General features: G+C 42.3%; 1 protein-coding gene and 1 pseudogene across 2 annotated transcripts; both read right to left on the bottom strand.

Moving 5' to 3' along the window:
• Positions 1-34,561: 34,561 nt before the first annotated feature.
• Positions 34,562-39,266, bottom strand: LOC147882498 (glucan endo-1,3-beta-glucosidase-like; annotated as a pseudogene).
• An 11,359-nt stretch (positions 39,267-50,625) lies between these two features.
• On the bottom strand, positions 50,626-51,844 carry LOC147882497 (carboxylesterase 1-like). 2 transcript variants are annotated; one of them, XM_087400924.1, is made up of 2 exons: positions 51,089-51,844; positions 50,626-50,989 (listed from the first exon to the last, which is right to left on the bottom strand). In XM_087400924.1, exons 1-2 carry the CDS (start codon positions 51,744-51,746, stop codon positions 50,760-50,762), a joined length of 888 nt encoding a protein of 295 aa, XP_087257050.1. In that variant the 5' UTR covers positions 51,747-51,844; the 3' UTR covers positions 50,626-50,759. The 2 variants fall into 2 exon arrangements, with proteins under 2 accessions (XP_087257050.1, XP_087257049.1); XM_087400923.1 differs by having other exon boundaries at positions 50,629-51,842.
• Positions 51,845-72,089: the final 20,245 nt, after the last annotated feature.

The raw sequence follows: 72,089 nt of genomic DNA, 5'->3' as shown, positions 1-72,089 counted from the left end.
GCATTGTGCTTTACTTTGTAAACCCACTTGCAGCCAATAGCCTTCTTATCATGAGGCAAAGGCATCAAATCCCAAGTGTGGTTTGCATCCAAGGCAGCCATCTCTTCATCCATAGCTGCTTCCCAATTTTTATGCCCTGCTGCATCCTCAAAACATGTGGGCTCTGGCTCCTCTAGAACCTTGACCATATAAGCATAGTGATGTGCTGTATACCCATCATATCTCAGCCTATCAACTGGATACTTAATACGAGTGGACCTCCGTACAACTGGATCAGTTGCAGGAGTCTTTAAATCATGCCTGCTTTTCCTTGCACCAGGTGTAACAACAGAAGGAATCCCAAGTTCCTCATCAAGGCTCATTTCAGAGCCGCTTGACTCTCCATCAACATGAGAGCTACCAGCAGACACATCAAATACTGGAGCATGGTCCACTTTTTCTTTTCCCTTATGTGATACCTGCACAACACTATCAGGACTGCCATGTGACGATTCACTAGATCTCAATCTCCCTGTCCATGCATTAGATCCACTAGTAGAGGACTCTCTGGGTCCACTCAAGGCTTGAGATTGCTGCTCTGCATTTATTGCAGCATTCCCATTTCCTGCATCTGCATCTCCTACCATAATAGTTGGTGCATACCAGCTGCTCATTTCATCAAAAACATCTCTGCTCACTTGCATTTTGCGAGTGGAAGGGTTATAACAGCGATACCCTTTCTGGTGCTGAGCATATCCAATAAAGATGCATTTTTCTGCCTTTGGATCCAGCTTGGTTCTCTTCTCATCAGGAACATGAACATACGCTATGCAACCAAATACCTTCAAGTGAGAAATATCTGGTTTTTGGCCTGTATACATTTCTTCAGGCGTCATGCCATGGACAGCTGCAGTGGGGGTTCTGTTCATAATATAAACAGCAGTTGCTACTGCTTCAGCCCAAAAATAATCAGGCATGTTTTTCTCATTTAGGATCGCCCGTCCTACTTCTGCAATATGCCTGTTCTTCCTTTCTGCAACCCCATTCTGCTAAGGGGTAGACCTGCATGAGTACTTCCTTTGAATTCCCTGTTCTTTCAAATATTCACAAAATTCTTCTGAAAAGTACTCTCCCCCTCCATCAGATCTTAGCACTTTAATATGCACACCTTTCTCTTTTTCAACCATGGCCTTAAAAGCCTTGAAATGGCTGAACACTTCACTTTTGTGCTTCATAAAATAAATCCACACCTTCCTAGTGTAGTCATCAATAAACGTCACATAATAATGGCATCCACCAATAGAAGCAGCTTTGGTTGTCCAAACATCTGAATGGATCACTTCCAAAGGTCTTCTGCTCACCTTAGCATTTTTAGGAAATGCATGTCTAGCCTGCTTACCCATTTGGCATGCTTCACATACCTTTTGCATTCCCTCAACTCTGAATTTAGGCAAACCTGCAACAATGTTTTTCGTTTGCATAGATTTCAGCCTTTGTATATTCACGTGCCCAATGCGCTTATGCCATATCTCAATATCTGCAATGACACCTCTCCCATGCGCAAACATAGCAGCTTTCACCTCAGGCATATCAACATCCAAGGTGAACATTCTGCCATTTTTGTTGCCTTTCGCAACCAAGCGGCACTTATTTTTCAAGTCCTCAACGAAGCATCCATCAGGGTTAAATCTAACCTGCAGACCTTGCTCAACCATCTGGCCAACTGAAACCAGGTTCTTAGTGATTTTTGGAACATGAAGTACATCTGCCAAGTACTTCGTTTTGCCATCCTGCATAGCCAATGGCACTTTACCAACCTGCGTAATTGGGTGCGCAGTATCATCACCTGTTTCAACATAACCTGGCTTATCCAAATTTCTGACATCATGAAACCACTCACCATGACTGGTCATGTGGTTAGAGGCACCTGAATCAACATACCAAACATCATTGCAAGCTGCAGCATCTCCTGACATGGAGTTAACCATATGCTGCATCACAAAAAGGTGCTCATTTCTGTCGTCACCATGCCCACTTGATGATGCATAGTTGCTTTGCTGCAACTTTCCACTTTTGATGTCATTCTGCTTTTTATAGCATGTATTCTCCTTGTGTCCAGGCTTTCCACAATAATAGCATTCTGTGCTGCTATTTACTTGCTGGTTCCTTTGCCATGAACCATGGCCTCTTTGGCTCCCCCTGCCTCTAGAACTACCACGTCCTCCTCCATAGGACTGGTTTTCCTGTTGTTGCTGTTGGTTCTGATTTCCTGCACGGCCACCAGAACGGCCTCTTCCTCTACCCCTGCCTCTACCTGTATTCGAGTAGAAAGCAGTCTCTTGAGAAGTTGAGGTGGCTGAACCACCATTCCTTTGCTCTTCACTCAGCAAGAGAGCAATAAGTTCCTGAAAATCAGGAAATGTTTCACGGACTCCAATGGATGTCCGAAATTGTGCATAATCTTTCCCAAGACCATTCAAGGTCACGGACACTAAGTCCTCATCATCAACAGGTGCTCCAATGGAGGCAAGAGAATCTGCAAGGCCTTTCACCTTCAAGGAATACTCATTTATATTCAGATTTTTCCTTTGCACATTGTGCAACTCCTGCTTTAGCTGCATCTTTCGTGCTTTGGTATTTGTGCTATACAGCTTCACCAATGTATCCCATGCCTCCTTAGGCGTCTCTAGATCCTGTATATGCACAATCATAGAATCTGAAATGCTAACGGACAGCCAATACAGGCATTTTCTGGCTTTTTCATGCCATTCTTTAAAGGCCTTCAATTCAATAGGAGTGGGAGCAGCACCCAAAACTGGTTCTGCAGTTTCACCACTGATGTAATCCCAAACTCCCTTTCCCATAAAGAAGTTTGTCATCCTGAACTTCCATGCTTGGAAGTTGTTCTTGTCAAGCTTCTCACTGACAATGGTAGACAGATTCTCAGACATTTTACAAATCACGAATTGCAACAGCAACCTGTAAACACAGCAAATACCTCAGAAGGGCAAATAGCAAAACTTCTGCAAAGAGCCTCACAGGGGCAGATCTGCAACACTGACGAAAGTGGTATTTCACCACACAGTCACTTCCTCGTGATGATTTTGCAGCAACAGGCAATAGGCATGAATGTGCAACTCCCAATATCTCTGCACATAGGCATACGATGCAATTTCTATGGCACCTTTCCACCGACTAGCCGCGCGGTGGTCGCACAGCAAAAACAGGGCCTTTTTCTGAGTGCCTGCGAAGAACTTCCGCCTTCAAAACGGGCCCCGAAATGGCCTCAAATCAGAAGGGCCTCTCAATCTGAAGCAGTGCACTCCTGCACTTCTAGCTGTGCTACCTGCAGAGATTTGCTCCCAAACTCGAAATAGGAAAGCTACACTGGTCCTCTTACCAGGACACCAGAAACTTGGCTAGCTTTCTTGAGCTCCTTACCACGAACAAGGCTCTGATACCATGTAAAGAATGAGGGAGAGAGATAGGAGACTCAAGTTCAGCTTTCTTCACAACACACAAAAGAGAGAGGACACAAGGTTGGAGGGTGAAGCCTTTCTTCACATTTGCACACAACAACAATACAATAGAAGAGGGAAATACCCTATATGTCAAAACCTAGAATACGTGGTTCATATGTGAACCCAAACCAAAAACATACGTGGTAGTCTAACTACACCACGAGTACAACTAACATAGGCGGTGACATAAATGATAGTCATCCAGGAGATATGTCGGGGATAGAGCTTGATATCTCAACAGTAACCACACTCACCAATATACCAGAGATAAGTTTGGTGGAAATTGAAGCATCCCTCTTGGAAGAGAAAAGAAACATCAAACAAAGAAGTGATTATAAAGAAGTGGCATATTACAAAGAAGGGACATATTTGGCCAAAAGCAACTTCAAGGGAAAGAGCAAAATGAAGTGTAACTTTTGTGGCAAACCCGGACACTTTGAAAAGAAATGTTATGCAAAGAAGAGATGTTCAGCCAATCTTGTTGAAGAAGCAGAGACTGAAGAAGAAGAAGAACCAAAGAATGTCAAAGCTCTCACCACTTATAACACCCAAGTCAATTCTGACAAGTGTGAGGATCTATATATTTTCTAAGTTGTGTGTGTGAGGTCAATAATGGTTCTCTACCATGGATAGTCCATCCTTAAATGATTGTTAGTCTTTTGATATTCTTTCCTTGTTGGACTCATTGGGCTTTTCATACATAGTCATTGTCTATCTCCTAGTTGTAAACCAAGAATCCTAAGAGTGAGTCATAGGTTGGGGCCATGTGTGTTGCCACATGATGGTGGGCAAGCCATGGAGCATCCCATGTACTATTGCTGAGGGATGAGGTCATCAATTTGTGGGGGTGAATGAAGGGGCAAATTGGTGTGTGTGTGTTTATGCCTATGGGCTTGGAGTCCTATGCAAGGAGTGTGCAAGTGTAGGTGTGCTAGAAGGTTCTAGTGACTTGGCAGTTAGGTATGTCAGGTTGGTGTGATGTGTGAGTGATCATGGGAGGTGACTGATTGAGATAATCATGGAGATGATTGTGGATATGGGATCTACCAACATGGAGGCAGTTGCCTATATATGTAACCACTCATGAATAAAGATTTGTTCATTGTGCCTCATTGCTTTCTCTATGAACCAACACCGATGAAGGTCGGGGGGACTTGAAAGGTCAAAAGTTCATAAGAATTCCCCCCATGAGAGCCTAGAGCATCTCCTCGGCTAGGGTCTCATCCTGTAAAGTCCCTCATCCATGGGTCTTCATCATCCATGCGTTTCCACTGAGGATGCCTTGCAAAAGCTGTGGGCCTCGAGTCCGCAAAGGCAGTTTTAGTCCCTGTTTTTTGTGGCTCAGGAGCTGGTTGTTGCTGGCCTTCCCTTCCCATGGACATACTGGCAAAGGGGTTCTCCATGTCTGTTGAATCCATTCGACCCAACCATCCAAACATGTTGGTGATTGTATCTCTTAACCTGGACACTACGGAAGGAGCAGGGGAGTTGGGTGGAGCCAAACTAGTGAAGGGGGCTTCGGAAGCCCTCAGCAGACCTATGGGGTCTTACATTTCCTCATTCAAGCTCTCCATCTTGTCAGAGCTAGATGGATCCTCCTGTCGAGGCCCTAACACTGAGTGAGAGCCAGGAATCGAGCTTTCGGTTTCCAAATTAGGGCAAAAGATGGACTGAGCATTGAGCGTAGCTCGAAACACTGTCCTCGGGCACAAGTTCCTTGGACAAAATTCTTCCAGATCTCAAGTGCATCTATAATATCTCTAAAGAGGTATACTCTGGCTGAAATTTTAATTCTATATTTTTTGGACTACCCCAGAGTTCTCTCGACGGTCATTGGGGATAGGGCTAAGGCGACAGTCATGGGGATGAAGCTAAGGCAACAGTTGTAGGGATGGGAAGTGACATGTATCAGGGCGAGATGGAATGTAGGTGGTATCCCCACAGTTGTGGGGTTAAGGCTATAGGTGGTGGGACGATAAGGTTGGCGGGATCTGCTGTCTCGGTGGGATATCAGTATAGCAACAGGCACGAGGTTGATAGTAAGGCAAAGGATCGAGGGCATAAGCTTAAGGCCATGGGTCAACACCTATCAGACTAATGGGATCACTGATTCTGACACATATGAATTAAGGCAGCGAGTCAGACGGTGGTTAGAAGTTAGGTCGTGGTGGGGATAAGGACTAAGTTAGTGGGTCAACGCAAGTTTGATTGGTAGGATAGCACTATGGAAATAGGTTGGCACGTTAACTCTATGGCGATGAACCTTGGGGATAGGAAATGTCTGGGAACATGAATTTCACCTTCTTGAAGGTGATCTCCAAAAGCGTACTGAATAACTTGACAAACTACATGGAAGGAAAATCCAAATTGAATCCTCAGTCGATGTCAGTTGGAATGCACCTAATGCGGTCTACCTTGAAATATTTTTTTGATCAATACTAGCATAAGGTCGACCATAAGATGGAAAGTCTAGAGACTGAAGCCACCGATGCAAGAAAGATAGCTGAGCATGAGAGAATTCTATTGCAGGGAGCATAAGCCAAGGTAGAGGAGACAGAAGCAAAGGCCACTGAAAGAATGGTCGTGATGGGAAGGAAAAGAAGAGAAGATGTAGAGGCTCAGTTGCCACCTCAATATGCCATTTTTAGCCCTCTTGAGCATTCCCATTCGTGAAACCTCATAGGCCTTAGATTAATTTCTAATCTTATGAGGCCCTTTTTTTAGTCTACATCTCCCCTAATGGTTGAAAGTGATCAACTCAAATGTGTGGACAACCAAAGATGCTTCTATTGATGGATGCCGCTATTATGTGTCAAGTTTTATGGATGACCAAACTAGAAAGGTGTCAGTTTACTTTATGAGTTACAAAAGTGAAGTGTTCAGTCACTTTAAATATTTTAACACCATTGTTGAAAAGTAGAAAGGTATGCATATAAAAATGCTAAGATCTGATAGAGGGGGAGAGTACATTTCAGATGAATTCAATGTTTATTTGAAGGATTTGGAATTTAAAGAAAGTATTCATGGCAACAGACTGAGGTTTGCAGAAAGGGAGAGCATGCATATTGTGGAAGTAGCATGAGCTAAATGAGAAGAAGATGCTCACTGCAGTTGTCCACGGCATGACACATGAAGGTGAATTTATATGCAAAAAACCAATATCTCACTTGAAAGTATCTGGTTGCATAGCTTATGTTCATGTCCAAAGGAGAACCAAGCTAGATCTTAAGGATGAAAAATTAATCTTTATGTCAAAATTTAGGGCATCTCATAGTTTGTTTACTGAGTGAGGGATTTTACACGTTGTGTCTGGCCAAGGTGAGCTCAGTTCTATTGGTCTCATTTTGTACCTAATTGAGGGCCACATCGGAGGCTATTTCCAGGTCTAGGTATAAAGCCAGAGCACCCAACTAGGGGCTAGGCTATAGGCTAGTCAACTAACCCTAATTGGTCAATTACAGGCCAAGTATAGGTCCTAAGAGCAAGCCAACCAACTAGGGTTGGTTGAACCTGGTTGTGCAGTCTACTAAGGCCTATATAAGGGCCTCCCCCCTCAGTCATTGAAACCTAGTGCTAGTAATCAGGTCTCCCTATTTTGTGGTGCTTCCCCCATTGAATACATAGTTGTGGTTGCCTTCATAGATGTCTCTTCTCTTTCCCTTTGTCTATGGTTTCATGTTGCACTTCACTCTTCTCACACGGTATCAAATCACTTGATCACTAGCACAAAGTAATAATAATTGGGGGGAGGCACTTCTATATCACTCAATAGGCTATGCAACTAGGGGAGACCAATCTTACACCAAATTCTATAGTAATTGTTTGGAGGCAAGCTATAGTGCTTGCATAATGGATGCTTGCTGTATACAGATCATGTTAGTAGTAGAGTGGAGGGCCTTCTTGTGAATTTTAGGTAGTTGTTCAATTTGGAGTTCGTGCATAGCAAGACAGTGTAGCCCTTTCTAATGAAGGCCAATGTCATTCATGACCAACTTATGTTGTGGGGAGCGGCATTGATATCCCTTCACTTTGCAACACTTATTCTCATCAAATGCCTACTGGATTATAATATGGCCTTCCGGTCTTGAGGTGTCAAGTCACAAGTTATTAGTTGGATTTGGAATACCTTGCCTCATTATTGCTTAATGAGGAGTCCCTTGTCTTGTTCCCTCAAGGGAAAGTTGTCTACATGGGTGGACAAAGTGATCATTTATACTACTTCAATATTGAAAGAATTATTTTTTTCATAGTCTAGTTTGTTGTGTACTCTCTATACTTTGTTTAAATTTTGTTTTGATGTGCCGTGTAATTTTACATGGTATTAAATCCTAGGTAGCTCTAAGGATTGATGAATAGAAGAGAAATGAAGGCTTCAACAACATACAAGGTGATGGCTACATTAGGAAGCGACACTTCTTGAGTTGCTACACCATCGATTGAAACATTAAGGATTTTCCCAATAGCCTTCATTGAAGGAAAGTTATATGGTATGAACTACACTCTGTGGAAGTTTAATATTACTTTTATTCTTGACTTGTATGAGTACGTAGAGACGGTGCTGGAAATTGACCCCAAACCATGAGTGACCCTTGATCCAACATATCCAAGAAGAACAACTCCTCCAATTATGATTTGCTATGGGTTGGAATGTAGATGCTTTGTGTGGCCTGGTTACAAGTACTATTGGTAGTGTGAGGCCTCGAACCTATTCAAGAGTCAATATGAAATAAAAAATCAGACAAGGATATAGAGCCTAGAGAATCAGCTTACAATTGACAAGTTTGTTCAAGGAGGGATAACAAAGGCGTTCATCACTTGAATCAAGAATCTTCATGACCACATGGTTGGTACTGGGATACAAAAGCCTAGCGAGGAGCTAGGTCATTGGTGTCTTCAGATATGTCCACCAAAGTTTGGACTGATCACGTCACTCAACACTCAAGTGAGGCCCCAACCATTGACATTTGAGGAGTTTTATGCTTTACTAATGGAAGAGGAGTTAAGGCTGAAGGCTTGAGTGGAGGTAGCAATGGGGATGTTGCATTCTCCACTAATACAAAAGGCAAAGGTGGTTCCTATACCAAAGGTGAGTCCTCTAGTAATGGTACAAAAGAAGAAGGGCAACAAGAAGAAGTTCTAGCAAGAATGATTCTAGCTGGACGAAGAAGGGCCATACAAGGGCAGATTGTCATGTCAAGAAGGTAGATGAAAATAATGGTACCTTGAAGACAAGTAAGGGGAAAGAGACACCTAACACAAAGCAGAGTTGGAGCTTAGTTTTGCCATTTAGTAAGAGCGTTCCTCGACTCAAGAATATTCAACTACACATTCATGGGTGTTGGATAGCACCTCTCACCATATGACCTTAAAGAAGGATCTATCCATGTAGCCTCTATAAGAACCCATCATCGTGATGGTTGGCAATAATGCAAAATGATGTGGTGAAGGCACAAGTACTATTTCCTTTGTTTCTGCAAATGGATAGTTTAAGAAGCTATCAAATGTGTTGCATCTTTTGCAAATTAAGAGAAATATGATGTCAATTGATTATAGGTGAGATTGACTAAGATAGGATTAAAAATTCTCAATACTACTAGGAATATTGCTAAAGATTGTTGGAAAAGGAGAAAGCAGGAACAACCTATATTAGCTAAGTGCTCTTACAGCCACTGCTAGAGTGGGTACAAGTAGAATTTTGGCACAAAGATTTGGACACACCGGATTCACAATGCTTAAGGTGGTGCATAAGCACTTCCTACTGCTTTTGAATTGAGTGATAGAGATCTTTATCATTGGTAAAGGGAAATAAAACAAATCTTTCATGCCAAGAGACCACACCATACTTTTCTTAGATGAGAATGAATATGGTAACATCCCAAGTGATGTTGTATTCTAGCATAGCAAGCCAGTCTGTGCCAAAGAGAAGAGCGATACATTGTTGAAAGAAGATCTTGCGGCTCAACATTACATGAACTGATACATATCGAGGAGTTTGAAGGGACTAATTGGGTCGAATGGATAGGTTCTGGGGAAACATTGAACCTCCTTCATAGATACCTTAACAATTAGCTCAAAACACTCTACAAACTATCATGAGACAAAAAGGCCTATAACTTCCAAAAAAGACATGATATAAAATATTCAAACACATTTAAAGATGCGCCTTGACATGGCTTCACTCTAAAATAAGTTTTATAAGAAACAGAGAAGTGATTGAAAAGATATGGGCAGTTTTTTGGATGGGGGTAAAAACTATCATAAACATAGATTGTATGACAGAGAGACTCATAACTTTTTGGGTTTGTATCAAACACAAGATATAATCACACAATGCACTGCATCTTAAAGAAATCTTTGCACTGATATAAGTTTTGTCAAAATCAGATCATCGAGCAAAACGTTATGAGCAAAACACTGAGAGGGGGTCAAACAGTCATGAAAACCACACACTCCTTCTACTGGTGCCAACTTGCTCCCGACTTGGGAGATCAATGGGCAAAATGGCTTCTATCCCATACATTAGTTGAAATGGTGTAAACCCAATAGCTAGCTTGTGTGTGGTTCTATAAGCCCATAAAACTTCTACCAAGTGCCTATCCCAATGCCTTTTCTTGGTATCTACAAGCTTTCCCATCGAATTGCACAACAATCTATTTGTTTTCTCAGCCAAGCCATTACATTGGGAATAGTATGGCATGTACATGCTATGATTTATGGCGTGGACATGCTATGATTTATCTTTAGCTTATCCACCACATATTCAATTAGTTCGTTTCTAAAAGAGGTTCCTCCATCAGTGAGAATTTCCAAAGGACAACCAAAGCGTGAACAAATTTGATCAAAGATAAGTTTTGCAACTGTGCTTGCCTTGCTACTATCGACTGTGGCCTTGGCCTCTGCCCACCGAGTCGCATAATCTGTGGCCACCAATAAATAGTGCTCACCGTAAGATGAGCGAGGGAAAGTAACTTGTATTAAGAATTCTCCTAGCTATGCTCACTGAAGCAAAATGACTGGAGCATTCATGACACATTTCTAGGATTCTCCTAGTCTCCATGGGATGGAACACTCGACGGAGCACCTTATCTTTTTCCAATTTATAAATAATGTCATCAACAATAGTATAGGGACAAGCCTTCACTACCAATCTCTGCTTTTGTTGTTGTGGAGTTAACCCTTGAGGAAACATGCCTTCTTCCACATATTGCTGAACATCTTGCAGTTCTGGCCATTCAGTGTCTACCAAAGAAACTACCCCCCGGTCTTGTACTACAATGGCTTGAGTAGCTAACTCATCTGCCCTTTGATTTTCTTTTCTGTTTATATGAACAAACTTGCAAAAATCAAACTGACAACATAGTGCCATAACCTTCTAATTAAGCTCCTTTAAATGAGGACTTCTTGTCTTGTAATTCCCTTGCATTTGCTTTATAATAAGCTGAGAATCTCCTCTTACTTCCAATTCTTTAACTTGACTTTGAAGATAACTCTCCAAACCAAGAATCAAAGCATTATACTCAGATGCATTATTAGTTGTGATACATGGAAGCTCTTGTCCTCTTGCCCATACTTTTCGACATTCAGAATTCATCAAGACCATCTCCCCAGATCCTTGTTGGCATGGACTAAAAGCCCCATCAAAATACAAAACAAAAGCTATTGGTGGTGTCTCTCTTTCATCTTTAATATTCTCCTTACATTTCTTTTCTTCTCCTAGATCCTCCCGTCCTATGAGCAAATCTACCATAGTGGACCTAGTGGTATTTTTAGTGACAAAAGAGAAAGAGAACTCTTAAAGCTCTGACAACCATTTTGCAAATCTCCCCCCAAGATTAGGCTTGCAAACTAAATATGCTAATATAGACTGAGAGGTAAGGAAGAAAAATGGTCGAGACAATAAATCGGACCATATATTTCTGACTAAAAACACCAAAGAGAGAGCTTGCTGCTCCATTTCTTGATACCTTGTTTCCACCTCTGTAAGCTGGCAGCTGGCATAATAGATGGATTACATTCTACCTGCCTCTCCTTTTTGTAGCAACACAACACCAACTGAATGCAAATATACACTTGGATTTATATAAAAGTCTTGAGACCAATCAGGGGGCTTCAATATTAGACCCTTACTCGTGGCCTCCCTAAGTTGCTGAAAAGACTCCTTTTGCTCTGCACCCCAATGGAAAGAAACTCCTTTTCTTGTCAACAACTTCATGGGATGCACTATCTTTGTGAAATCATCACAAAAGCGTTGATAATACTTGCTCTTTTCTAGAATTCTACGAACACCAGTCACACTGTTAGGATTTGGCAATGCCATGATTGCTTGAACCTTGTCAGGATCCATTTGTAAGCCTTCTTTAGACACAATATGCCTCAACAAGACTACTTTTGTTTGAGCCAAATGACACTTACTAGGATTTGACACCCTTTTGCTTCATCAATCCTAGCCAAGGCCATCTTTAACTTCTCCATGTGATCTATGTACTGAGAATAAATGCAAAAACCATCCAAAAATACCCTTATGAACTTTCCCAAGTGAGGCTCAAGGACTTGACTCATGAACCTTTGAAATATAGCTGGTGCATTGGTCAACCCAAAAGGCAATACTCTATAAGCAAAAACTCCCCAAGGTGTGACAAATGATGTCTTCTTTTGATCTTCCTTCTGAATGCAAATTTGACAGTACCCAGAATACCCATCATATACAGAATACATCTCATGCCTTGCTACTTGGTCTAGTATTTCATCTTGGAATGACAAAGAAAAATGATTCCTCTTAGTGCATGCATTCAAAGGACAAAAGTCCACACAAACCCGCCACTTATTTTCTTTCTTTAGTGTGACAACTATAGGAGATATCCACTCTGAATCATCAACAGGAAAGATTAATCCAGCCTCAAGTAGTTGTGTTACCTCTTTCTTTAGTGCCTCATCTTGGATCATCCCCAATCGCCTTAAGCGTTGCACACCTGGCTTGCTTTTTGGCTTCAACTCGATCTTGTGCTCCACAAGAGAGATTGGTCGAACCTATGAATAGCTTGTTGCAAAGAGATATGGGAAATCATCTAGCATATCCAAGTACTACAGCTTCTCACTACCTGATAGAGAATCACCAAGAAGCTCTTCATTGCATTGGCATCATTTATTGTGCTCCACATCCTCCATATGAAGTGTCTCTACAGAATCTTCTTGCACCACCACCTTGTTCCCTCCTCACTCATCCCGATCATGACTAAGACAAAGTCTAAAGGCCACTCTTTCCACCTCACCCTCTGAGCTGGACTCCTCGGAGCTACACCCTGTCTCTTCTACTTCATTGGTTAAGTCAGATCTCGAACTCTTTGATGTTTAAGACTCCTCCTTGACAAATTCCTTTTTGCGGCTTCTAATGTTATAGTGCACCTTCTTATCATTTCCCTGCAAAATCAATTCTCTAGTATCCCACTTTTGAACATCCTTCACCTTGCGTACCCAAAACCTTCCCAAAATTAATGGATAGGCATGTGCATCTAGCTTGGTAGGGATCACCTGAAAAGTAGTCGGCATAGAAATTCCACATACATCCGCTTTAGATTCTTCACAATTCCCAAGGTCTTTACCCTAGTGTTGTCAGCCAATTTGATGCAATAAGGAGAGGTAGTACTAGAGTATTTTAAATCAGCATCTATCATGGTCTTCTCACTCATGACATTAATTGATGCACCTCCAACAATGTAAACATTAGAAATCACTTGACTATCAATGATCGCATCAACCATAAGCACATCATCCCCAACATCTATATCTACCTTTTGAACAACAAGAATGACACTTTTCTTCTTTTTCTTCTTTGACACCCTTGTGCTTGCTATCTTTCCCCATTCTTATGGTCGTATAAAAAGTCATAGCTTCCAATGCCGTGCCCTAAAGGAAAGTCTAATTGGCTAATTCTCCTTCTAGATGCCTTCTTTTTCTTACTATGGTATTCCTCTTCTTGATGTCCCTCATCTACATCTTCCTTGCATTCTTCTTCTTCTTTTGCTTTACCACGCCCTTGTTCAGCCATCATTGTCTCTCTTTCCTCATCCCCTGAAGAAGCTTCTATCAAGGATACTTCTTTTTCTTCTTTCTTTCTCATTCTAGGGTGATCTAGGTTGTCATGCATTAACCACATGTGATTTCAAATTGGCAAACTATGCCATCAATTGGGAGATATTATGATCTAACTTAGAGAACTTTGGTGCTTGAACTTTTCCCATTACCTCCATCTTAAAAGTTGAAGCTGGTGAAGACACAAAAGACGATTCGATCTATAGAGAAGATTCTTTCTTGGTTGTAATGCGAAGTGCCTCCACGTATGTTGTTGGATCTTTACTCATTACTTTTGAGCGAAGAGGAGGCTCCAAAGCCATCAAAAATTTGCTCATCTTTAAGTGCTTGAAAGACTTTGAGGGGGCGATGATGCAAATGCCACAACTCGTAAAGCTGCCCTTTTATACTTTGTCCATAAAGTTTCATATCAGATTGCCAATGCAGAGATCATCTCACCCTCTCCTTGAAAGAACCGGTCCAACTGCAACATCAAAGCATTTGGTGACTCCACTGCCCCAAATCTCTGCTTCATTACAGCCACAACTTGGTCCCAGTCCTCCTTGGTAGAGTTCGGCAATGCCTCATGCCAACTTAAGGCTACACCTTCAAGAAAATCGAGAAAAATCTCTGTCCAATTCTTCATGGACCATCCAAAAAGCCGGCATCCTTGAACAAAATCCCAAAGATAAGACTCTGGGTCTTCCCCTTAGCTCCCCCGAAACACTAGAATCTTCATCATGATAAAACACAAAAAGGAAACACCAAGATCCAAACAATATCCCAAGTAAGATCCAAACAAGCTCCCATATAGCCTTAGTATACCAATACTAACTTATTATACATAACCACTTGTTGAAAACCCTCCACAATATGATCCTCAATCAAATCTTCAAAAATAAGTGACCAACCAATACCGTGAAAACATTGTGTGTACATGCATTCAAGAATCACCCTTCTCACAATTGGAAGTACACATAATAGCTTCAAGATATTGTACTCTTCATTCTCTGCATAGCAAAAGTGAAAGCATTGAGAATTCCCACTCCATTGTTATAGTCAAAAACCACCCAAAGACTCAACTCTTCTTGACACTTATCTGCCAGTGCATGAATTAATTCCCAATCTATCATTGTGCTTGTTTTGATGGCATTGTCAATTCACTAACATATTCAAGAGTGTAAACATAAAGGATATGATCATGATGACAGTGCGAATAGCTTGAGCATCACCTTCACAATCTTCTAGTTCTCTTAAACGGGCTACAATCTCTCCTAACAAAGTTCTTCCAGGCATCCTGTTTATCACATCAAAAACCACATGTCTATACTAGGCATAACATGCAATATAATACATCTAAGACTGTTTAGTAAGGTAGGATGAATCCAATACCAAACATACCTGGCATCTCCACCAAAAGATGTGACATGAAGTTGGGGGTAATAAAATTCACGCACCTCTTCACTTCCTACTACTTTTGAACTGAGTGACAGAGATCTTTATCATTGGGAAAGGAAAATAAAACAAATCTTTTATGCCAAGAGACCACACCATACTTTCCTTCCTTAGATGAGAATAAATATGGCAACATCCGAAGTGATGTTGTATTCTAGCCAACATCCTAAGTGATGTATTCTAGCATAAAGAGAAGGAAAGGATCAACGGAGGACATAATCTCAGCAAGCCAGTCTGTGCCAAAGAGAAGAGTGATACGTTGTTGAAATAAGATCTTGCGGCTCAACATTACATGAAATGATATATATCAATGAGTTTGAAGGGGCTGATTGGGTTGGATGGGTAGGTTCTAGGGAAACATTGCACCTCCTTCATAGATACCTTTACAATTAGCTCAAAACACTCTACAAACTGTCATCAGGCACAGAGGCCTATAACTTGTAGTAGAGACATGATATCAAATATTCAAATAAGTTTAGAGATGCGCCTTGAAATGGTCTTCTCTTTGATATAAGTTTCATAAGAAACAGAGAAGCGGTCGGAAAGATATGGGCAATTTACTGGATGGGAGTAAAAATAATCATAGACACACATTATCTAACACAGAGACTCATAACTTTTGGGTTTATATCAGACACAAGATATAATCAAGTAATACAATGCATCTTAAAGAGAGCTTCACATTAATATAACTTTCATCAAAATCGGACCACCAAGTAAAAAGTTATGAGCAAAACATTGACAGGGGGTCAAACAATCATGAAAACCACATCCTCCTTCTACTGGTGCCCACTTGGGAGAAGACTCCTCCTATGCTTAGACTTTATCAATGATACAAAGCCCATAGAGGTCGCCTAGGAGAGAGAAAATAATGCTCTTCATGACTCGAGAAATGGGTGGACCATGTGCACACAATGACCGGCCAAGTATGAAGCACTTTGAAGACTTTGAAAGGAAGAAAAGAACAATGGAAGGAAAGAAAAGACCTTCATATCCAATCGAGTGAGACTCCACTCAAATGCAACTCCATATGCTATATACACAAGGGAGAAAAAGAGGTTTCATACATACAAGAGGGAGCGGGAGCTCCAAGGCTACTCATAGAAAGAGAATAAACTAGAGAGATATGGACTCAAGAGTCTACATAAGAGGATGTCTAAGAGAGAGAGAGAGAGAGAGAGAGAGAGCATGGAAGAGGCTCGAGGATACTAGAGATATATCAGCATGAGGCTCAATGGTGGAAGAGATATGTTGAACAAGGGAGAGGAGGGCTCTTTTTATAGAGATTTTGTCACCCTCCTTCACCCATTTAAAATTGCTGCCTGTAGATTTGTTTCCCCATCAATCACATAAGCTCGTATATCACCATCCAAGTTCTTTTTAGCTACTCTTGCCATGTGTCCCATCAAAAGATGGTCAAGCATATGGGATCGGCCCATTGCTTCATCACGCTTAGACAGAACCATCAAGTCGATCAAATGCCACGGCCAACATGCGTGCATGCCTAAATTGTTTGGACATAGAGGCAGCTAGGCGACTTTGTCTCGAGAGGAAGCGAAAGGGCTAGTATACGGGCTACAGAAAAGTGAACAGGGGTGATCAAGATAGATGCGTACGAGGGTGCAGCAAGTGAGATAGGTGAAGTATTGTTGGAAGGCTATTTGGAAAGGATGGAACCATGATTAGAGGTGAGATGAGACGAGGTTGGAGATGGCAGATATAGATATACATATGCAGTGTGGAGAGGGTTGAGATTGAGATGAAGCTCAGTAAGATTAGTGAGACGAATTCAAAGAGAAAGGACTATGCCAACTTCTGCGCTTGCATCGAGATCTTTGACAGAATTCATGTTTTCAAGAATAAACTACAGAGAAATTCTTACCTTTATCAATGCTATTGTCGTTCATTGAGTTCTCCATCTCGTGGGCTACATCATTCATTTTATGTGCAACCACCTTCTTTGAAGTAGGTGTGACAGGAGAGTCAACCATCTGCGGGCAAATCTTTGCAAGACCTGCCAAGATGAATAGGTCAAAAGAAAAACATAGAAAACGAAGAACGTTTTGGGAGTGGAAAAGAAATGCAGGTCTACCCTTTACAAATGCACCGCCGTCGATGTCCATCAGCTCAGCAGATTGCCATAGCAAAGAAAAGTTAGCTAGGAAAAGCAGGAAAGAAGGCACGATATCTTTGCTGAAGGAGAGGTCTTCTTTTATAGCGAAACAAAAGCAACGCAAGGATGTTAGCCTTCTCCAATCTTCCATGCAACCATTATGGAGCAAAATTCAAGGCCACCGAATGTTTCTAACTAATTGAATGTTAAATCGTAGCTAAGATCTAAACTATTAACACATTCAATTGCCACACCAAGAACGCCATCAACGAATTATAACATTCCCTCCACTGACACCAAGAAACGCCGTCAAGAAAGGAGAACATTCCCTACACTCACCAACAAATCATGTGCTACCCTTGTCGTCATGTGTTTTTGCATCACCAACGTAGCCTCCTCATTCTCTGCACAATTTCAAGGTTTATATGCCTGCTTCAGTGGTTCTACCTATACAGATGTATGGAGAAGCCTTTATGAAACTCTACAATCCATGCCATGCACACCTTTCGTACCCATCCGTAGATTGCATGCGTTGACAAATGACTACACGCCAAAAGGAGACCATGAACAACGTAAAAAATGGAGATGCAATCAATTTGGAAGGATTTAACTGTACATGCGATCTCTTGGGGAGAGAGTCGATAGCTTCGTTACTCCTAGCCTGACCTCCATGATTGTAGGTGGTCTTCATTACAAGAGAAATGTTAGACTAGAGCACCAAGAGGAAGATACGCAAAATTAACGCCACAACAGATGCTGCAAAGAAGGAGACAGAAACATTGCAAATTGCATTAAAACCCCATGCAAATGCACGGCACAAAATTATGACACGTGTATTTTAATTTAGGGAATTTCCAAAGGCAGAAAATCCTATTTCTGCTTTGTGAAAACCCAAGGGATGCTAAAGCTACCCCAGGCAGGCTAAGAAATCCATGCACCTTAATTAACTATTCATGATGAGAGGCTCCGTTGCAAAAACTCTTTTGAAGGGAGATCGTTTGTTGATGGCTCCTCGCTTGGATGGCTCCTCGACCCGTATTGGTGCTCCACGGGACATTCTTTGCACTGAGTTAATGAAGATGGGCTTGTACCTAGTATGTAAGATGAGCATGATGGATGTTTTGGGAATGAGCAATTTCCTTAGTTCATTGCGAAAGGAGTTGGCCAAGTGGGATGATGTGACTAGTGATGGTGATAGTGAGAAGGGGTCCTTGAAAAAGAAGCTCTTTTAGCTCTAAAGGAAAAAATAAAGGTGGAACTGTCTCTTTCTGTACAAGGAGATGGAGAGTTACAAGCAACTGAAGCTAACGGCGGACAGCCTATCACCATGCTGGGTGTGCAGAAAAGTAGCTATGTTGAGGCTATCCAGGGGCCAAGGACACGCTCCTTCTTCCGCTGCCCTTTCTTTGGTAGATCTGATTGATCGAGAAGATGACGAATAGAGTGAGGAACTTCAATTCATTGTGGTTACCATCTGCAGGGGATGTGGTAGAGGGTCTAGACCACCCCTCAAATCTCTTTCAACTGGCGAGCTTAGCCTAGGCAAGGTGTGTTCAAGAAGAAAGGTAAAACAATAATTGTTGTTGATGGTAAAAAGTAAATAAGAACTCTCTTTTAGTCTAAACACGTAGGGTTGACGAAGTTGTCTCATTCAAGTATGATCGGAAGATTGCTAAGGGACAATAGGATTAATCTTGAAGGTGACGTATACAAATCGATCCAAACCAAAATTGGTTTGTTACAAATCATGATGGAAGAAGAGGGGGTGTGATTTTGGGAGTGAAGAAGATGTTGAAGGAGTTTATACAAGGCTACTGACTCTTGGGAAGCACGAGCTCTCATTTTGACACGACCTTCTCACATGTCAGATTTTTTGCTTATATGCACCAAATACTTCACGAGAGAGAAGCTTGTTATGGAACAGTGCCTCTGGCCTGCAACGGATGCTATTGTTTTCAAAGACTTTAACATGGTGGAGAGTAGAAATGATCAGCTAGAAGGAAAGGCCGCATTCTTCGCGGAAGGAGGAGAGGGAGTGGATTCAATTCAAAGATGAGATCAGTCTAGTGGATGTGTCGAGAGAAACTTCTTTTACCTAGTCTAACAATCAGACTGGAGAGTACTATCGTTAGGCCAAACTTGACAGATTTTATGTATCGAGGAGGAAAGGAGATTCCTCCCTCAACATGAGCTGTGGCACTTACCAGTCTTTACTCCTATCTAACCACTTATCAGTTTTTCTCAATATCAACTTTGGAGATGGTTTAAAGCAAACCCCTCCCTATTTAAACTGGACTATGTCAAGGGGAAAGTGAAGAGGATTTGTAAATGTGCTTCCAATAGGACTACTTGGTTATTGAAAAATGGGCAAGAGCGGTACATTGGACTCAAATTTTATTGAGGCTACAAAGAAGAAGCCGGGTAGAGTGTCAAAAGGAAAGGAACATATAGAGAAGAGGCTTCAAACCCTTAATAGAAGATGGTGGCTATGGGACCCAAGATACCAGTAGAGGAAGAGGTTATGAAATCTTTGGGCTGCTGAAGTCCCTGAGATTTTGTCACCCTCCTTGACCCATTTTGCAATTGCTGCCTATAGATTCCTTTCCCCATCAATCACATAAGCCCGTATGTCACCATCCAGGTTCTTTTTGGCTACTCTTGCCATGTGTCCCATCAAAAGATGCTCAAGCATATGGGATCGGCCCATTGCTTCATCACGCTTGCACAAAACCATTAAGTCGATCAAATGCCATGGCCAACATGCACACGTGCCTAAATTGTTTGGACATAGAGGCAACTAGGCGACTTTGTCTCGGGAGGAAGTGAAAGGGCTAGCATACGGGCTACAGGCAAGTGAACAGGGGTGATCAGGACAGATGCATACGAGGGTGCGGCAAGTGAGGTAGGTGAAGTATTGCTGGAAGGCTATTTGGAAAGGACAGAACCACGATTAGAGCTAAGATGAGATGAGGTTGGAGATGGCAGATATAGATATGCATATGCAGTGTGGAGAGGGTTGAGATTGAGATGAAGCTCAGTAAGATTAGTGAGAGGAATTCAAAGAGAGAGTACGCCAACTTCTGCACTTGCATCAAGATCTTTGACAGAATTCGCATTTTCAAGAATAAATTGCAGAGAAATTCTTACCTGTATCAATGCTACTGTCGTTCATTGCGTTCTCCATCTCGTGGGCTACATCATTCATTTTATGCGCAACCACCTTCTTTGAAGCAGCTATGACAGGAGAGTCAACCATCTACGGGCAAACCTTTGCAAGACCTGCCAAGATGAATATGTCAAAAGAAAGAAAAACGTAGAAAACGAAGAACGTTTTGGGAGTGGAAAAGAAATGCAGGTCTACCCTTTACGAATGCACCGCTGTCGGTGTCCATCAGCTCAGCAGATTGCCATAGCAAAGACAAGTTAGCTAGGAAAAGCAGGAAAGAAGGCACGATATCTTTGCTGAAGGAGAGGTCTTCTTTTATAGCGAAACAACAGCAACGCAAGGACGTTTGCCTTCTCCAATCTTCCATGCAACGATTATGGAGCAAAATTCAAGGCCGCTGAATGTTTTTGACGAATTGAATGTTAAATCGTAGCTAAGATCTAAACTACTGCGACACCAAGAATGCCATCAACGAATTATAACATTCCCTCCACTGACACCAAGAAACGCCGTCAAGAAAGGAGAACATTCCCTACACTCACCAGCAAATCATGCGCTAACCTTGTCATCATGTGTTTTCACATCGCCAACGCAGCTTCCTCGTTCTTTGCACGATTTCAAGGTTTACATGCTTGCTTCAATGGTTCTACCTATACAGATGTATGGAGAAGCCTTTATTAAACTCCACAATCCATGCCATGCACACCTTTCGTACCCATCCGCAGATTGCGTGCATTGACAAATGACTACACGCCAAAAGGAGACTGTGAATGACGTAAAAAATGGAGATGCAATCAATTTGGAAGGATTTACCCGCACACGCAATCTCTTGGGGAGAGAGTCGATAGCTTAGCCTGGCCTCCATGATTGTAGGTGGTCTTAATTACAAGAGAAATGTTAGACTGGAGTGCCAAGAGGATAATGCGCAAAATTAACTCCACAACAGACGCTGCAAAGGAGACGAAAACATTGCAAATTGCAATAAAACCCCATGCAAATGCATGGCACAAAATTATGACACGTGTATTTTTAATTTAGGGAATTTCCAAAGGCAGAAAATCCTATTTCTGCTTTGTGAAAACCCAAGGGATGCTAAGGCCACCCCGCGCACGCCAAAAAATCCATGCACCTTAATTAACTATTCATGATGAGAGGCTCTGTTGCAGAAACTCTTTTGAAGGGAGGTAGTTTGTTGATGGCTCCTCGACCCGTATTGGTGCTCCACGGGACATTCTTTGTAGTGAGTCAATGAAGATGGGCTTGTACCTAGTATGTAAGATGAGCATGATGGATGTTTTGGGAACGAGCAGTTTCCTTAGTTCATTGCAAAAGGAGTTGGCCAAGTGGGGTGATGTGACTGGTAATGGCGATAGTGAGAAGGGGTCCTTCAAAAAGAAGCTCTTTTAGCTCTAAAGGAAAAAACAAAGGTGGAACTGTCTCTTTTTGTACAAGGAGATGGAAGTTACAAGCAACTAAAGCTAACGGCGGACAGCCTATCACCATGCTGGGTGTGTAGAAAAGTAGCTATGTTAAGGCTATCCAGGGGCCAAGGACACGCTCCTTCTTCCGCTGCCCTTTCTTTGGCAGAGCTAATTGATCAAGAAGATGACAAACGGAGTGAGGAACTTTAATTCGTTGTGGTTACTAGCTACAAGGGACGTGCTAGAGGGTCTAGACCACCCCTCAAATCTCTTTTGACTAGCGAGCTTAGCCTAAGAGGAGCCAATACTAGGCAAGGTGTGTTCAAGAAGAAGGTAAAACAATCATTGCTGTTGATAGTAAAAAATAAATAAGAACTCTCTTTTAGTCTAAATACGTAGGGGCTGATGGAGTTGTCTCATTCAAGTATGATCAGAAGATTGCTAAGGGACAATAGGATTAATCTTGAAGGTGACGTATACAAATCGATCCAAACCAAAATTGGTTTGTTACAAATCATGATGGAAGAAAAGGGGGTGTGATTTTGGGAGTGAAGAAGACGTTGAAAGAGTTTATACAGGGCTGCTGACTCTTGGGAAGCACGAGCTAGGAATCTCATTTTGACACAACCTTCTCACATGTCAGATTTTTTGCTTATATGCACCAAATACTTCACGAGAGAGAAGCTTGTTATGGAACAGTGCCTCTGGGCTGCAACAGGATGCTATTGTTTTTGGAGACTTCAACATGGTGGAGAGTAGACCTGATCAGCTAGAAGGAAAGGCCGCATTCTTCACAGAAGGGAGGAGAGGGAGTGGATTCAATTCAAAGATGAGATCAGTCTAGTGGATGTGTCGAAAGAAACTTCTTTTACCCAATCTAACAATCAGACTGGAGAGTACTATCGTTAGGCCAGACTTGATAGATTTTATGTATCGAGGAGGAAAGGAGATTCCTCCCTCAACATGAGCTATGGCACTTACCAGTCTTTACCCCTATCTAACCATTTATCAATTTTTCTCAATATCAACTTTGGAGAGGGAGTCAAGGTGAAGTCATGGTTTAAAGCAGACCCCTCCCTATTTAAATTGGACTATGTCAAGGGGAAAGTGAAGAGGATTTGTAAATGTGCTTTCAATAGGACTACCTTGGTTACTAAAAAATGGGCAAGAGAGGTCTAGCGGACTCAAATTTTATTGAGGCTACAAAGAACCAGATGGTAGAGTGTCAAAAGGAAAGGAAGGAACATATAGAGAAGAGGCTTCAAAACCTTAATAGAAGATGGCGGCTGTGGGACCCAAGATACTAGTAGAGGAAGAGGTTCTAAAATCTTTGGGCTACTGAAGTCCCTGACATGGTAGTGAGAAGGACACCGTGTTGTTTACAGATGCATCATAGCGGGCAACCTAGATTCGGTGAAGAGTAGCGTAGTGGATAACTTCCCAAAGGGTGGCCCTGTCTAGACCTAGATTAGCTCCAAAGATGGCTGCACCTTTAAAGATAAATTCCATGCCCAGGATCTTGGCGCAACGCCCACGAATCAGCCCCCACAGGTTACGGACCCAAGGGCACCCCCAAAAGAGGGGTGTGAGGGTTTCCGCTGTGCCTTTACATATTTTGCACTTGTCATCCACGTGTAGCCATGGCACATGACTACCTATAGGAAACCTCCATAGATTCTCTAGAGAAAGTAGTTAATTTTGCTGAAGGGCATCGACTTCCATAGCCGCTTGAACCTGCCACTCCACATGGCCTCGAAATCCTCTTTGAGCCAACGACCGTTGAGCTTCATGTGCTAGGACTCCTTGTGTGCCAGCAGCTTGTCAAGGGCCTTAGGAGTTAGCTTCTCCAATGGTATATCCACACCCTACACCCATTCTTCAGGTATTGAGCACTTGGAAGGGTGGGGATTAGTAGGCCAGTCGACAAGGATCCTGGCCATTATATTGCAGATTAGATCCAATTCATCTTGTGAAAGCGAGAATTCTACTCCAACCCGGAAAGGGGGCATCCAACCATTCGAATCCTAGAGATCCTCCCGGGTAGATAACTCCTACTTGCCAGTCTCTCATTGCCTACTGTGAACATGCCACTACCGGGCCAGGCTGCTTGCCACCAGAGAGAGAACTTCAGGGAAAAGTCCTTTGTTCCTATAGGAAGACCCTTCCAAGAGAGCAACCCTAGCCCTTCTTTCCAGGTTGCTATCAGTCTATTAAAAAAGGTTCCTTTAAGACATAATGGGGCCCATGAGAAGACCTTGGTCCACATATCTACATTGTTGAAATGCGTCACTTTGGCATTGCGGACCGAGTACTCTAGAAAGTCAGTCCATGGATGAATAAATCTTCTCCAATAGGGATGCCTAGATGCCGAATGACCTATCCCCTGGGGACCCATTTACGTCCTGAAGCTCTCATCCAGTCTGCAGGGTCTTTCCTTGCCAACTGAATCTTGGAGCCTGAGGCTTCACAATGCAGTTTATATAGACCAAGCACTAGCTTGAGTTGTTCCCGGTCCACCTTGCAAATAGAGTTGGAGTTGTCTGCAAAGAGCTGCGCGAAGGTGCATTCGCCGGCAGCCTCATTGGTATAAGATGTACTCAACGTATAGACTTCGCTTGCATAATCATAGTGCTCGTGCATGTATACTTTGATATTTTAAGTTTTTCTTTTTCAATTTTCGTTTCTATCATACGCACCATTAAATCCAAAATATTATCTTGTACATGCACCCCTTTACAACACACTATTCAAAATTTTTGGACTTTCTCTCCTAGTTTGGACTTTTTTTTGGAGCATATCCTCTCCACTTAACTTCAATTAGTGAGCTCAAAAATTAGGTTTTTTAGAGCACTAAATGGGTCACTTATATACAAATATGGCCTTATTAAGCTAAAAAGTCAAGTGGTGACCTCTAATTTTAAAAAAAATGGCTCAATGAAGCTATAATTCCCAAACTTGTGCATGGTGCCCCATCCAATAACTATAATAATAATAACAGTAGTCTCCTAACTCCAGTTCAATTTGAACACTATACTGATAAAGTGAAAATATGACACCATATGAAAAGAGTTTGTTGAATTCAACAAATAAGTGGTGTATAGATATACCCTTTTTTTTTTCTTAAAGAGTTTGTTGAATTCAATATATAAATGGTGTATAGATACACCCTTTTTTTGAAAAACAAAGCATACAATACATTATCTTATTGGTGGTGTATAGATACACCATTTGTATGGAAAAAAGCATAAAAAACATTATCTTATGCATCTGAATCTCGTTCAGAGTCATCAGAGTCATGTAATGTATTTGCGCTTGATGGGTCAAGTCTTGACAAATGATGTTTAATATGGACACGACTTGGATCAGGGATTGTGATACATTTTTTAACATTGTATCCATGCTTCTTTTTAAAACTTCGTGTCCTTGATTTCCAGCAATGAATAATGCTACTGACTTCCACCTCTGTTAATCCCTCATTATTTGGAACCCATTCACGTTTCTTTTGCAAGCATCCCTCATAGAGTTGTTTTATTGTATATCTTCTCGAGAGATTTTTCAATGGCTTTGGTTCATACCATAAAGCTGTGAATGTTATAGGAGTTTCCTTGTCATCCCTTTCTATCTTAGTAACATTTGCAACCCAAATTGGGCCACCTTGGGCATCCAACTTTGAACCTGGATCAGATGCCCAAACTACAACAAATAGACCCTCTTCAATATCTCATTAGATGGTATAAACTCTGGTCTTCCTGCCACAAAATTTTTGAGGTAAAAGGCATTCCTCTACTTCCTCCATATCTACTAACATATTCATATCCAAAGGAAAACTTGGGACCTAGCTTGTTCCGGCCAAAAGGATTCACAATATTCAATGCTCATTAAGTTTTCTTGTCTTTCTAAAGATTGGATAAGTGCGTCACTTGATTTAATTGTCTCCAAATTCTTAGTTGATTGCTCTAGATATTTTTGCATCATACTTTGAAGATGTTTAATGAAGGCTTTCAAGCCTTTCATTTCATCTATGTCAAGTGATTTGTTTTTTGCAAGAACAAATCTAGTTTCCTCCAATGGAACTATTCGTTGTAATAAAGCATATGACTCACTCCATAAATGATCTCCATCTACTGAGTAGTGCTTCCATTGCATCACTAGAATATTGTTATGCATGTGAAACTGAAAGTAGTGTGGATTTGTGTGTCCTATTAGGGTATCATCTCCTGCTTGTAAATGTGGCTGTATGAATGGTCTCCAATCTACCATCCTCTCTAAGATAGCCACTTCTGATTCTTCCTTGCAAGACCCTCCAATTTTTTTCCCAATTCGAAATAGCATATCCTCCATTGTCAAAACATCCATTGACTTCAACTCACCAGAGATAACACTGAAGATTTGATCTATGTCTTCATGTGTATGGCCGACAAGAAGAAAGCCAACTTCCACTTCTTCGAATATTTTCAAACCAACCAGCATACAACATAAAGCAAATATATATTTATTCTTGTTCTCTCTCCAACAATTATCAGCTTGTATTCGCAATGTGTTAGGTAAACATCCACGAGCATCTCTAACCTTTCTTATTATTTTCATGATTGATGTAACAACTTGGTTACTATCATGGTCATGCAAACTATCAATCCATACATCACAAAAGATTCGGTATCCATGTACTAATACTCCATACAAGTGTGTTTTTAGTCCACGTTTGCCCTCCAATGCCGATGGATACGTCTATATCATGGCAAAGTTGTTGTATTCTGGTCCATGCCATCAATGGTGATGCACATGGACTTATCGACATGTGAAATAGCTTCCTCTCTCCAAGAAGCATACAACTTTCGAGCATCCTACACATGACGTAAATGGATTGATCGCCATTTAATATATCTTCCTCGCTGCTACTCACATTTACTATGTTCAAGGGCATTTTTTAATTCATCATATGTCTTACATTTTGACATCCTTTGCTTTGATGGTGTCTTGACATGGCAAAAATCTCTACGCCAAATTTTGTACAAGGTTGACCGTGAAATCTTGTAAAGTTTTATTGACAGTTTCTAGGACGACCTTCTTTGTCATTCCCAAAGGAAGACGTTGTTGACATTTGACACATCCATCTAGCATTTTTTGTTGAAGATGAGGATGTGGTAATGCATGGTCTTCGAGAACTTACTTTAATGTTGCGGTTGCATTTATAGTGCTTCCATGGCATTTAAGCTTGTAGGTATTTCCATGAATTGTATGAACCACTTTTTCTTTCACCTCTTCCCAGATGGTCCAATATGTGCCATGTGATATTCCAGTTAACCATTGATATCCTCGATTGCAAATGGGTCTCCCATTAACCATCGGTTTCAATATAGGTTTACAGTGTCTTGTGCTCAAATCTCGATTAGTGCCTTGATGAAGAAAGCATGAAAACTCTTGAAGAAGATAGTTATGTCTATTAGGCATTGTCTTACTCCAAATACCAAGGCGTATGGCTGCACAATCATCTTTCCCAACTTTTCTAATGCAAAGTCTCTTGCAACAAGCTCGCATAAGCATCCTTTCCATATTCTCCTCGGATAATATTACATGTCTCTTTGATTCTAGAATTGATTCCATGATTCTTCGCCTCTTCACACTCACATACTTTCTTTTTGTAAATAGACTCTTTTGTTTTCCAATTGTAAGCCCATCAAACCTCGAATCCATGTCCCTTTTTCTTTCAAAATTGTAAAAGGGGGTTGTTCCAACTTGAAGAATGCTTTGATTGATTTAGAGGAGTGCCTCGATATGAAGGAATTCATTAGCTCTAAGTAATGGAGGAAGGTCTGCATACCAAAATGCTCCATCATGGCTATCCTGAGCCATTCAAAATGATCCATCAAGGCTATCCTGAGCCATTCAAAATGGAGGAAGATGCACTCTAGGATGTAGAGTGCCTTTGCCCCGTGATTTATCTTCTCATGATCAAGGGTATGGGTGATGCTAAGAAAAGAGCATGCCACAAAGAGCATGGGTGATGTTAAGAAAAGAGCATGCCACAAAGCTAGCCCTACATTTAAGGGTGAATGCCCACCAAGGTAAGAAGCTGTTTGCCCTTCATCCTTAATTCTCCCAATTCTCCCTTAATTCTGATTTCATCTTGCTCCCATCAAGAGAGCATGAATCTTGACACTACTATTACATTAGATGCATGAAAGACCAAAAGGTCCTCTATTGGATTTGGAACCTTGTCTCAAAGACCAATTGAGAAAGACAAGGTTCCAAAAACCCAATAGAGAATATTTTGGCCTTCGAATGTAACAATATCATCAAGATTTATGGTCTCCAGCAATGAGAGAAGGAAATCAAATTTAACAAAGAATGGAAAATGGCTTCTTAGCTTGGTGGGCAAATTGTATGCTAGAACATCACCTTCTTCTTATAGCCCCTCACCGGTGGTGTTGATTCAAGAATGTGGTGGTAATTAAGTAGATGTGCTGGCTACCTCACTCGCATACATATTAGCCACTTTACTGGCATTAACTTTAAGAATCCGATGATGATTTGAAGTGCAGACACACATGTGCCAAATAGTGGAGTGTTGGCCACAACAGTGGTAATCAATTGAAGGAGGATTGATTGGACGCTTGCATAAAGAACAATAGCACTTGCTTCTCGCCCCACTATGATTGTTCACATGTAACATAGCCATTGCAGTGACATCGATTTAACAATGTGATGATGATTTGAAGTGCAAATAGTGCAAACATGATTTCCACACATGTGCTGGACTACTGGCCATATAGTAGAGTATTGGTCACAGTGCTAGTGAATTGAAGGAGGATTAATTAATTGAAGAAGAATTGATTGGATGGTTGCATGAGAGGAATACCACTTGATGATACGAAGTGAAGACTGGGGTGGCATTAGTTTAGATGATGATATGAAGTGCAAACACATGTGCCAGAAAGTAGGAATGATGGCCATCGTGCTAGTGAAGCAAGCCACCAAGCACAAATCTTGATTAATTATAGGAGGATTGATTGGATTTGCATGGGCCACTATGGTGGTAATTATGATCTAGTTATGTCAATTTAAGAATGTGATGAATCATAGTGCAACTACTATTTCTACATGCTTGCATGTGATTAAGTAAAGTGATGGGCACTGTGATGGTGAAGCATGTAACCAAGCATAAATTTTGATTAATTGAAAGAATATTGACTAGGTTTGCATGGGCCACCACGGTGGTAATTATGATCCAATTAAGTCAATTTAGGAATGTGATGATTCATAGTGCAAGGTCACTATTTCCACATGCTTCCATGCAATAAGTAGAGTGATGGCCACCCTGGTGGTACATCTTGGAGCCATGAAAATTTTTGATTAAATGGAGGATTGATTGGGTTTGCATGGGCCACCACAATGGTAATTGCAAGCACTTGAACTAGTGAAGTTTACTACCAATATTTGCATGCTCTGCGCCACATGCTGGTTTGATTTAGACAAGATAAATATGATGATTAATCATGGTATTGACCACCGAGATAATTTACAGTATCAAGGATAATTTATAGCATAAGTTAGATGAATGATGGCCAGCTTAAAGTCTAGCCACCGTGTTGGTTTGGTCTAGATGAAATGACATGAATTGACCTACCATCATAATGGATTGTCTTGAGCTTTGGATAGCATCAAGATAGAGGAATGTTGGCCAACTTAAAGTCTAGCCATCATGCTATTTGGTCTTGATGAAATGACATGAATTGACCTACCATCGTGATGCATTGTGTTGGAGCTTTGGGCAGCATCAAGTTAGAGGAATGATGGCCAACTTAAAGTCTAGTTACCATGCAGGTTTGGTCTAGATGGTCAATTAATTGAGGTGTGTATGTAAAAGGTCTAATGAGTGCCTAGCATTAATATAAATGGATATTGCTTGTATCTAGTCACCGTTCTTGCATCTTGGTTTGGTGATAAGCATGGCCTTATTTGGTGACTTAAACCACCTTGCTAGTAGTAGGCATTGGTTAATTGGATGCCTTTAGTCCAATTACATCAAAGATGGCCTACAAATTTTACTCATATGAAATGTGAGAATATATGGATCAATTGTTGATTTACATGCTACCATGAATTGACCTCGAAAAATAGCCATCATGATGGATTGGCTTGAGTCTTTGGGCAGCATCAATGATGATGAATTAAGATGTGTGGAGAATTCAAGTCATCACAATGCTAGTTTGGCTTAGAGATAATCAATATGATGATTAATTAAGGTGCATTAATACATGGAGAATTGAAGTGTAGCCACATTGATGACATAGACCACCAACACGACACTATGGTGATCACCTGGCATTCATGTGAAATGATATCGCAACTTAGATTTTGAATGTAGCACATGTCAAGACATCGTGATGGTTTGGATTAGATACCATCAACATGAATAGCTTATTTTTTTCAAAAATTAAAAAAGGGGGTTTGGTTTATATTATATGCAGATCATCTAAAAGATATAGAAATTACAAGTTTGAAGTATAGGCTCACCCTCCTGCCCAGCACAACCATATGAAAAGCAGTCCTGCCTCCACTAGACTACACATGTGTCCTACCCCTCTGTCCGAACTATAGATATGATAGGTCCAAGGTGTGTCTTAAAAAGGATAGCAACTCCTCTTGAGCCTTGTATCCCACTGTCCCTCCTCGTCTCTTTCATGTGGTCTGACTCCCATGTGTCCCTTTCACAATGGGTAGCCCCCTCTCTAGATCTCATGCATCTCAGTATAAAAAACAATATCTCTGTCAGTGTATGTTTCTAGTAAGCCACTTGGATCATACTAGAGGGTTCCATTACAATTCCATATGCTGTTTCTAGTGTCTTGCATGCACACAAGCATCTGGTGTGACACCATCAAATTCAGCATTTGCCTCCTCTCCTACTTCATTCTCCCCCTTGTCCATGTCCGCAACATTTGCCTTCTCTTTCACTTCATACTCCCCCTTATCCATTTTCTCTTGAATGATCACTTTCCCATCTCTCTAGATGGCCCATTTTTTTGCTTGTATGGCTGCCATAATTCATGTCCTACCTTCTCTTCTATGTTGCTATAGGAGAGTGCGGCCATTATCCAAGTATATTTTGGTTCCCTTCAAAACTACCCTCGTGCTGATGAGTGTTGCTATCCGGAGTTTTAGCACCAATGGTCTCTTGGGTAGCTCCATCTTATCCACTTTCCATGCTGATTCACATGTGAGGTTAACCCCCATTTTGGTGGAGGGATTGTGCATCTGCCAATGGTGTATCACCTACTAGCATGCCTTGTACTAGTACATTCAATGCTTTGCTATTCCTTCTTTTATCCTCTTCCATAGTTTTTGAAAATTTTACTTCTTTATTTCAGCACGGGGCTCCCTTTTTCACAATTTCAGTCCATTATATCACTTTCTTTTCTCCTTTGCTGAGTTGCTGAGATAACTCAACACGCTTATTTTCCATCTTTGCCTAGATGGCTTCCATCTCCATCTGTAGGGCTGCATTGTTGGCCTTAAGTTAAGATATAACAATGTTATTGCATTTCGAGGTCATTGGCCTATATTTGATTTGTTGGAATTCAGCCTCTAATACATGAACCTTATCTTGAAAAATATTTTTCTCGCTAGGCCATGATGTTCTTTCTTTCTTCCAATCCTCATGCATTTGGCTTTCTTGTTTCTTCATATTTAAGAGGGCTTTGTCCACTGCTACCTTGTCAACCAATAGGGTCACCTAGATGGCTTCCAGGCTCTCAATCTTGTCAATCAAGGTACCGCATATTTGATTCAGATTAGTGATTACTTCAGAACTGATTTTGGATGGTTTGGTTCCCAAATAGGTCATAATTGCCTCATCGAACGCAGCTCTCCCCCAAGTGTCATCTTTGGATCCACGTGTCGGCATGGAGTTAGGTTTGGCAAGGTGACTCACATCTTTTGCAATATGCAAAGTCACACTCCATCATACTCCAATTGATATTTAATTTGCTATTCAAGAGTTCGTTTTTGGGACTATAGGATAAGGACTAGATAATTTGATCACTTACTCAATTTTAATATAATTATTTAGTTTTCACAATACATTCAACACAAGAACTAATTATAATTATTTGCTATAGTCTAAAAAAGGTTCAATTATATTGGCTAATATAGACTCATTATAATTATTTAGATACACATATAACTGAAATATGTAATTATTATACACATAGTTATTATTATTGGTAGTTAATTAGAATTATTTAGTTTTCACAATACATTTGACATAAGAACTAATTATAATTTTTTTCTTTTTCAGACTATAGCATTTGAACCTTAATAACCATAGAATTGTCCAAAAAACATAGTAAATACACCCCAAATCAAATCCAAAAGAAGGGAATAAGAGGAGACATTTAAATTTCACACCAAAAAGGACAAGGTGATTGTGAGTGCCGGTTAACATTCGACTTGAAAATGTTAAGGTGACTCATTAGAGTGAACAATGTTAGACCAAGGTGTGCGACATAAGATGTGCAGATATCTCTAATAAATGTCATTGGGTAACCTGTTTAAGCATGCATAGGTGACCAAAAAAACATTGTCCAAGATATTGACTGCTTTTAGTGGTATAGGACATTTATGTCAAACCTTAAAACATGATTCCAATGAATAATTGTGCTTTTTGACTCTCACAATGTTGTATGTTCATTAAAAAGCATTGATATCAAAAAAGTTTCATGTGTTAAGGTACATAATTTGTGCTTTTAGTAATGTGCTATGTGCTTTCATAAAGCACAAGAAGCATGTCACCTAATGATGCTAAGACCTAATTTAGGTATGTGCCAATTGATTGGATCCAACTACCCTTATTATGCTTTGCTAAGCCAACTAACATATGAGTTATGTTGACTCATCAGCCCTTGCAATTGACCATCTCCTCTTTCATGGCTTACTATTTGAGGATTGTCAAGTACACTGGGATGTTGTTGGATGAAGAGAGTAAAATAAAGTTGAGCACAATGCTTGATAGATGAGATCAATGACAAGAGAATGAAGAGAAAAGCCGAGCACATCATGGAAAAGGGAATAGCATAGAAACAATACATAGTTCAATTGGGACAAGGGAGTGTCTTCCCTTGCATTTTCCTAGTGCCTAAAGGCATTGTGGTCAAGGTGCAATGCAGACAAAATCAATGTGCAAGGAGATAAATGTAAGGGCAAAGGTGGGCATAATCCTAACATCCACTAACCACAATTGAGAATCATAGGAGTGGGGCTTATGTACATAGAAATTGCTCAATAATACTTTGTAATGTCTTCAATGGTTTGAATGTTTTGAAGATGATTCATTACTCTAACAAATCGCGAGATTCTTGCAAGCGAAATGCAAAATATAAGATCTTGTCTATGGGGGTGTGAGGAGGACAAAGCTTTTGCCAAGTTAGTGTTGGAATCTGATGAGGAGAGCTCAACAAAGTTGGCATCACGCTCAAATCTAGGGATTCCCTATGCATGAGGGCAAACGAAGCTCGCAAAAACAAGATGATGTGAAGAGGAGGGTACCACCTTATACCAGTAGCATCATAGAGGACACACCATAAGGCCATGCCTGCTACCACTGCATCAGCACCCTACAATAACCACAATAGAAATATGCAAGGAATCAATAGGATTCGCCTCTAATCTTGCAGACCTGGAAGCTTCCTAATGCATGATTATGATATCTCAGTGCTAAGGCAAGCTCTGTGCTACAAAATTAGCCTAACGATGCATCGTCATGATGCATGCGGAGAGATGGAGACATTTGCCGACAACTCACATCCTTTCTAGTCGCAAAGAACCCAATGCATCTAGGCCCCACCTTTGTTCAACTATACACTGCAACATGTAACTTATGAGCTCTTGTGAACATATCCTTATTTGAATGGTATTCAATTTCTTGAAGATACAATTCTTTGGGCATCACCAACTCAATAATAAAGAACTATTCTTGACATTTATAGGGAAGATTGAGTCTTGATAGACCTTATGTCGTGTCTCATGTCCATAAAAAGCAAGCCCTTAATGCCCATTAACAACTAATATCATAAACTAATCATAGTTAGCATCCCTAATCATATTCAACTCGATGAGATGAGCCATTGAATGGATTCCCCCACACCACCACTCCTAGACACTACCACACCTTCACTCAAGGTGCAACAAGAAAGAAGCAAGTGGCAGATTGAAGACGTACTTGGACATGAGAAAACCTCACTCCCCCTCAAGATCTTCTTGGTCGTGGACATCTTTTTGTCCAAAACCCTCCCAATGGCCCCTTTGATCAAGATAGCTTGCAATGGTTGCCTTTGTTGGACCCACGTGCACAATGTATGTTCTACACGTGAGGTTCCAAGACCTAATTGTGGGTGAAGGCAACAGGATTAAGTTTCCCACGATGTTCAAGAGAGTGTCTCATCATAAGAGGGATCTCGGTAGCATGAAAAACCTCAACGAATGGAGTTCAATGAAGGAGACCATGTAAAGCTTTCATCACAACCACTTGTTACGTGTCTTATTTGTTAATTGTTCATGAGCTTCAAAGCTTCAAAACTACTCTCTAATCTGAAACATCAAAGCTAGAAATATTTTTGAACTTTTCCTCTTTGTGGGGTGGCATCGTCTTGACTCTATAGAGCATGCATAAATGTCAAAAGAATGGCATCAATGTTCAAATTAGAAAAACACACGTGTTCGATTACAAATTAGTTCAACTCTTTGAGAGAGCACCTATCTCTGCACTATGGCCACGAGCTCAGTTGCATGGCCTCAAACGAGCAAGGATTCCCTCCTTAGGTGGGACATGTGCCTGCAACTACATGTCTGTCAAGTCTCCTAGCACGTGTAGCCCCACATGTTCATCCTGGACGAATGTATCAATGGCATGTGAGGTTGCCTCATCCTCTCCCTCGTTAGACATGCCTGCAAGTGTCTCCTCCTCCTCCTCCTCATACTCAGCCTCTCCATCAACAGACACATGTGCCTCGTCGTCATTGTCATCAACATGAACATGTGCGTCCTCTTGGGTAGACGGAGGAGGCACCGGAGTGACCTGAGGATGAGGTGGGACTGGAGGCTGAGGAGCCTCGTGTCAAAGAGAGGAATATACATGCATGCATCATCTCCTTAACACACGGGTCATGTTCTACCTGATCGCGTCCTAAAATTTATTACAATGATGAATGAGCAAAGCATTCATAACAACACGAGAAGAAATATGTAATGCATTAGAACATAGAAACTATAAAAACATACCAGGGGCCATGCCGAAAGTCTCTTGCAACACTTGCTTCATGGTGTCAGCCAATCTCGTAGCTGTTAGCTCGAGGTCGACGGCCTCGGGGACCTACAAATGTAGTACATGATAGTAAGAATTGAGTGGAATGAGTAATGAAAAGTGATGGACTTGGGGTGGCCGTTAGTCAACGACAAGTCTCTTTCCCTTCAAATCACGTGGAACCGGGGAAGTAAGGTCCTCATGCAAGGACGTTTTGCCCTTACAGTCTGGATATATAGAGAGAGAGAGGTAGATAAAAATGTACATGTATATATGTACAAATATATCTGCCTTTTTTTTTTTTGAGTATATATAGCTATATAGAAGCATAAATATGCATATATGTCCTAGTATATCTATAGGTTGGCCGTTAGTCAACGACAAGTCTCTTTCCCTTCAGATCACATGGAACCGGGGAAGTAAGGTCCTCATGCAAGGATGTTTTGCCCTTACAGTCTGGATATATAGAGAGAGAGAGAGGTAGATAAAAATGTACGTGTATATATATACAAATATATCTGCCTTTTTTTTTTTGAGTATATATAGCTATATAGAAGCATAAATATGCATATATGTCCTAGTATATCTATAGGTTGATTGCAAACGGGTGTATCCAGCCAATGAAAGTGGCTTCTCCACGATCTTGGAGCATGGTGAAATCCCCGCTAAATCCCGCACTCGGTGAACGTGATCGCTCCAACCCAACTGTGCTCTGGTGTAATCCCGCACTCGGGTGAACGTGATATCTCCAACCCCTCAGTATGTTGTGCCATCCCTAGATTTCCTTGCGTCACGCCAACTGAGTTCCAGCGCTGCTTTGAGCAGCCTTGCCTCTTCAAGCAACCTACATGAGAGACCTACAGGCTAAAGCAATCCCTTCCGCCGTAGCGCTTTCCTTGAAGTGTCAATCGAACAAGGTAAAGGAAGCAGGCACGAAGGACAAGCCGAAGCTGTAAAGAGACTCTTTTGCTTGCTCCTATTGCAGTACCATTCCAGCAACGGAATACTTCGACCAGACTCTTGCTGGACATAGGGGTCAACTGTGACGATGGAGCCTCTTCCAACAGCCTTTACTTCGAGCGTAAGGATAGATGTAGCCTCATGCCTCACGTATTGCATCGTATTGCAAGAGGAGGAGGAGACACGCGACAAGAGAGACAATCACAGACTCAAACAGGTCTACGAACGTCGACGAATGCAATAGAGAACGACTACCAAACGACCAACAAGAGACAGCATGTACCAGGCTACATCGACTGGCTATGACTTCATTGACATTCGAAATGACGATTGAGACCTCGAATGGCGTACAAAATGGATGGGATCCTGCAGCTTCCCCACGTGGACCAAAGCTTCCACTAGAATCCTAGAGCTTCCACACACGTACCGTAATGGAGCAAAGCCAGATGCCATCCATGAGCAGGACAAAACGAGGCGTCTGTCGCCAACCTAGAGCATTAAAGGCCTCCCAATGATGCAGAACGATGACAAATGATGCCATGGATGTGCATGATCAAAGCTTCACCAAAAAATCCTACGTGCATGATTGAAGATTCACCGGAAAAGCGTTGTCTTAGCCTGTGAGGGTCGAGGGAGGGTCGAGGGTCCCCCATCAGGAAAGAATGGGGTCCATTGCCTACCCATGTGCCAGCGTGTGCATGGGACAAAAGGGAGACCCCTATATCTATCCTTAGGCCTAGAAGAAAGTCTGATATGGTTGAATCTCTTGGCGAAAAGTCGTTTCCAATGCACAAACATAGTTTAGTGCTTCCTACAGGCCCGAAGGACTAGCGTCAAGTTTGGAGATACACCATTGTTGAAGTTGTTGTTGCAGTGGTGTTGGTGTTGGTGGAGAACTCATGGGGGTAAGTGCTTGATCATGATCAGGTGGTGTGGAGGGGGTTGGAGGTTGGATTTGTGCACGTGGGTGTGGAGTAATTGGAGGTTGGATTGGTGAAGGTGTAGGAGGTAGAGGGTTAGTATATAATCAAATGAAGGCGACTGCATTTTTCCAGTGATATCAAGGGTGTAGACTCGGCTCGCATTAGGATAAAGAATGCCCCAGTTATGCTTTGTTGCAGGTTCAGGCTTCTGATTTTCATTGAAGAGGGAAAAAATGTAGGTAGGAATGAAAGTTTGAGGTCGGCAAGGCATTCCTGTGAGAGGATTAGCAAGCATCTTGTCAACAAGCCTCTAATTGTAAGCTGCAACATTGGCTATGGTAGCTCCAAACTGATTCTGATTACTAGCACTCGGCCATCTGGTCTCACTGATGGCCAGGCTTACATTAGGATAGCCCAACTGGGTCATGGTTGCTACCACAGCATCCCATTGTGCATCAAGCAGGCTGTTGTAAAGAACGTCTCCATCCTGCACAACATCAACGTTATCCCCGAACATAGCATATTGCAGTTGGATTTGTTGCGAGTTCTAAGCCCAGATCAGGTAAGGGTAGACATTAACAAAGAAGCTGGAGCTAGTCTCAGTGGGGAAATGGAGCATGGGCTGAAGAACAAAAGCTACAATGTCGTCTCTAAATCTACTAGAGAAGGGAGGAAAGGAATTGCCAAGGATATTCAATGAAGAAGCAGTAGTAACTTGAATGGAACCACAGAGGTGGAACTTGCAGAGAGCATTGTAAACATTCTGCATGGTAGGGAGTTGCTTGTACCAGAGGTCCTGATTATTGTAATCACTAAGCACCTCATTGCCGACAGTGATGATGTTAATGAGAGTAGCAGGACAGTGGGAAACTACCTTTTGTCAAATCCATTGATTTGCAGCATCTTGGGGAGGCAGTCAATAGAGCGAGCGAGAAAAAGCGAGCGAGCCCAAAAAAGCGAGCGACAATTAGTTGAAGTGGTTGGAAAATCAAGCAAGCAAAGAAAGAATCTAAGTTTTTTATAAAATAATTGCTTGAAGTACAAAGTATTCAAAAAGGTGGTTATGTGCCACAAAATTTATATTCTGATGCACACAAGTTTTTTAGATGGTGCAAAAAGGCATGATATTCATCTAAATCATGCCTTGTCATTTGATTTGATATGTAACATTATGCCATTTATATTTGATAATCAAAAGATGCAGGGATGTTAAAAACTCATCTTTTGGGCCAAAACAATCAAATGTTGACATCTTGCCAAAATATAGGGATGTGAAAATGTCCTCTTTTGGGCCAAAACAGGGGAGCGCGTTAACGCGCTCCCTGTTTTGGCCCAAAAGAGGACATTTTCACATCCCTGTATCTTTTGATTTACAAGTCCAAATGGGGTCATGTTACATATCAAATCAAATGGCAAGGCGTACTTTAGACGATTATCATGTCTTTGTGCACCATCTAGTAAAATTTAATGCACCAAAAAATGAATTTGTGACCAATTTGCTGCATTGGTAAGGAGGTAAGAATAAATCATTAGGGAAGGATATTTTTGCAGTAATAAAGAAACATGGGTTTTGTTCCAAGAGTGAATAGAGTTAAAAAACCTATACATATGCATGGAATTTAGACTAATCCATGCAAGGAGTCCTTGGAAAGATGATCTCAATTACTCTAGTGGAAAGAGAGAACTTGATTGCAGTAGGGTTTGTCTTTGATACAAACAATGACTTGGAAGTTAAACATACAAACTGTCTCATGGATGATGTGAAATTAGTGTTAATGGCTTTAAAGTTATATGCATGTTTAACCTTCTGGCATTGAGGGAACATATGCACTTTTGAATAAGTTATTATTTTTTGCTACTAAAATGGGGGATTTATAAATCTTTTATGGTTTTTTATCGCTCGCTTTTTTTGGCTTGCTCGCTTTTTGTCGCTCGCTTTTTGGTAATCCTCCATCTTGGGAAAAGGCTAAGTAGGGCAGTTCTTGGTTGGTGATTGGGATGGCTACTTGCAGGCCAGTATTAGACAAAGTAGACAGGATCTGAGGATCAGCATCAAAGATTTTGACCATACCAAAGTTAAGAGATTTGATGAGAGACACGGCCTGGGGAGGGGAAGGGAGGTTATTAGCAAGGCAACCATAGTTGATGCCCATAGAAGCTATTGTTGCACTCGGATGTAACAAGACAACGACGACATATGAAAAGGAGGTTAATTGTTGGCTTGACGCTTATATATTACTGAGATGTTGATGCTGCATCATATGCATTATAATGGAAGAAGAACCAAAATAGACAAGGAGGGGCGGGATGAAGTACCTGGCGTGATGAAGGTGGTGGCAATAGAGAGCAAGAGTAGCCATAGACAATATCATTGTGAAGCTACCATAGCTAAGTGTTCCATGGTGAGTAGAGAGAGAGAGTGTGTGTGTTTGTTTTTATATCTATTAGTTGGCCTGTTTTTGCACTTGTTAGTTGATGTTGCCTCCCCCACTCCACTTTCTTGTGTGCTCTACGTGCAGAATGTTTTGCCCAAGCTCAAATGTCCTTCAGAGTATTGAATACTCATAGATTTGGCAAGTCTACTTTTCATCCATGTAACCCTTCACAAACTAGTTCCAAATTGTATTGTAAATTGCTCGCCCACAAACTCCATCTCATCACCCAAAGCAACCACAACGATTTGACACAAGCTGAATTATGTGTGACCTCAAAGTGGTACATCTAGTAGCTATGTAGCCTAACGTGAACAAGGAATACATATATATGATAGCCAAAATGCGTCGATCACATTTCAACAAATTGAAATGTTTGACAATTTAATCTAAGTCGTCAACACATTGTTCACCCGCATGGCACAAGAAAACAAACCAAATTTCACTAAGCGATGGAGCCATGCATTGAATTGTATACTTGACTCAAGACTATCTTGGATTGGTGCTAACCTAAAGCTAATCTCACATTCACCTTAAATCAAGAAAGATCCTAGGAACCAACCCAAAGCCATACTTTTTCGTGCGAGGGATATGACATAATAGGAACTATTGCTACTCAAGAATGTGTAACTTTTAAAAATATCACGTGTTTGAATGTGTTATATTCACAATATTTGTCAAGTCGAGTATGCCTTTTTTCTTTGTCCTTGAGTGCATATTACTTGGCAAAGCATCCTCGTAATACGAGAATGACTTTAAAATATTAAAACATTGCAATTGTCTCTTTATTAACAAACATCTCTCTCTCTCTCTCTCTCTCTCTCTCTCTCTCTCTCTCTCTCTCATGCACGCACACACGCACATACACACATGTGTCAATGAAAGCTTGAGTGTAACCATTTTTTATATATAAATACATTACCCAACCGATAACTTATGCATTGCTCGATGGAATTTGAAAAAATTGGTATCCAAGCAGTACTACACATTCCAAACTTCAATATGAGACCAGAAAAACATAGAATTGAGATTTATAATGAGATCGTCAAATTGTTACAAGTGCTATGGTGCATGTGAGGCATGTGTCCTAAACAATATATGTTATAACAATTTATGCAAAAACGTCAAAAAATTGTTGTGTACTTATATGCAACCAAGTAATCAATCTAAAGTACACTACGTGAGCTTCTCCTCAACCAAATGACACATCTAATTGAGAACATCTAGTATGATTTAAGGAGTCTCCAATGTGCTAAAATTTTATATACCCATTCGGGGGAGCAATCCATAACTTTTTTTAGATTGTTGAAAAACAAAACGGAATGTAAAAATGGAATCCAAACTAGTAGGGCTAATGTATGATGGTCTTAAAACATTGATAGTTGGTGATATTGGTATCTTGATTCACCCTAGATTTGAAGAATTTGAAAATGTGCAATTTGTACATGTGCAAAGGTCTTTTAATAAATCCAACACTATGTACAATTTTGCATTGCTTATTTTTCCTTGCAATTCCTTGCTATATCTCTCATAAGCATGTTAACACTAGTCTTGTAATTGAGCAACAAAAGTGGCTAAATTTTTTCACAAGATTTGCTTATTTTGGATTTAACTTTTACATGTGATGTGAGAAACTTATAAAATCAATCAATTTGAAATCAACAAATAGTGAAGAAAGTTTGGATAGTATTCTTCAAGGAATCCTTTTTATTTAAAAAAAAACTTGATATTATCAAGAAGCCACTAAAGTGGCTTAAGTTTCTACGATAGGCTTGCCTTTAAGTGGTTGAAATAGTAGACAAATTTTATTCTATAGACATCATACCTATATGGATGGATTGCTTGCATATTGAAGTATACTTTTTCATAACATTAGGGGAGAATTGCGGTCTCAAAAGGGCCTCATAAGGAATGGATTAAGAAATGGATTAGTCCTAATGAAAGGGCCAAGGTAGGTCCCATAAAGTCCTAACCCCCCCTCACCTAGGTGGGTTAAGCCCAAAAGTGACCCCACCTCTTACACAACTCTTACTCCTAGGTGGGAACCAAAAAATTCAAAATTCAAAATTTGAATTTTGAATTCCCTCCCTCCTCTCTCCTCCCTCCCCCTCGTCCCTCCCCCTCCCTCACTCCCCCTCCTCACTCCCTCCTCCCCCTCCCTCCTCCTCCCCCTTCCTCCCTCCCTCCTCCTCCTCCCCTCTCCTCCCCTCCTCACTCCCTCCTCCCCCTTCCTCCTCCTCCCCCTCCCTCCCTCCTCCACGCTTGCTCCTCCTGCCCTCCGCCTCCCTCCCTCCTTCACGCCTGCTCCTCCTCCCCTCCCCCTCCCTCCCTCCTCCACGCTTGCTCCTCCTGCCCTCCCCCTCCCTCCCTCCTCCACGCCTGCTCCTCCTCCCCTCCCCCTCCCTCCTCCTCCACCGTTGCTCCTCCTTCCCCCTCCCTCCTGCTCCTCCCTCCTCCCTCCCTCCTCCTCCATGCCTACTCCTCCTTACCCTCCACACCTGCTGATCTGCCCCCCTTTCATCCTCTTTAACTATTGGTCCTCCCTCCCCCATCCCTCCTCCTCCTCGCCCTCCCTCTTCCTGTGTGTTGCTCCTTCAAGCCTGCATCTCCACACCTTCTCCTTCTCTACACTCCTTTAGTCATGGCACCATTTGAGGACGTCTCCAACAAGTACCACGTTCACTTAGAGTTGGAGGCTGAATATGCAAGCACACGTAGTCTAGGATTGAGAGGAGCTTCCAAAATCCACAGTCTTCGTTCGCAAGAAAAGAAGCACCTCGACCTTTGGGTAAAAGGATCCTTGTATTCTTTAGATCCTGCCGACCAAAAGAACCCTCTTTTCCATACAATGCATGAGCTAGTTCGGTTTGTTGGAAATGGACATGCGGGGTTGCTTGGTTATTGCAATCGGTTAAACAATGCTCAGTCAATTGGCTATGCAAGCAAGCGAGATGCACAGAGCCCAAGCAGAGATGCTAGCACATTTAGGAAATAGCACCATTGTTGCAATGCATAACTCTATGCAGGATCTTCATGATAAAGCCAAAGCATTGGACTTGGAGTGAAATGCATTGGACTTGGAGCGACATAAATTAGAAGAGTCACTCTGTAAGCTAGCTGAGTCCAAAAAAGGCTTGGAAAGATCTATATACAATCAAGTTCGACAAGCCATAGAGAAGGAATGAGAGAAGGTAGAAGAACGAGTGCAAAAGATGAAAGAAACACCTTTGGGATCGAAGGAGAGGAAAAGAAGGTACTTACATAACATGGATGCATTGGCACCCACTTGTAGTGCTAGAAAGAGGAGAGTCCGGGCTACAAGGTTGGTTATCAAATGTTCCAATGAGATTACACTCTTTTGTGCTACACTGTTTGTGACTAGGTTTTTATTGTGTTCTTCTTTAGGAACTTCATGGAAGATGTAATGGGAAGAACGGACGGGGATGATATTGACTGTTCATATGCCCTAGCTAGTTTATTGAAGTCAAGTGATGTCATTGGGATAGTAAGGGACCCAAGACACAAGCGCCTACATGTGCAAGTTGCTGAAGAGGTGATGAAGGACTTCAAGGATATTGTGGATGCAAAGGAGATGCTTGTAGCTTGTGATACTGCCGATGTAAGTCGTGAAGCTTACACATCTATTTTCAAAATTTTCAAGTCTGCTATTTTGAGAAAGTATAAGAAGTCTACAGTGCCCCTACCCACACCTTGGTCTATGAGACGTGCATGGCGAGAAACAAACCAATGTGTAAGAGAAATGCTTGGAGGGTACCGTTGTGTAAGGGGCACGATGACTTGGAAGAGTAAAAAGAAATCTATCTTGCAAACCTTTGAGATGAATGCTTTCAACAATGTCTACTTAGATGTTGAGAAATTGCAACAAGCAATGGTCAAATTCTATGGCATGAGAGAAGATGGTAAGAGGAAATCCATTATAGCATTGCACTTTACTTAGTTCATTTCCTATATCATGTTTATCCTAATGATTTTTCTCTTTTGTTGTACAGATTGCAATGGAAAGCTCATATTTGTCATCAAAACGGATGAAGCTCAATTGGTGAAAGAACACAAGTTAGAGAGAGTCAACATCTGCATTATGCATGGTGGCTTGCAGCATTTGAGACTTTGAAACAAGCAATGGTCAAATTCTATGGCATGAGAGAAGATGGTAAGAGGAAATCCATTATAGCATTGCACTTTACCTAGTTCATTTCCTATATCATGTTTATCCTAACGATTTTTCTCTTTTGTTGTACAGATTGCAATGGAAAGCTCATATTTATCATCAAAATGGATGAAGCTCAATTGGTGAAAGAACACAAGTTAGAGAGAGTCAACATCTGCATTATGAATAAAGCCTTAGCCTTTGTTCAAGGGGACGAAGAAGTAGAGCAAGATTTCTTAGTGCACTCAGAGAAACATATATGGTGGCTTGCAGCATTTGAGACTCTGAAAGAGTGCCATGAGACGTTGAACTGGGTTCTAGATAGAACAGGAATCCCATCGACGATCCGAAGACAAGAGGAAGGGCAAACATTCACAGTCGATGGCCATGGAACCTGTCAAGTTGAATGGCATCTTGTTGGTGATTTGAAAACCCTCAAGTGCTTGCATGGTTGTGATACAAGGGCAAATGCAATGAACACATGCCTTTACTGCATGTGTTCGCAACGTAAGCAAAAGGCTGGCTTACAATGGGAGAATGGCATTCTATCTTACAGCCAAATGCAAGCTCCCAATCACGACAAGAAGGATCCAAAGTGGGATCCCATCTTGCCCATCCCACTTAAGAGAGTACACATATGTACTTTACACACAAAACTGCACATACTTGATAAGTTGTTGTATTTGCATCTTGTTTATGCTTGGAATTTAATTCCACAAGAAGTATCCGCACGGTGCATTGCAGAAGCTGAGAAGTTGCTGCTAGAGATGGGATTCCATGGAGGACATGTCAAACTTAAGGAGGATAAGAAAATGTCTGGGGCAACACAAAATCTTCCTGCAAAAGTGTCCATGGGTGGAGGGAAGGCAAGGAGATCCCTATCGAACCACAATCTCGACAAAGACAAACATACATTGTCTCAAAGTAGTTTGGGTTAGGAATACTGGAAAGCATTGTGTGAATGCACGACCAATAAGGCTTCTCATCCTCAAGTAGCAACTTTGAGAGCTAAAGTATGGACAAAGGTAGATGCATTGATAAAATTGCTTGGCCAGGTTCAAATCGATGAGATGTATTATGAAAGGTTCGGGATGGCTGTGAAAGAGTTTATGCAATTAATGGTGAAAGCATGGGGGGAGTCGCACATTACGCATTACATGGTAATCTTAGCACCGTCGTAATATTTAGCACTTGCTTTATAAACAGTTTTTGTTGCTAAAATGATTCTCATCATGTTTGTAGCATATTCTTTATGCACACTAACCATGGTTTGTACAAAATTGGGGTCCTTTGTCCATTTGAAATACACAAGGCATGGAGAAGTCGCACTATAGAGCCAAGGCATCCTACTTCAAGAACTCAAGGCATGGTGGTGGTGTCACTTGCAGTAGCAATGCATTGCATGAGATGTTTGATTGGTTTTTTAGATGCCTACTAGGAAGGACTTTGAAGTCTGAAAAGGCAAAGGCATTAGAACTTGCAAAAGCAGTTCAAATTGTATCAAAGAATAGAAGGCATAGTGCTTGGAAAGCATCCATAAGGAGTCAAGGAGTCGGACATTGGTTGCAAGCTAGAGTGAGAGAAGGGAGTAGATGGGTCCAACCACCAACAGAAGCTATGGTGTAATTGTATACAAATATGAAATAAATATTTTGACCATAATTTGTGTATCTTGCTTATTTTGACCACAATTTATGTACTCACACGACGTTGGGGAAAGTGGGGACATGGTGAAGGAGGGAGGAGAGAAGGGAGGGGCATGGGGCGACGCAAGGGGAGAAGTGGAGTGGTAGCAAGGGTGGGGGGAGGGGGGGATGGGAGGTATGGGGGAGGGCGACCGGTGTGGGCAAGGCAAGTAGGGGGAGGGCAATGGGGGGAGAGGGCAACGAGGGTGGGGGCGAGTTGGAGGGGTTAGGGTGGGAGCAGGGGACACGATGAAACCCTAAACATACTTAAAAGGGATGTCAAAACATGATGGGCCTATATAAAACGTTTAAAAAAACCCTAACTCTCATTATTCAATGGCAAGAGTGAAGAACACTGCTAGATCCACTAGACGCCGCCTCCACCCTTCCTCCTCTGGCTCCACCACCTCCATGGCATCTACACACACAAACCTATCCGCGTTCGATGGCACCTCCCCCAACTCTCGTGAGCCCTCTCCCAACTCTCGTGAGGTCTCCCAAGACTCTCATGAGCCCTCCCCCAACTCTCCTGAGCATGTCTAGGGGAAGCCACCGGCCATTCGTTTTCTTCCAACGCCTGTACTGAAAAGCTAAATACAACATTTGGTGTAACAAATGGTATCTAATAATAACCACATTGTCTTTACATGCGTGACAATGAAACACATCACCCTTTTGGTCGCTTGACCTGGTTCCCCAATTCATTCCAAGTAAATCTTCAAGAGCATTTTCATCTACACACTTGCAAGACCACATAGTTTTTTTTCTATGCATATATATATTCTGAAATAAAGAAGCAAAAATGTACACAGGCATAAACCAAGATAACTTTGCTCATTTGGATCCAAATGTAAACTTCATGGCCATGTCCACATCCTTTGCAATCTTGCCCTTGTATGATTGCAATGTCCTCGAGTCCACATTGCTACAATCCATGTCTTGAAGTTGTGGGGTGCAATGGTTTGCAGACGGCCATAGCTTGATGATGTCGTTGGAGTGATGTATGTTGTATTATACCAATACACATTCTTTATTCGCAAGGAGGCCAACTTCTCCCCGGCATGCATTTGCTTACCTAAATCCTCATGAATCGCAGTGAACTTGCCTATGAATGATTCATCTGGTTTCCACTTCTTGAGGTCCAAAGAGAAAACATCTGCCACCATGAATAAGAGCTCTTAGAAACCAAACACAAATTTTCTAAATGGACTCATTACATTTACAGGTGAGAAAGGTACATAGATAGAAAGGCTCACAGTGTGATGGTATCCTAGATTGATTGAATGATGGAGGAAGTCGCATATCTTTTCCCATGTAAACTACACTTTTACGAGCCATCCTTTCTTCCCAAACTTGAACTTCAAGATGCGCCCCTTCCACTCATTTCCACTCATGCAAGATGTCACCTCTCTTGCTCTTGGGAAGCTTATGTGGACCTTTGGCCGATCCTTTCATCACTATCCAGTCATTTAAGCTGTAGGTACAAGGGATCCACTCATCCAATGCATTTCTAGTGTTGTGGAAGATACAAGAGGTCACAGCATTGCGTGGTCTTGTAGCCTTTCTCCTCACCATACTTGTAGAGGTTGCAATAGCAAGAATGGGACTCCTACACAAGGCAATGCAACTCCAACAGAGGCACAAAAGACGGAGAAGGAGAGGGACAGAGCAGCATCAACAGAGACACAGGAGAGGGAGAAGGAGAGGGACAGAGCAGCTCCAATAGAGGCACAAAAGAGGAAGCAGGAGAGGAGCAGAGCAGCAATAACAGAGGCACAAGAGAGGGAGAAGGAGAGGAACAGAGCAACAACAACAAAGGCACAAGAGGGGGAGAAGGAGAGGGACATAGCAGCTCCAACAGAGGCACAGGAGAGGGAGAGAGAGAGAGAGAGAGAGGAGCTGCAGCAAGTAGGCCAAAGCAGGAGAAAGCAGAGAAAGAGGGGGAAGAGGAAAAATGCATGGGATTTGGTTCAAATTTGAGTGATTTGGCAGACTAGACTAGAACAGTGGGGAACAGAGACCCTAGAAAGAGGAAGGGGAGAAGAAAATTTCACCATTTGGATCCTACCATCCCATTGAATGCAGTTTTGGACTCATGTGGGAGAGGTGCATCTGGTAGGAGGGTCAAACATGGGTTAAGAGAGGGGGGGATGGTTTGGGTGGTCCCAAGCGTAAGGGGAGCAACCAATAGGGACTCTCTACAAGCCTACCCACCCTCCACCTCAACATACCATTGCCCCACACCTTCTAACACTCTCATTGGTACACCTCCAATCATTCTCTAATCCCTTAAAATTAAAAAACACTAATTGGAGGCCCTTTTGAGACCCCAATTCTCCCCTAATGAATTTTGGGCGTGCTTATAAATTCTTTAAGAAAGTTGTGTGAACACATGTACACTTTTTTTAGTAAAGCACTTTATGGCAACTTTCCAAAAATAGGGTTTTAAGACCTTTTTATTTCTTGTATTCTTTTCAACTGACATCATGTCTTGAGTACAAATCCCTAAAATGATTTCTTGAGAATCAATATCATTTAAGAGAAATGGATTTAAAAAAAAGATATACAAATAGCCACAAAAGCATCTATTTTTTAACAAGATTAGTATGAAAGGTCATTACATTTCACACTGCACATAATCGAATCCAATAGTGTGCCCTTTTGCATATTTATATTTTGAAGCATTTTAGGCCACATTGGACTTGCTAAGGATCAAAGCTGTATATCCAATTTTGCTAACGCATATCACTAGAGAGAGAATCCACGGCAGTTGAAAATTTTGCTACCCCACGGACTTTCAAATTTTCACGCCTTTCACTCTAGTGAATCTTTGGATAAAGTAAATAAAACCCTAAACATTGCTCCAAACTCCTGCAACCTACACAATGCACACTTTGGTTTGGTATTGTCTTCTTTAAATTAGGTGACGTCTCTTCTTTTCTTTGCTCACCTCATCATCTAGCTAGTCTCTGTGTCATCATCTCCAAGGCAGTGGCAAGATGCAACTCTTCATGGCTTGCAAGAAGTTTGTGATTCCACACCCCACACGCACACTGTGTGACCTCCTGGGCATTACTATCAGTCTTCCGCTGTGTGTACCCGCTGTTGGGTCATTTTTGACAAGCCCTTGTCAAACAGTTTTTGGTAGCATTTCACAAACTATAACACGACGATGCTAAATTCTGTTCTCATACAAGAAGAGCTACAAAGGAAAGGCCGCAGTGGAGAAAAACCTAATCTTGCTTCTACATTCTATGCTGGCAAGATAATAAAGTTCCAAGGAGGAACCAAAAGTTGAACTGGTGTTAGTCTTTCAAAGAAGAACACCAGATGTAATTATTGTGGGAATCTAAACTAGAAGAGAGCTTACAATGATCCTAAAAATGGAGAAGCTCAAGTAAATTATGCATCAAGAAGCATTGAGGCCAATCTAGATATCCTTCAACTTTTCCAATGAAGTTCTGATGCTGATGTAAAGCATACAGCTCACATGAATGCATAAGGCATCCAACAATAAAGACACGCAACTGTGTGCACACAAAAGATGCTCCACCTCACTAAGAATATGTAGATGTTAGCAATTCCCTAACGTTACAGATCTGACATGGCACTTCAATGTACTTGACTATATAGTTGTATTCCAACTGACTAATTCGTCACCCATTATATGGTGTATCTCCTTACCACTATAAGAGCACTTCTGTCAGCCAGCTTGATCATTCTCATCATTGGTTGATATCATTAAGAAAAGTAAACCTTCCATGATTACCTGAAGTCCCAGCCTACAAGAGGATTGTGGCTTTTAGCTGTGCTATGGCTTAACAAGTATCTAGCTAACACATGGAGTCCTGACTTGATGTTGCTTGAGCCACAGTCAACTGGCCCGAAATGACAGTGTCCACATAGCGGTTTAGATTTCAGAGTCCAGGGTACCCACAAAATCCCTAAGATCAATTCTGAAGAGAACAAACAGCTTGTCCGTATCCACATTAAGTCAGTAACTAAGCCACATGCCTTTCCTCATATTGGCAGGTCTATATGCAGCATGCCATGGCAAGTGATGATTGGCAAACATGATTAAAATATGTGAAAGCATATGCCATATATTAAAAGGCCCTCCTAAAGGTTGGTTAAGCAACATGAGATTCAAATGTCTAACTGTACATCAAAAGTACTACAGGATGATATAAATATCTCTCTCTGACACAAATTTCAAGTTGGTATAGAGAGGGAGTCAACTGGATGGAGAGATGGGGGCTATATGCTGTAGATATCCCAGAGGAAGAAGGGAAAAACTATGGCAAGACCTGGAAACAGAATGTGATTCTAGAAGTGAGAGAGAAACCCAATGGAGAAGTACGAAATCCAGGAATATCTCAAGGAGGATATCTCAATGTGCAAAGCACACATGATCTCAGAATAAGAACCAGCTCCCACGCTCTAGAGGTAGAAAAAGGTAGGCCACACCAAGAATCCCTAGGCAAGCAAGAATCTGTAAAATCTGCCCAACAGGAGAGGTAGAAAATAAAGAGGACACACTCCTTCACTACGGAGCATGCAGCACTTGAGGGAAAAGTACAAGGAAAGGTACAACAGCAATGACCTCAGCCTAATAGTCCTGATGGACGAACCAGCCAAGCAACTGGGTGCATACCTTAAGGAAGCTCTGGAACACTGCAGTAAAATTTTGGACATGGCCAATAGGTTGGGCAAGCACATACTAACCTCATAGGATTTAACACAAAATATATCTAGCAAATGTAAAAGAGTCACCATCGTTATGATAGTGGCTTCTAGTCCCATAGATCAGAATGAGACTTAGCCGGCTACACAACTGCAGCTCCATCGAATATCCCACTCACCCCATATGAGGCAAATCCTTCGGGAGAATGAGAGTTAGCTGGCTTGAAAAAATTATTAGGTCTGCGTTCAAGAACCCAATGGCGTCACGGCCTGATAGAGGTATATGAGTCAAAGAAACATACTTGGGATGAATTGTTGATCTTTCGCCGAGAGGACGAGGTCGGTACACTGGATAAGATGTGCTCTTTAGCGATGTTAAAAGGAATGCTCTACCTTATAGTTCAGTCGGTGATGGATGCGTCCCTGAAAATGGTCGTGCATCCCCCTGCTGAAGCTACTGTGAGCCCCCACTAGAGGAGAGGGGTTGAACTGTTCTGAAAGCGGCATCAACTGAAATGACCGTGATGACTAAATCCCCGATGATCGCAATCATCTTTGGAGAATCGTAGAAGGAGAAATGAAGTTTCAGTTTTGGGCAGCAAGATGAGCTGCAGCTAATCAACATGACTGACGAATGGAATGAAAGGGATGACTTTGATCCCAAAAATAGAGAATAATCACAAAACTTTGCCCCAAATCAATCCTTAAGCAAGTCTCTAGGAGCGTGCTAATAAAACTTTAATTATTTTTCTTGAAATTAAACACATCTTAAAATCTCCCCTTACAATTCAATATAGAGAATGCTACCGTGCTATTTGCTATGGCTTTGAAACCCTCCTCAATGAAACTTTGTTACTCTTTGCAACACTCCTTCATGAAACTTTGTTACTCTTTGCAACACTCCTTGATGAAACTGAGCACTTTAGCTGATTCTTCCACACCCTTCTCTCCTAGACTCATGCCATGGTCGCCACCCTCGATTTCCTCCAACCTCACGCGGATGCCTGCATTTCTCAACGCCTCAGCGTATTCGACCTGCCTGTCATGCAGCAGGTCTAGCTCGCCCACCACTACAAGGACGGGAGGCGTTCTCTCTGCGTCCAACTTTGGAGCTTCTGCGCTAACCACGTTTGAATAAGGATGGTCTCGGCTAGCTCCCACGGGCAACGAGAAGCGCCAAAATGAATCTGTCATTGCCAGTGTTAGAAGCGCACCTTCCCCTCCAAATTTGGTTTCTGAAGATGTCCTCGCCTCTCCTCCGAAGAAGGGCTCCGCCAGAACCAGTCCACGGAGCCTGAGAGGAGACATGTCAACTTGAAGAGCACGAAGCGCGACGTGGTGCACAATGGAACCTCCTGCACTGTGACCCATGAAGAAACAAGCAGACAAATCCGCGTACAGATCCAACCAAGGCTCGATCGTGGGGTCGCCAGCGACTACTTTAGCCGCCTGTTGCTGCAGCCGCAGGACGCCATCAAAGCAATCATCAAACGCGGCGGGAAGGCGATGTTCCGGAGCAAGCCTATATCCGACGGAGACAACAACGAAAGGTCCGAGGGTGGCGAGTTTTTGGCAGATGGGATGGGCTAAAGCGCCGGCAGGGCTCCCAAGAACGAATCCACCGCCATGGAAATAGACAATGGTGGGCAGTTTGGACGTGGAGGAGGAGAGGGCGATTTCGGGAAGGTAGATGCGCGTTATTAGATTGGGAGCAGAGGCATGGGGGAAGAGATCTTTGGAAGCAACTCCATCGATGAAGGTAGGCTGAGCAGGAGTAACTATGTCAGGCAAGAAGGTGCGACTGTAGGAGCCATCGCTAAAGAGGGAAAAGCCTGGGAAGCTGAAGACAGGAGAAAGTGAGGAGGGTTCCATGGCAAAGTAGATGATCAACAAAAATTGAAGAGAAGCTTGCCTTATGAATTCTGACCTTATGAAGAGAAGCTTGCCTTATGAATTCTATTAGACCTTTGACCTTCCAACCATAGAGAATTCTATAGAGAATTGTTCACTAGACCTTTCAACTCCCTCGAACCACACATTATAAGTTGATGCACACTCCAAATGATATCCGATCCATAAGCGTTAGATGGGATTGATTTTTTGGCGAGCTTTTTGAGGCGAGCTTTTTTGAGTGAGGTGATCTTTTCTTTCTAGTTAGTACTCACAGACTTGGTGAGCTTTTTACTTGTGTTCACAAAGAACATGTGAACTTTTTTGTCGTGTGCAGCCATGTTATTTTACCAATAAATAGGAGCACATTTAGTTCAACCACTCTTTTGTGGAGATTTCATTAGTTATCTCAAGCTCAACAACAATAGTAACCTTGCAACAACTAATATAACAGACCACTAATAAATAGCATGTGTGACTCCAAGATCTAGAGAAGATGGCACCATTGAGGAAATAAAAGCATATGAAGGAGAAATCATAAGGTAACCCTCAATAGTGTCACATGGATGAACATCTATGTCCCACATCCATGGCTTGGAAGTTCAAAATGCTTACTTCCATTATAGCCTATCGATCAGGACACATTTCAATCCCCTCTAGATCCTCATAAAATAATCAGAGCCTACTTTGATATCATGTTGGAATGCATGGTGAAAGAAACCCCCCCTATTTGAGGTTGGTGATTTCCCCATCTAGTAAATCATGACTTAAAGCTTATTGTATGACCATTTCACACTCCTTGCATGAATGATAGGATCAAAATTGCAAGAAGATGCCAAAGAGCATAGCCTTAGCCTTAGCCAACTTAGGAAACTTTGTTGGCCTCTAGCCACAGCCAAGAGGTGGCTTTCACCAAGCAAAAAGTGCTGTAGACAACCAATTTTATTTTGGTCGTATCTTGGTTAATATGAATCCATCTATGCCCAATAGGGTCATGTTTGCTCTTTCCTACTGCTTTCGTAAGAAGAGCTGGGTATTCTATGTTGCAGGGTTCCGAGGCTTTTTGTCACCTACAGATATATTGGGATTGTCGTTGTAGTATGTGTAGCTTAGGACCTCGAGTCGTGTTCCGGTGAGAGACGTAGGCTTAAGTGTGGCAAACAAAGTGCAAGCATGTGTAAAAGGCACGTAAACCATCTTTGTTGAGGTAATGAAGGCTTTCTCCTTCATTGGGGGTTGTAGGGTTTAGAAAGAGTTTCAGGGTTTAGGAGGAGTTCCAGGGTTCAGAAGGAGGTTCCAGGGTTCAGAAAGAGTTCCAGGGTTCAGGAAGAGGTTCCAAGGTTTAGAAGGAGTCCAGGGTTAGAAGGAGGATCCAAGGTTCAGAGTAGAGTACATGGTGGAGAACTCATCTCCCTCGTAGATCATGGAGTTTAAGGGTTTAGGAAAGCATAGGAGTGGGAGAGGAAGAAGGTGTAAGAGCGTGGGTGAAGGAAGAGAGAGAGGAGGAAGGAGGAGGAGGGAAGAGGAGGAGGGAGGGGGAGGAGAGAGGAGGAGGAGGAGGAGGGAGGAGGAGGAGGAGGAGGAGAAGGGAGGAGAAGGAGGAGGAGGGAGGAGGAGTAGAAGGGAGGAGGAGGAGAAGGAGGAAGGAGGAGGAGAGGGAGAGAGTGGGTTGCAGGGTTGGAGGAGAGGGGAGAAGGGTTGCAAGGTTAGGACATGCTTTTGGACGTGCAGTGCAAGGAAGCATGGACACTTGAAACAAATGCTTGGAATGCCAATGTAGACTCAACACAATGCCCCAAGAGTGTGGGCTTCATTCCATTATGGGGTATTTATACAAGTTGGAGAGCTTCTCTCTCTGCATGCAACACAAAGTCGTATCACAAAGTTGTAACACAAAGTTGTATCACAAAGTTGTAACACAAAGTTGTGTCACAAAGTCGTAACACATTCTCTCTCTTCATGTAGAAGTTGTAACACAAAGTTGTTACACAAAGTTGTTACACAAAGTTGTAACACAAAGTTGTGTCACAAAGTCGTAACACATTCTCTCTCTTCATGTAGACAAACTCGTAACACAAAGTTGTTACACAAAGTCGTAACACAAAGTTGTGTCTCAAAGTTGTAACACAAAGTTGTTACACCTTCTCTTTCTTCATAAGTTCATGTTGGCACAGAGTCAACATACTCCCGGATCCATTTAATTACCCGTCCTCGGGTTATGGCTTATTACGATCACGTACATGGGTTGCCATGTTTTTAGTCCAGTGGCTGTGGAACTTGTGTTGTGCCAGTCGATCCTGCTGTAGAGCTTTAGCACCATATAATTTTTGTGCAGTTTCCAAGTAGCCTGTATCTACCATTTGCTCGAACAGAGATATGTGGCGTGCCTCCAAGAAGATCACTCTTTGATATAGTCGGCTCGTAATCTGAGCATCAATCCGTTCATTGGGATTAAAGCTGAGTGGAGGCAAATGGGAATCAAGGTAACATGGGACCTCCAGAATTAATGCTAATGTTTTGCAGAATATGGCACTTTGGCGAAGGAAGCGATCAATGTTGCCGCGCATTATTTGTTCATGCTGCTGAAGTGCTCGGATCATGGTGCCTTGGATATTCCATTCTACACCAGAGTAGGGTTCGATCATTGGCCAATTAATGACTCGATCTTCAGCCAAAGTGTGTATATTGGCTTCCCATTTTTTACGCCATGGAACTGCATAGAACTTGGGATGGGTTCTGAGACATGGAGGTGCCCGTAAGTACTCCTTTAAGAAGTTTACATCAAAGAGCTTGGGACGGCGCCAATCAGGTTGTGGATCCAATTTGCTAATCCAACCTTCACTTATTTGATGCTGACGAAGATTGGTAGGAAAGTTACCCAGGGTCCATCCACCGCGAGTTTTCATATCAGCATATTTGCTCCAAAATTCCTTGATGGGGTTACTGGGAAGTGGTATCTCATCAAAATCATACCCATCATTGGAACTTGGCATGGGTGTACGAATTGGATTATCCGGATCCTGATATTCAAAATCAAATACTGCATCATTTTCTGCTGATGGAAGCACCAGAAGTGTCGGAGTTGATGACGGGGCCGGGAGAGAATCAGGGGACATGGGGGAGAAATATGGCTGAGTGATAGTGGCGGAAGGGGGAGCAGAGGGGAGGGGGGGAAGAAATGGGCAAATGGTTTGAGCAGCTTGGTAATCCTCAAGGGTAGGATTAGCAAGGGAGGGGAAAAAGCTAGGTGTGAGGGGCTCATAAGTTTGTGACTGTTGGGTAAGTTGAAAATGGTGAGAGGCATGAGCAAAGAGACGATGGAGGGAATAGATGTTAGGATGGAGCTCGGGGAAGGTTAAGAGGGTGGTGGCAGCAAGGGGAAGTGAGGTTATGATGTTGGCAGAAAGAGTGGTTAGATATGGAAAGTTGGATGTGAGATAGGCCTTGTCATCTTCCGACACTTCTTTTTGCTAGTGCGATGGGATGATCAGCTGCATGGGTTGGATGTCGGTTATGTCGTGCCGTGCAAATAGTAGGGATGGCCTTTGTAGCAATGGCAACAAACCTGCAATAACCCTGAGGAGAGGACTACCCATGAGGTAGACATATGCAATGAAAGCATCCGTCCTGAGTGTTATAAACCCGGCATGTGTAGACAGGCAGAAGATATTCTTCTCATCTTCAGACAACTCTTGGCAAATTATGCGCAGGGTTTTAATCCCGATTGATCGTTTCTAGTTGATTGTTGGATGAGCAGATATGATCCGGAGTTGGAGTTGCTTCCATTGGATAAGCACGCGTCCGTTGAGGTGATCTTCCATTTGTAGAGCAGCCACAAGCTCTTCATACACCACGGTTGTGCATTGTAGTGGGGCGTCATTGGTGTTGTCTTCCAATGCCTCATTGTTGTGCACTAGCAATTGGAGTTCAAGCTTGGAGATGGCTATTTTTTGGGAGTGCATCTCATTCATTTTTTCTTTGTACTGATGGTAGATGGTTGTGTATGCCTCCTTAAGCTTTTTCATTTGCAAGGTGACCTTTGCCTATTAAGGAATGTCTTCAGTGGTATTGGACCATTGGTCCAAGAACTGGGCTTGTGAAGTGCTGGCCTCTTGAACAGTAGCAAGTTGGTCTTTTAAGAGTCGGCATTCCCTTGTAAGCTCATCAATGCTAAAGGCACGTACTGCCAAAGATTGTTGCATGTCTTCAAGCTTGTCCTTGCAATCCTGAAGCTCTTCTTCTTTGTGAATGAGAGTGAGTCGAGCTTGTGCCACTACCTCTGTTTGTTGCGCATGTGCAGATGTCAGGGAGTTATAGGAGGTCTGTAGGATTGCCATTGCTTCTACTGCTGCAGTTAGCTGTGTTTGACTTTGGTGGAGGCTGGAGGTCACATCCCTTACGGCCTTCTCTTGAGCTTGGAGAGTCTGGTTCATGCGCACTTCTTCTACCTCCTTCTCATCTATCTGTGCCCGAAGTGCCTTAACCTCTATGGCGATTGCCTGGAATTGGTCTTCGATTTCTGATGCTGTCTGCCTTTCCAATTCTCTTGCATATGCTTCCTTAGCCAAGCTAGTGAAGAGTTCTGACATTTGGATCATTTGGCTAGCTTGATGTTGGAGAATGACAGACGGTGATGAGGTCTGGCGATATTGCTGATACAAGTTGTGCCCATGTAGCCATCCCGAGGATTCTGTAGTACTTGGGGGAGGTTGTTCCAATGGCATTTCAGTTCCTTGTGTACAATAGTCATACTGCTGATCTGGCACGAGCTCTCCTTGGGGCTCATCGACTAGCATGGCGTCGATGGGCGGTTCGAGTGCTGATGTGGTCTCAAGCTCTGGTGCTGATCGTTCCTCAAGTTCGGGTGCCAACCTTGTCTCGAGCTCGGGTTGGTGCTGTTGGTGAAGACTTAGTGGTTGCAGTTGTGCACCGAGCTGAAGCATTTCCTGGGGCAATTCTGCAATCCTACTTTCCAGAATAGGAACTTCTATTAAGGCATCTGTACTTATCAATGCTGGAGCAGTTGATGATGGCTCCCATACTGGTGAGAAGGGTATGTCCAACTCCTCAATTGGCTTTGGAGACCGGGGCAGAGTCATTTCTCCTTCTTGTAGTTCTTTTTTGATGATTATAGCCAATAAGTGCGGAATTTTACATTTCTGGCCTAAAGAACCATCGAGTTTTTTGGTAAAGAAAATGACGAAGTGTTGGACCCAGTCTTGTTTGAGCTTTCGACTCAGCAAAACAAATGTTCGGAGTGGAAGGGAGCGTTCCTTGCCGTTCTTTATTCCCAGGATGGTGGATAGAAATTGTGCTGCTTCCTTGAGGCGAGGGTCAAGGATTGTGCGAAGCAAGATGCCATCTCTATGGATCAGGGTACCCTTGGTGAGGAGAGACTATACTTCGATAAACTTTGCATCAGCAGATCGTTTAGGGTATTGGCCACCTTGTTTTGGCAGAGAGAAAGCCCTTTGAATGACTGTACTGTCGAGGATAATGTTCAGTGGGCTCTGCTGTACAGTGATTGTACCGTACTTGCCATCCGTTGCATTGCTGGAGTAGTAAGAGTGAAGAAAGTCCTTGATGTAGGTGGTCATGATAGGACTGTCCTCCAAGGATTTGAGGCGCTCATGCAAATTGCCTAGACCCCGTTGCTCTAAGTAAGATGCTGCTTCCTGGGAAAGAGCATAAGTCGATGTGGGTGGCCAGAAAAGTTTCAATGATTGGGCCTTGTTAACGGTTGTGTAGGCCGGCTGTCACTGGGGTGGCATTTGTTCTGCTTGGACATGCACTGAATCTTCTTCGGAGCTATCGCTTTGGACCACGAACGCCTGTGGTCTCCGTGGTTGAGAGGATGTAGATGGCTGCGAACTCTGGAGGAGGTCCCGTGGTTGAGGCGGTGGGCTCTTTCTGCACATCCTCTTTAGTGGCAGCATCTTTTCTGAACCTGCATCCATGTACATATAGTGTACCATTGATCATTACATTGATTGGCATGCCTGTATGACCTTTCTGTGTGTGTGTGGGAGAGAGATTTTTTTTTTTTTTTTTTTTTTTGTTATACATTCTTTGAGAGTGTGGAATGAAAGTGTGGGGTACAATTATTCATGCAATCATCTATGTGTCTAAGCGAAAGCGTGTGAGTGCACGTGACCTAGTAGCTAAGCAGGAACTTACTATATGCTTTTTTTTGCTGGGATTTTCATAGGACAGCTAGAACTCATCATCACTTCTGAGCTCTAGGTAAAATCGATTGAGGCTACCTATATGTGCGAAGACGTACATATGCAAGTGAGTGCTCGTGATACAATCTAATCCTAACTAAGGAAGACTTGGTTTCCCAAATCTTCGTTTTTGTCGGGGATGGCTCACGTGTTGATGTAGTAGCGCTTCAGTCGGCTCCCGTTTATTGTTGTGTTGAATTGGACTCCATCTAGTGTTTCAAGTAGCACAGCTCCGATGGGATTCATCTTTCGTACTCGGTAGGGTCCTTGACATAGATACTTCAGTTTTCCCTTGTGTACTTTGGCATTGTATAACAGGACTAAGTTGCCTTCCTTGATGTTTTTAGCTTTTAGATTCCTGTCAAACCATGCCTTTCTTCGACGTTTTTCTGTTGTCATGGCATGATAAGCGACTAGTCTTGTCTCTGTATGCTTTTCCAACTGGCAGAGCCTTTCTTTCAAGGACTCATGATCACCCATGCGTTCCTGTATTGCGATGCGCAGACTTGGTATTACAAATTCGAGTGGGACCACGGCTTCAAGGCCGTACACCAATTGAAAAGGTGTGTTCCCTGTACTGACCTTGAATGTGGTTCTGTATGCCCATAAGGCTGCATTCAGTTTCTCTGCCCAATCAGAACGCTGTGGTTCTACTACCTTGGTGAGGATATTGCATATGATTTTGTTTGTGGATTCTGCTAGTCCATTCCCTTGGGGGTAGTAGGGTGTGCTTTTTCTATGGATGACCATGAAGCCAGACAAGAGTTCTTGGATTACCTCATTGACAAAATGTGTGCCTCTATCCGACACAATTTCAAGGGGGCATCCGAATCGGGTGATCACATGTTCGTATAAGAATCTTGCTGTGCTTTTGGCATCTGCCTTTCTGACTGCTTTAGCTTCAACCCATTTTGTAAAGTAATCAGTGGCCATAATGATGTAACGTGCCTGTGTTCCTTTTGCTGCTGGATGTATGGGACCCACATAATCAATCCCCCATTTTTCAAATGGCTGTTGTGCAACAACTGTTGTTAGGGGATTGAAGTCTTTGTGTTGTGGTTTAATAGTTCGTTGGCATACATCACAGCCTTTTACATATTCATAGGCATCTGCCCACAGTGTTGGCCACCAGTAGCCTGCGAGGAGAACTTTTCTTGCTGTGGCTTCCCCTTGGAAGTGTCCTCCTGCAATGCCTTCATGGACTTCACTCAGGATTGGCAGGATCTCATGAGGCATTATACATCTTCTTAATATCTGGTCCTTGTCCATCTTGTATAGTTGTCCTGCAATGAGTTGATAGGGTGCAGCCTTTAGAATCAATTTTCTGGCATCTACTGCTTTCATGTCAGGGGGTGGTCTTCCTGCCATCAAGTACCCAATGATATCTCCACACCATTCTGAAACAGCATCTATTTGAAATAGTGTGGCATCTGGTAAGTCGTCTTCTACTCCAGTGGCTTCTTCTCCTGTCTTGACTCGAGATATGTGATCGGCAATGTAGTGTTGGGCACCTTTGCGGACCACGATTTTGAAGTTGAATTCCTGCAGCAAGAGGAGCCATCTGGTTATTCTACCTGTGGTACACGGACGGTTCACAAGATAAAGCAATGCTTGATGGTCGGTGTAGAAGACAAAATCATTTGCGAGTAGATAGTGCCGAAATTTCTTTACACTATACACCATTGCTAGGGCTTCTCTTTCTGTGGTTGTATAGTTGATCTCTGCATCATTGAGTTGTCGACTGGCGAAGTAAACGGGGTAGTCTTTCTTATGTTCACCAGGTTGACAAAGCACACTCCCAATTGCATACTTGGATCCATCAGTATGAACATGAAAATCAATATCCCAATTGGGAGATATAAGGATGGGTGTTGTGATTAGGTGCCACTTTAAAAGCTCAAAGGCTTGGTCGCACTCTTCGGTCCATAAGAACTCCACTAATAATTTGTAAAGTGGTCTAGCTATCATGGCATACCGCAATATAAATCTTCTATAATAGCCGGCATGTCCCATAAAGACCTGTACACCTTTGGAATTTGTAGGAGGAGGCAATTCCATGATGATTTTGATTTTGTCCATGTCAGTTGCAATCCCATGTTGAGAGACGATGTGTCCCAAAACAACTCCGTGGGTGACCATGAACTGGCATTTTGTTGGATTTAGGGAGATGCCATACTCCCTGCATTTGATTAGTACTTCTTCCAGACATTTGAAGTGGTCCTGTTTGGTTGAATGGATGCACAAATCATCCAAGAACACCTGTAAAAACTTATTCAAGAATGACTTGAAAGCTGTGAACATGACTCGCTGGAATGTGGCTAGGGCATTACAAAGGCCGAATGGCATGACTCTATATGCAAAAATACCCCATTCTATAGCAAATGCTGTTTTTGATTGGTCTTGAGGAGTAATTTGCACTTGGTTATAGCCACTGAAGCCATCCAAGAAGCTATATATTTCAGATCCTGCCACCTTTTCCAACACTGTTTCTGTTAAGGGTAGGGGATAGTGATCCCTAATTGTGGCAGCATTCACATTTTTCAAGTTTACGCATATTCTGAGCTTCTTGTTGCGTTTAGGCACAATGACAATGGGTGAAACCCAATCAGTGTGCTCTATCTCATAGATGAATCCGGCATCTAGGAGTTTTTCCAGCTCGTCATAAACCATGGTGCCATATTTAGGATTTGTGCGATAAGGTCCACATACCTTAGGGCGAGCACCTTCCCTTATAGGGATCGTGTGAACTGCCACTTCTGGTGAAATTCCTTTCATCTCTTTATATGACCATGCTAGGCAGTCACGGTATTCCATTAGGAGGTCTTTGAGTTTGATTTCATCTTCTTGACGGAGCTGTTTTCCAATGAAAACCAACTTTTCTTCCTCCCCTTCAAGGGCGAGGTTTATTGTGCGTGTTTTTGCGAGTCCCTCATAGATTGGAGTTTCTCCAATGCTATCGGTTTCTTGAACTTCAGATTCTCTGATTGGTCTTGGCATTGCTATTGGTGCACTGCCACTTGTATAATTCTTAAAGTATTCCGGCACTTCTCGAAGATCGGCCTCTGATGGGGTTGAACTAGCCTGACATGTGTCATATGTACTGGGTGGCATAGTTGCATTTAGCAATTTGTTAGGCTCTTCTTTTCTTTCTTTGTCTGAAGTCTCTTGATCGAGCTTCATCCGCACATGTGGCTTATAATTCCGAAACTTCTTACGTTGGGAACTGTGGGGTAACTTTTCCACTGGTAAGGTGTGTCCAAGTAAGGGTTCATGTGCTGCACATACTCCTTCCAGTCCCTCAGGGGACCATTCAAGAGGTGGTGGTTTTGATTTTGTGGGAACTGTCTTCGCAAGGTACAATTCGACAATCCTTGTGTGGACTCGTTCGAATTCATTGAAGTGCTCGGCCTTGGCTTTTCTGCGATTTCCTCCGGCAGCCTTCTTGCGGGATCTTCTGCTGTTATTCAACTGTGGAGGTTCAACTTTTGGGAGCTCAACTGCCATTAGGGCATGCAGAATGGCTAGGTCATTATCAAAGATTTGATCTTCAATTACAGCATTCGCAGCCTCTGTTTCAAGGTCCCAAGGAAAATCTGAGTCATCATTGGTATACGTACCTTCTTTAGGTTCATTATCCCATTCGAGGTCAGCCATAAAGAATGGCATCTCTAGATCGATTGGTTCTTCATGTGTCGGTGGAGGATCGACCTGTAGTGCGTTAACATCTATCTGTGAGAAGATGGGGTCTAATGAATGGCAGTTGTCGATGGTTGCCAATGTTTGTATCCAGTTATTGACATTGCTTTGTGAGTCACCTGCTATGGCATGCTGTTGCAAGGGATCTGATTTGCTCGAGATTGTCGTGGAAGATGTGTCATCCAATGCTCTAGGAACAATTGGTTTAATTACTCCTGTCCCCACATTCACCCTGACTGCAGTGTTTCGATTCTCGATTGTCAATCTATCCGTTCCCCAGTCATGGAGGACTGATGCTTCCCGTAACCAAGGACGTCCCAGTAAGATTTGATAGGATTTTTTGGGGAGATCCAAGATTGTGAATTGAAGGGAGAGGTGGAGGTGGAGGGGGAGGTGGAGATGAAGGGGGAGGGGGAGATGGAGAGGGAGGTGGAGATGAAGGGGAAGGCGGGAGGGGGGAGGTGGTGGTGAAGGGGGAGGGGGAGAGGGTGGTGAAGGGGGAGGGGGAGGGGGGAGGTGGAGGTGGAGATGAAGGGAGAGGGGGAGGGGGGAGCGGGGAGGTGGAAAAAAGAGGAAAAAAACCTGAAAGACTGAAATCGAAAAGCAGGAAGAAGTGGTCACCTGAACGCTCTCCAAGTCTTTCTCGATGTAACGGGATTGTTGCGGAACAATGGACGGTGGGTGGAAGGCTAGGTCATCGCTGCGAGAAGGGCTCGATGTCACTTACATTGCGAGGATAGGAGTAAGGGGGTGGTCGATGGAGAGGGAGGAGTGTCTTGCGTGGGGCTCGGAATGAGGAAGAGAATGGAGGCAAAAAGTGAAAGATGAAGAATGAGGGGGGGTGGAGTAGATTTTTATAGGATTGGATTTTAGGTTTAGGGTTTAGGTTTAGGGTTTAACCCTATACACTTCCCAAGCCATAACTCTTTATGGAGAGGTCGGTTTGCTTTTCTGTAAAAAGGTAAAATGATCGAAATTGAAAGCTCCACGCAACCGTGTCTACTACTTAGCCTGATTGTAGATCATGTGGCTTCTATTTAAGAAATTAAGAAATTTTCTTAAGGTAGTAACCCAAAGTGGATGTTTGGGATTGATATGTTTGGCTAGAATTGAAAAAAAATTTTACTCTCCTTGCCCTTGAGTGTTATCTTCGTGAAAGTTCGAAGTAGTGACTTGTTTTACACATACCTACGTATGTTTACTCACTACTTGAGACGCTAGTCTCCCCGACAACGGCGCCAAATGTTTGCTCTTTCCTACTGCTTTATATTCTCTCACCCATGTTACATGGCTTTCACCTATTGTCATTGTGCCCAAAAAGAATGGAAAACTCAGAATATGTGTGGACTATAGAAAGCTCAATGCTGCCACCATTACCTCTACCATTTTGTGATTCCTTACTAAATGTTGTAGCAAGTCATGAAATCTATAGTTTTCTTGATGGTTTCAGTGGATACAACTAGATTAGAATGGCACCTGAGGATAAACACAAAAAAATGTTTGTCACTGAATGGGGAGTATTTGCTTCCAATGTCATGACATTTGGTCTTAAGAATGCTCCTCCAACCTTTCAAAAGCACATCCAAGAGGTATTTGCTAAGTATCTTACATCTTTCATGAAAGTCTTCCTTGATGATTTTTCAGTATTTGAGAAAAAAGTGGAACATCTACAGCACTTGAGTTTATGTTTTGCCAAGTGTAGAATGGCTGGTCGAAGCGTAAACCCAGCCAAATGTGCATTTGTTGTAAGTAGAGGAATTCTCCTAGGGCACATTATCTCACAAGATGGAATGGAAATAGATCCAAACAAAGTGTCAACCATTCAACTTGCCAAACCACCCAAAAACATTAAGCAGCTTCAGAGATTTATAGGCTAGATTAAATGGCACTACAGATTTCTTAGATACCTTGCTGACATATGCTATTTTCTCACAAAACTCACATGGGAAACTAAGCCATACATCTTGGATGATGCACAACAATATGCTTTTAATATCCTGAAGAAAATGTTGATGATAGCACCTATACTACAACCCCCTGACTGGACATTTATATTTGAGGTTTTTGTTGATGCTTCTGATGCAGCAGTAGCTACAGTGCTTATGCAGCAAAAAACACCAAAGTGGTTCAGACCAGTTTACTATGCCAACAAAATCTTGATCAAGTATGAAAAGAACTATGCAGTCTCATAGATAGGGAAGCACTTGGAATGATCTATGCATTACACAAATTTTCACATCATTTATTGGGCAACAAAGTGCATTTTCATGTGGATAATCAAGCTCTCATTTGCTTAGTGAATAAACTACAACAATTAACAAGATGATTGGCCAGATGGATGCACTTGTTGTAGGAATTTGATTATAGCAGTGTGCATTGGCCTAGAAAGTAGCATGCAATTGTTGATTACTTGAGCAGGTTGCTATCAAGAGAAGCTCCAATAGGAATACCAAATGAACTTCCTGATGCAGGCATTTTCATTGTAAGAATTGAAGAACCACCAAATTGGTACGATAAAATGCTATTATTTTTTACTAATGTTTTGATCCTAAAACATTAATGAGGGATCAAAGAAAGAAACTTGTTTTATAGAGCAGACCTTTCCTAGTCATTGCTGGTGTTTTGTATAGAAGAGGAATTGACTAGGTAATTAAAAGATGTGTCCAAGATCATGAGTAGAAAGTTGTCCTAGCTGAAGCCCATGGAGGACTAGGATGCTTTTCTGGAGACATTACATGTAAGAAGATTTTACAAGATGGTTTATGGTGGCCTGTAGTTTTAAAATATGCTCATAATTGGGCTAAAGCATGTTTGCCATGTCAAAGAGATGATAGACCACTACACGGTGATAGGACGCAAAAAATGCCAAGAAAGTTCAAGCTCAGATATGATGGTCCCTTCAAGGTGCTTGAAGTTTTTGATCAAGGTACCTTCAAATTAGTTGACCTCCATGGGAATGCATTTGACAAACCATTCAATGGTTTTAGGCTAAAACCTTATATTGGACCTGACCCCACTTAAGAAAAGATAAATACAATCTCTCTACAACTCTAAGATGATATATATGTTTCAGCTATTCAAATTGATAGGTTTGTGTTCAATAGACTTCGATAGCAGTCCGACACCAGTCCAACATACACAAATGAAACATGTTGTTTCATCTACAACTACATTCAGGTATACTCTTATCCCTACAAGTCGAATCCCATAAGTGGTGTAGGTACACCAAACTTAACCAACGTGCCCACAATGGTGAGCCTAGCCCCAATGACCATTCGACAACTGACGAGGCAAGATTCGACTCCGACTCCAACTCCAATCTGATGGATACAATGCAAATGCCTGGGCACTCCAAATACAATCCAACTTCGACTGCTGTGTAGGATTCCGATACCAATCCGACAAGTGCCCGCTAGTGGGTGAACTACTCCGACGTTGATCCACCAATCCGACAAGTGCCCGCCAGTGGTGGGTAAACTACCTGACTATGATCCTCCCTACACGTGCGACATTACTCATCCCATCTGACCCCTTTCCGACTCACATCCGACTCTAACATCCTCTTTCGCTCTGCTTCACACAAAAGGAAACAGTATGCCTCCGATCTGACTACTATTTCGCTATCTGACATAGCTCCGATGTACAAAGGAGCCTTTGACAATGCCTTGACCTTGCTCCAACAAGGGAATTTGTCTCACATGCACTCCATCTTCTGTACTAGACAGGACAGCCAAAGGACATATACGGTATGAATCCAACCCCTGTTGACAAGCTTGTTCACTCGAATGAGGCTCACACTCCCACAATAGCCGTTCCCCCCAACCTCTCCTCGATGAACTTCATCACCAAGCATCCCTCTCGTAGTGCCAAACAAAAGATGATAAGTAGTCCCTCACACATGCCGAAAACCACTTCCAATTTGTTGGATGTGGCACTAACGGACCATCCATCACAACACCAACTCGACATAAGCTTTTCCCACGAGCCTCCTCTTCATATGGCACCCAAACAAGGCTATCGCCTCACATTTCCCAGCCCAGCCGAAGAGCCTGAGCCAAACCTCCAACTCTTAAGCACAATAGCGCTCGTTGATACAACAATGGCTCCTAAGCGATCTCTCACCCCTGCTCGGAAAAGCCCACTCCAAAGCCCGACCACAGAGAAGATTGTAAACATCCCAGATCCAGAGGAGATGGAATCAGATGATGATCCACCACTTCCACCACAGAAGAAGCAGATGCTCACAGCAAGCTTTGCAAATTTCAAGGTATCATTAGACTTGTCAAAGCATCAAAAATGGCTCAAAAAGATTGGCTTATTGCACTATGCAAGTTTGCCCTGGGCATCATGGAAAGCTTCCCTGCATGATCTGACATAATAGGAAAGTTTCCAATGCAGCAGAGGTATGCTCACTGAGAATATCATGCTTTCACCTAAAATTATCACACAGGCTTTTCAACTTCCTATCATAAACGAGGAGGTTGTCTACAAAAAAGATGTTGAGTCCGACATGCAGAAGGAGTTCAGCCCCCTGGAGACACAAAATCACTACTTTTTCATCAATAATTTTCAAGATTTAAGGAGACGATAGCAATTTGTTTGGTATCTCGAACGGATACAGTTGCTCATCAAGACTAATACTATGAGTAGAGATTCCTATGCTACGCTCAGTGCAGCTGAGAAGGGCCTCTCTCTTTATGTCCTCTTCAAAATCTTTTGACCAGAACTATCGTGTCATCTCGCTTCCCTTTGCCTTTGTCCAGAGAGAGCAAGGGTTTGGCAGGGTTTTCCTTCTGGATAAGGATTTTTTCAGAAGAAGGTGGAACTTGGGGATCGATTTTTCAGTTTGTTTACTGTTGGTAGGTGCAGGATCCTTGGGCTTAGCTTTGGCTCTCCTCTGTGGGCAATTTTTAATTGCATGGCTAGAAAGTCCACACAGGAAGCAGGAGTTTGGAAGATTTTTATAGAGAAGGGGATGTTCCCTATACACATTACCATTCCTGTTCACCATTACCAATGTGCTAGGAAGGTCCTCAGCAATATCCATTTTGATGCAAACCTGAGGGTTAGCTTTAGGATTAATGAAGTTTTCCTTCTCAACTCCAACTACCTCACCCAATCCACTACACAAAGAGGCTAATTGGTTGCAAAGGGAGAGGGGCAGATCTAGGAGCTCAACCCAAATAGGGGTAATGGTGGATCTAGGGAGATTAGGGTTGAAGTTCTGCTTCCACTTCTCTAAGTAGAGAGGTTGGTGTCTGACAGTTCAGAGGGTACAGTTGAGAGCCTTGGAGGCCATACTAGGAGACTCAAAGAGGAAGATAGAGAAACCTTTCCTCAAAAATCTAACATTGGTGACACTAATACCTTGTCTAACCCAATTTGCTCTCACCCAATTCTCAATAAAGGCTAGAGGAGGTCTGAGACTTGGCAGGAATCCAATCAAGGCATGGGTGCTAAGCCATTCAATAGAATCAAAGAGTAGGTCTTCATTGATGAAGGTAGCAATCTACTTACCTCTTGGAGATTTTTGGCTCTCACCACTAGTAGTCTCTTCCTCTTCAACAGGTTTGGTGCTGTCTTCTGGGGACTATGGGTCATCCTTTTCCTTCTTGCAGTGAAGGGGCTCTTTGGATCCTTCTTCTTCTCTTCATTGGAGCCCGTCGCTCCCGCTTCGGAGGGCTTTTTGGTCTGCACTTGCTCTTGGGGTTCCTCTATCTCCTTCTTTACTTCCTTGAGTACTTCCAATGGCTCCTCTTTCACCTCCTTCACCTCACTCGGATTCCTTTGTTCTACACTAGGGGTCTTTGGCTTCTTGTGTCTTGGGGGCATAAGTAACGCATCCTTCTTTGACCTTGTCATCAGTCCGCCCTAAGCTGGCAAAGCGAGTAGTAAGCTCCTTTCTCACTGGGAGGGAAAAGAACCCTCCTCTAGCTTTCTGAGTAGCCACTGAGTAAGATACTATGGCCCCCCCTCTCCCAGCTCTGAAGGCTTATGGGGAATGTCCATCTTTTTCCTGAGGTGGTGGAGTTTCTCTTAAGATGGGAGATACTCTATTTTGTCTCAGGGCCCCTGAGGACTCGACTGGTAGAGGTCAGTTGTGCAAGAGTTCTTTCTCTAGGGAGTTCAGGGAATGCGTCTTCAAAGGTCACATAAGCAAACCACTTTGGATGGGATCTCTGATCCTATCGGGTCAAGCCGTCAGCTCTGTTTGCTGATTCCATGTCATCATCATAGTCATTTCCTAGATCATGTCCTCTGTCAGCACCAAGTGGTGGGTGGGGGAATGTAGTGTGAAATCTATCGTCCTCTTCTCCTTCTCCATCATTAATTTCCATCATTGTCTCTGACCGCTTTTTCAAAAATCTCATCAATGCCCTATTTTGTTTTGGCTTGGCTGATGGTATTTGTTTGATGAGTCAGCTTTGGTTGGTCAGCTGTTGATTAGATGTTGACGTGGGTGTGCTAACTCATGCTGACCTAGCATGATGACATGTCTCTAGATCTCGATGCTGATGTGGCATGTATGAGGTGGCTTATCTACCACATACCATTTGTTGAAGGTGTGTGACATGGCAGATAAGGTCTGCCACATGGCCAGCTAAGGACCAAATGCTCAGAAAAGCCACGTACGCTGATGGAAATCAGAAGGTTCTGACAGAAGCTGTTAAAGATTCTATCGACAAAGGAAAGTTTCCATCTCTGTAGACTTGCATCGGGCTTTGTTGCCTTGCTATTAGATGATTGAGCTGGTCGTTTGAAGTGAGCATGGAGCCGATCAAGGTAAAGGCTCAGCTAGCCGACGTCGTTCATCGATTGGAGGTAGCCCATGGAAGGTCAGCTAGGAATTGTAGCATAAATCGATAGTAGCACTAGGATGAAGGCAGTGTTGAAGCTAGGAGATGATGGCGTTGGGATGAAGGAGTTTACTTTGGGCCTGAGATTGTTGGCTCATGGCCCGCTGGAGAAGCATGGAGGCTGGCATACTATTGTGAGGCTGGAGCCACTTGAGTTGTTAGGCGACGCAGGGCGACACTGGCAAAAGCTTGCTAGAGGTCTTTTGTGTCGTAGTCACCCGCATTGTTGATGGAGTCTTGTTGATGGTGTAATGTGAGGAGCTTGTGGAGCAACCATTGCATGGAGTAGTTTGAAGCGTTGTTGGGCCGATGCTTGTTGGAAGTGTGCTACTAAGACGTTTGTGTTGTTTGATGGGGCTGGCGCTTGGAGTTGAACTAAGGCTATGGAGCCTTCGTTGCTATGGAGCGTGGCCACTACTGTGGAGACATCTACTACTGCAGAGCATTGATAGAGCTTATAGCTCACTGCTGGTAGGTCACTGTAGCAGCCATGAAGATAGAGCCAGCCAAGTCAGGGAGTGTTGATGCTACCTTCGTCTGTAGATTTGTTTGCAGGAGTCCGTGGCCTTTATGGGAGCCATTGTTTGGAAGCCTTCATGAGTCATCTGCTTGCCATTCCAGAGCGTAGTGCCTTATGTTGCTAGAAGCATTGAAGGCTCATTGAGGCTTGCTTTAGATAGAGCTACCAGTCGAGAGAGCTACTAAATCCTTGATCCTTGTAAAAGTTGCACTTGTTAGGTAAATGGACAGAATTCTCAAACTCTTTTTCTCATTCACAATGAAGAAAGCTATATTTTCTCTCTCACACATACAATGGATCTCTCTCTCTCTCTCTCTCTCTCTCTCTCTCTCTCTCTCTCTCTCTCGCGTGAAGTAGAAAAAGAAATCTCACAATAACACTGGAAAGAACTCTTTCTCACAATGGAAATCCTCACTCAATGGACAAAATTATAGATGGAAATTTTCTCTCAATGAACGAAAATTTTCTATCAAGAATGCAAAAACAGCGGAAGAGAACACTCAATCTCTCAATCAATCACACTCTCTCATATGGATCTCGATGACTCAACGGAAGGCAAGGGAGCTCTGATACCATGACAAAATATGAAGAGGGGAGAGGAGAAGAGTGGATATGAGGGGAGAGGCCCTAGCTAGAGAGCACACCACAAATGACTAATTGTACACTAGATTTAGTTGAAGATGTAGAATATATACAAACCCATTTAGGGTTAGGGTAAGGGCATCTAACCCTTCACTTTATAGCACTCTATATGTGTTAGTGCTATGCACATGTAATCACATGATGTTGAGCGTGGTCTCTCAACACCCTTTGGGGGTCCCTCGATGCGTCTATCCATTGTTTCAAATCTATAACTATTCACAAAACAAAGACTTGCATAATAGTTTTGCGATGACTCTTTCCATGCAAGTTGGGATCCACTAAGAGGGATATTTGTTTAGGTCCATAATTACTAAAAGAGAGTAGTAGTTGTTAGGTATTGGCTTGTGCGTGGCATCTTGTATATGAGATATTCAAATCATAATTATGGGGCATGTTTGCAGGGATTGTGATGTTATTGATACAAGAAACATCGAGTACAAGTGATGAATGATGATATCCAAGGCCTTGAAGTTGTGGAGATTTGAAGTTTGAAACACATTCAAGATCACCTATCCGTGACCTCTCTCTCTCTCTCTCTCTCTCTCTCTCTCTCTCTCTCTCCACACACGCGCATGCACGTACACACTCGCATGCATGTGTGTGTGTGTGCACATATTTATATGCTACACACACACACATGTACCCTCTCCCCACCACCACCAGCCCCCCCCATCCCAGATAGCCCACCCCACCCCCTCCTTCCCGCACACACATGTATATAATCCATAACCTCTAATGATAAGACATTTAACATTTTTGTTTAAATCTAACAAACCTTTATGCCAAAGTGGCATAGATCATGGTGTCTGAAACATTCAACTAAAGAAAATTTATACCACATGAGATGTGGTATAAGTGAAGCCCTCCTTGTTAGTGTTAAAAGCAAGGGAGGCAAATGATGGTTAGCAACCAAGTGACATTGTCACAGATGAAAAGAGAACTACCACCTCAAGGTGGGTAAAGTATTTCTTTCTTCTCTACAAGGGAGAACTAGAAGGGAGGAATGCTCATCATTGAAAAGATTATCAAATATGCCATAGGAAGATACTGGACTAGCAAGTAAGACACTGAAAGGGGGTCCTAGAGTTGAGTTGACTTTTAATCAACAAAATTTACATATATTTCAAACTCTTAACTTGTTGTGAGTTGTCACTCTCGATGGAATTACAAGGAGCCTTTATAGTAGCTGATTAAGTATATTATCATATCATCAAAGAATCCATGGGTTATTGAAAATTTATTCAATCATATCGTCAAAGCATGTGTGGATAGTATACACTGAGATTTCCATAACTTTTGCACTCATGAGAGCACTACATTCCACTACATACTTATTTGTAATCTTCTTACTAGGGAGTGCTAAGATGGATTTAAAAGTTAGCCTTGGTTCCCATTTTCATTACAAAATGATCTAACGTATCACATGGCAAACCCTTGTGATCATCATATTTCTCATGAAAAAATTTTGATCCACACTTGAAATGTGTAGCAAAGAAATTTTGTAATATTGCAAAAATGAGGGTAAGAGGTGTACAATAGCAACAATTTCCCAAGCTCATATTTTCCAAGTCTAAACCCACTCCCAGCATCACATGTAGAACCCTTGTGTTCATCATATTTCTCATGAATAACTTTTGATCCACACTTGAAATGTGTAGTAAATATTAGTCCTTGTGCCAATTTGGGGTTCCCTTAGGCCGACCTATAACATCTCGCATGTAGATATAATATACTAGTAGTACTCTATAAGGTAGGACTCAAGATTGTAGAGTGAATACTTGACTTTGTGCCGATTGTGGGCTCGCTTATGCCAACCATTTGCATCTCGCTCTCAAAATCTAGCCAGTTGTGGAGCTTGCAATTGCCAGCTCGTAGCAACTCACAAAATTATGAGAAACATGCATGGATAGATCATAGTATACATACGTTTGTGATCCTTCTTTTTCATGTGTTATCAGCAGGTAGGAAAATCTAGATATGATTATGTTGCATATATTACAATTTGTAGCCCATGGAGCCACACTTATGTAGAAAAGATATATTGAGGTTTACGAAGTATGCTAGATTAGAGTCTAGCCAAAAAAGTGATTGTATGTGCTTGTGTAAGTAGCACTGGTGTCTGCACCAGTGCATGTGAAATACTGGCATTTGCCAATAGAGCATAATGTTGCAAATGATCATGGTGTGCATCCAGATAGATGCTTACTTGGGAGAGAGAGGGACATGGAAAAAGGCGACATGCCATCCCACGCCTATTTCAATAGGTAGATTACCACATTCATAATCATCCAATCACGTTCGGAGGGGGCAAGACAAATGGGTGATTTCTCTCTCTTGAGGTCTAGCAAGCTTACATGCAATATTCTAAGTTAGATGTGCCAAATAG

Source organism: Dipteris shenzhenensis, chromosome 29 (assembly GCF_047967505.1).
Source record: "Dipteris shenzhenensis isolate YYH24624 ecotype China chromosome 29, Dip_SZ_1.0, whole genome shotgun sequence".
NCBI classification, from domain to species: Eukaryota; Viridiplantae; Streptophyta; class Polypodiopsida; order Gleicheniales; family Dipteridaceae; genus Dipteris; species Dipteris shenzhenensis.
The sequence above is the reverse complement of the archived record's forward strand: the minus strand, read 5'-3'. Positions and strand labels throughout refer to the sequence as shown.

What these genes read in the sequence shown, in the direction of transcription:
- LOC147882497 (XM_087400923.1), bottom strand. Translation starts at nt 51,746, where the DNA reads ATGGAACCCTCCTCACTTTCTCCTGTCTTCAGCTTCCCAGGCTTTTCC.